The sequence below is a fragment of the Amborella trichopoda genome, chromosome 4 (genome assembly GCF_054954075.1).
Source record: "Amborella trichopoda isolate Santa Cruz 75 chromosome 4, AtrichopodaSantaCruz75HAP2 v2.0, whole genome shotgun sequence".
NCBI classification, from domain to species: domain Eukaryota; kingdom Viridiplantae; phylum Streptophyta; class Magnoliopsida; order Amborellales; family Amborellaceae; genus Amborella; species Amborella trichopoda.
In genome coordinates, this window is record NC_142339.1 from 46802399 (window position 1) to 46870310 (window position 67912).

Genomic DNA, 67912 nt, shown 5'->3' on the forward strand with positions numbered 1-67912 from the left:
TACTTTAGAGATATCGGACCCCCCCTTTATGATATAAAAATAATTTCAAATATTGTGTAAGAACCTCCCAATGAACAACTGCCTTTGAAATTTGCCAAACCATCTTCCTCACCTTTGAGAGATTATAAAAACTCAAATATTCCAAGATTTTCGATTAACTCTGAGGAATGGCCATAACTATCCCCAGCGATCGAAAAATCCAACACCAGATGCTATAAGAAAATACGCAATGTAAGAAAAGATTATTTCCATTCTCCTTATCCTCCTTACACAAAATACAAACATTAGCCAAGATTCTGCCTCTCTTCATAAGGTTATCCACTATTATTGTTTTCCCTAAAAAAAAGTTTTGATCTTTACATGAATACGCTAGTTCCCTTTTTTATTTAAAGATGGGTGGTTCCATCTAAATCTGTTATAGAATAACAGATTGTAAGCATATTTAACACTAAATTCTCCATCAATCTTAGCTTCCTACACTAACTCATCTTTCATCATATGTGACAGTCAAAATCTTTGAAGGCTACTTAACAATTCCGAGTATAGCAGAATCACCCTATCAGAATCCTATTATACAAGATATTAACATTCCATCCCATTGTCTCACCTATAACTTCGCATACACCATTTACCTTAACCATAGGCTGCGAAAACATGTCAAATAACTCAACATATTGAAATTTGAGAGAACTTTGTCCAACCCACTTATTGTACCAAAAGTAAATCATATCACCTTTACCAAACACCCGTTTTAAGAAATTTTAAACCAAAATTCTAATCCCTAAAATGCCTTTTCACATACGAGATTGATCCCCTACCTGACTAACCCTAGATATCCAGTGAGAAGAGTGGCCCACCCCATATTTTGCCACCAACACTTCCCTCCACAATTGGTCTTCATAATCTATAGATCCCCACCACCATTTAGCCAAGAAAGCTTGGTTGACAAACTTTAATCTTATAATACCCAGACCACCATCTTTTTTAGGAGCACATATTTTCCCAATTTACCAAATGATACTTTTTACAACTCCATATTATCCCCATAAAAAAATCCTCATCAATTGTTTTTTATGTTTAGAAACTGAGCTAGGCATAATAAGAATTGACATTTGGTAAATACGCAAATTAGACAAAAAAGTTTTAATAAGAATGACTCTACCTCCCATAGACACATGCTCAATTTTCTAAAGATCTAGCTTAACATGACACCTTTGGATGATGGGATCTCATATTGATTTTAGTAACTTTGTATCTGAGATTGGTACCCCCTAATACTTAATAAGGAAGTATTCAACCTTACAACTCATTGTTTAGCCAAGATACTCACCAAGTCTAGGGAACAGCCTACTCCCACCAACGAAGTCTTTTTAGAGTTAACCCTTAGCCCCAAAGACATTTCATAACACCTCAACATTTGCTTAAAATTTTTCACTTGCTCTAATTCAGCATTACACAAATACAAAGTATCGTCTGTGTATTGTAAGTGAGAGATTGAGAGACCATTCTTGGAAACTTTGAACCCATTGAACTATTGTTTGAATTTTACACTACGACTCATTAAGCTAAATGCATCTGCTACCATAGCAAAATAAAAAAAGAGATAATGGGTTGCTTTGTATCAACCTTCTTGACGCTTTGAAGAAACCGTTGAGGTTCCCATTAACAAGGACAAAAAAGTAGGCACTCGATAGACATCCCATGATCCAAGATCTCCACCTTTCCCCAAAACCCATACAACTCATTATTTCCAAAAAGACATCTCACTTTACATGATTATAAGCTTTTTTCATGTCCAGTTCAATAATAATCCATGGTTTCTTGTTTAATTTTCTTGAATGTATGCACTCTTGCACAATCAAGATACTATTACTAATAACACAATATTTGATGAAAGCGATTTGTGGCCCCAAAATGGCATGGTGTAGAACCTTCTTAAGCCCTCTCAGCCATCACCTTCGCAATGATCTTCTACAAACTTGTTAGCAAACTAATTGACAAATATCATAAATGCTAGGAATGGATAATTTTTTAGGAATCAGAGCTATGAAGGTTGCATTTATATAGCATCTCCGCTCCCAAATAACTTTTAACTGTCAATAAAACATCAACCTTGATAATATCCCAAATTTTCTAAAAATAGAATAAAAGGAACCCACCTGGGCCATGAGCCTTATCCCCCAGTAAAGTAAAAATAACATATTTTAATTTCTCCCCAATCACCATCCTTTCCAAGTCCATAGTCATTTCAGATGTGGACTATTTGAAACGCACTCTATGGAATTTCACGCGAAAAAGCATTTCACTAGAAAAGATTTTCTGAAAATATTTAACAAACTATATTTCCTAACCTTCCATATCATTATCCTCCACTCCCTCAAAAACAATTACCTAAATGTTATTATATCTCCTTCTTGAGTTCATTGTTGGATGGAAAAAATTCATACATGCATCCCCTTCTTTAAGCCATTTAACTCTAGAACGTTGGCTTTAATATATTCCTTAAGCATCATATTTTCATGAAGAATATGCATAACTCGCATTTTTCTCCTCCTCCTCTTGTGAAATGGTATGTCATCTATTTTGAAATGCCATCTCTATTACATCAAGATGGAGCATAGCTCCATTCACTCTATTTTAATGTTGAGTTTTTCCTCATTTTTCCACTGCAACAATCTATATTTGATATTTAAGCGCTTTTTGTGATCCTGATATCCATACCACCCATAGACTATTGTATTGCACCAAGTTCTTTTAATGAGCTCTACCACCTCATCCTCTTCAAGCCAAGCCTTTTCCAAACAAAGAGGTTTAGGTCCTCTTAAATTATTGCTAGTTTGCATTAGGATAGGCACATGATCAGACAAGATTCTTGTCAGGGCATTGACAAGAGCCAGAGGAAAAATGGACTCCCAACCACTTCAAACCAAGAATCGATCAATTTTACTCATGATCAAATTATTGAGGCAATTATTTGACCACGTGAAATGAGCCCCGTTAGTAAATCTATCAGTTCATTGCACAAAATAAAATTATTAAATCACCTCATGGAAGAGTTAACTCGGGCTGTCATAGAAATCTTATCGGACCACCTTATCATATAAAAATCCCTCCCACACACCAAGGTAAATTAAAAGAATTAGAAATTATTGTAATTTCTTCCACAAAACCTACTTTTTAAGCACAAATGTTCGAGCCATATACATTAAAAAAAAAGGAAAAAAGAACAAAAAAAAAAGAAGCCCATATGAAATTATTACAAGGACCCTCAAAATCTCCTACCAACAGTCTTTCTCTTTCTACCACGCCAACACGACGAAAAAGAATATCCCAAAAAGTCCATAGACTCCAAAAGATCTTATAGCATTTACCCCAACAAAACCAACAGAACCCGAACCCCAAATTTCTCTCACACTCCTACCATAAGGCCTTGGGAGCTTGGTTTCCTGCAACATTACAATTTCAGGTTTTAACTACCTTACTAACAATAAGACTTTATGTTTTCTACATAGCTCCTCAAGTTCTCTTCCATTCCACCTAAGGAACTTCATAGGCAGTGGAAGTTGATCCAACATGGGCAATGGGGGCATAATCAGATACAGTCGAACTCTCTAAACTATCTTCCACATTAACTATCACATTGTCTCTCATTCATAATGATAGTACCACCATTGTTCCTCGAAGCTTTTCTAACTGCATTCCTCGACGAAGATTTTGTAGGTTTTGCCAGGGTTTTGGCAATACCTTTTCCTTTTGCCCTAGTTTTTGCATTCTCCTCGCTATCACCGTTCTCCTTATCTTCACCTTCCTTTTGCTTCTTGGATGTTTTGTAATGCTTCTTCAACACCTACAACACCTGACTAATAGGAACATCAAAAGACACCCCATATCAAAAAACATATCCTCTAGCAATTTGTCATCATCCACCATCTGATCAGGAACTTTAGGCATTTCAGCTTCTTTTGCAATATCTTAGTGGCTAAACAAAATCCACTTCTCCTTCTGATAGCACCTCTAAATCATGGCAAAAAGATAAGCACTTGGACTCTGATATTTTCTCTATGGTGACATTACCATCACCATATCTCTACCCCTACACCATATCATGATGTTCAATCCACCATCATCATTCAAGACGATAACGGGGAGTCCTTGTATTTCTGGTGGTACACGAGATTGCCCATCATCTTGTTACTTTTGTGTTCTAGAGTCTCACCATTTTTAGTATTCTCCCTAACATATCCCAGTAATACGGATCCTTAAAATAGTACAACAAAAATTTCACTAAGTCTATAACTTCTTCCTCTAAAAAGACCCCCTTGGCACAATTGCTCGATTGCAATCGAAGCTTCCTTCTTTAAAACCCCTTACTACCTGTTGTTCTTTCCTAATTAGAGAAGGCGAGAAATTTTTTCCAAGGTATCTAACTAAGGTATAATTAGCATACCCACCGCTAATAGCTTCCAATTGTACTATACCTTTCTTAAAAGATCCCACTTTTCAGCTTCCCCTCAATTTGACCCCATATCCTTATCAACCTCACTTATGGCAACTTTCTTATCCGCTGCCTTCATAAGTTAGAAATACCAAATACCCCTTGATAAGCTCCTTCTTATTAAGATTAAGATAAGAATTTTTATTCGACATTACAATTATCCCATGAAATTGATATTGAATAAGAGGAGTCAACACTCGACTGACTTTCAATTTTCCTATTGACTGATATCCATACTTTTTAAATTTTCAAATTTGAAAATGAATGCCCCATCCTATCTGTTTGTTTATTCGGCTCCCTTCCAGGTGTCCTGCCCAAAGTAGAATTTGAAACCCTTTCTCCTTTAGCCATGACGATCCTTGAAGCTCGACCTTCATCTTTATGTCCGACAATAATTTCACCTATGACATTCTTTTTAGATCCCTTATTCATAACCAAGTGCCAATTATCTTGCACAACAACTACTTGCATACCTTCCTTTACCATATTTTTCATAGTATTTTCTAGCGTGATGACGTCCGCCCTCTATCCTTTGAAAGTAACATCAATAGGAAAATCATCTGAATTACTATTAAGTCTAGCTTTTTTAGGAGAAGGCAAAAAGCATTTATGTTAACTCTTATTCTAATAAAATACAAGTCTTCACCTCTAGTAAAGTTCCAATCAACATTCACAAAATCACCACAAGTTACCCAAATATTGAAAACCCCCAAGTTCCAGGTATGTAATGGAACTCCCCAAAATGTCACCCATAATGAGGTTTTTGGAATAAAAAATACATGAGAATGAGGTTTTCATAATTCCAAGGATAACAACTTACCTCTCACCCTCCAATGCCTTATGGATAACACCTTTCCAGCATATAGATTGGAATGAAAATAGAATATACACCTATTATTGCCAATCCTCTTCACAACCGGCTCACATGGTAAACTCCACGCTCTTTTTGCCCAATTTTGCAAACCAAAAAGGTCATTTGAGGGAGGAGAGAATGAACCTACTATCAGTGATTCAGTATGTTTGGCCATGTCTCCACAAAAAGTCCTTTCATATGACAAGGCTTGGAAGCCATTATTTTCCTTCGACTCATCATCACCTTCCTCCATATTAATACTCATTTTTCTCCCCTCCATCATATTGGTTATTATTCGACAAGCACCCCACCTCTCTCTCTCTCTCTCTATATCCATGTCATTTCCCTCTCTAACCATGCCTTTGCTCTCTCTAACCCCATTGTTTCTCTCTCTAACTCCTTTTATCTCTCTACCTTGCCCTTTCTCTAATTCTTATCTCTAACTTGAGCCCTCTCTTTCTTTGACTCCAATTTCCTTACATGCCTATTTTTTCTCAGACATATATTTCTTACCCATTCTCTGTGTAATTCCTCCATCAATTGTACCTTTTATCTTTCAGACTTCTATCTTTATCTAACCATGTTGTTTCTCTCTCTCACTTAACCTTGGCCTTTAACCTTGGCCTTTCTCTCCCAAACTCTTTTTTTCTATCTGATCTTTCTCAACTCTTCACTCTTTCTAATTATGCCCTTTTTTCCTCTATTTCCTCTCCCTCTCTCTTAACTATACATACTTGGATTGACAAATATTTGACTTGAAAATTCCTTTTTTTTTTTTTGTTGAATTGATATATCCAAGATATGGGGCTGAGCATGATATTGTATCTCTCATGGAGGAATCAATGAGTATCAAAGTTATTCAAAGCATCACTTCCCGAAAATATCAACCTAGGTTTAAGATTCCTAAAGATCCACATGGTAATATTTTTGGGATTGAGAAAAATGCTATATAGTATTTCAAATTAGAGTTTCCAATGATGTGCTCCTAAGTTTTTAATAACTAAATAGAGTGGTATGTTTTAGTCCCATATTAAAGAACAATGTGAACAAAGAAAGTCATATATATGAAAAATTTCTCATGAGTTATGCTAATGGAACAAATGAGAGAATGTGGGTCCATGTGCGTAGCATGTGAAACGTGCGACCAGTGCACAAAGGCAACACTTAGCATTGGTGCCGATGCATAGATGCCCTCTGCCCATGCATAGGTCGGCTCATGGCTCGCTTCAATTTTACAGATGCGACTCAAACCTGTAAAAGTGCATCGGACGACTGAGTGTGTGATCCGGTAGCTATGATACTAGTCGTCGTGTGTGTAGATATGTGTCACTTTGTTCAAATGAACAACTACTACTAAGAGTTAGTAACAATTAGGCATTATACTCCCCACGAGATTTGCTCTCTCCCCCAAAAAATTTCTATTGTCTTTCTCGCCGTAAAATTCACTCACTTCTCTCTCTACTTAAAGAACTCCGATGATTCGCAAGTTCTCATAGTCTGAGCAGTAATGGGAGAGGTTTCTGATTTTCTATTTTCAGAAATCTTGAGGACTATTTTGCCCAGATTAACTTCTTGCACACTGAATTATATTAGTAAGGGACAAAATACAATCTTGAGAGAGAGCGCTTTTAACGTGGCTATAAATAGGAAAATCCACCATCTCTATTTGTAATAAAATGCCTCACCAAAATTCTACAACCCTGTTTCACCCATCCAAATTCGAACACCAAATGGGGGTTAACGCATTGCAGATCAAAATTTCGTGTAAGAGATGCCTAGTCAACCTTGCCGCCCGTATAGTACGATCTTGTTGGCTATGTTTATTAAGTGCATGGAGTAATTCTTGAAAGTTTCATATTAATTAAGTTGGCAACTTTGTTTCCTCCAAATTGGTCCAAGTTAGGAGAGTTCCCTTTTGTCAACCTGTGGAGTAATTTAGGAGGCACTTGAATTTTTTTTTTTTTTTGGGAGAAGTCATGAAACACCTCAAATCTTCTTCCAAAAAGTACTTTTGGTATCGGAAATCTTCATGACGGTTATAAAATTAATTTTCAACGCCGACAATAAAATTTGAAACTAAAAAAATAGTACAAACCTTACGGATATGAGAACATTTATTTTTAAGGTGAAATGGATGGTCTAGATGATTTGTTGCAATATACACAATTTTTAGAATTTGAAATCCTAAAGTTTTTTGCACAACCATAATGTTCAATCTGAGATGATCAATATAAGAGATTTTCAACTCTTGAATTGCAATTTTTGATGAAGTTTTGAGGTGAGACTTTACTTCTTTTGATAGGGCTGCAGCCCTATCAAACCATTTCCCGGTCCAACGTAAACCGCCTCAAGTGGTGCAGAACCGTTTTGGGGGTCTCTCGTCATGTTGTGTTTCGAGATAAGCGGTTGTTGGTATTGGAAAGTGGATATATGAATGCGATATGTAAATAAAAGGAGCAGTACGCCCACACACTTACGTATATATTTGATTTGAAGTCGAAGAGAGAGACAGATATAGAGGGCGAAAGAGAAATAGAGAGAGGGAGAGATTGTTCATACGTTTCTGCAACCCGTAGAAGAGGTGGATGAACCCTGTAATCTCTGGATTCCGCAACACTCTCTGCTCTGCGAAGGCTTTTGAAAAACCTTCACTGATTCTTTCAAGGTTCAAGCTTATTTCTAACCCTAACTTTACTGGTTCAGTTCTTTCTTATTTCGTGGTTCTAGGGTTTAGAACTACTGCGGATTCATTGTTCCGTTGATTGAGCACCTGATTTTAGGGCTTTTGTTCTCTTCTTCCTTGTTTATTTGCTCTATTTCCGGATTCTCCTTGCGTTTTCTCTTGAATTGTATTCCGGATTTTGGTTCTGGGTAATGGTTGTGGAGATGAGGGATATGTGGTCTAGGCGTTGGTTTTAGGGTTTTGGTTGTTCTGTTGATCCTTCCTTTTTAGGATTTTGGGTCTTTGGTGATTGTAGGGTTTGGTGAGGACACATTTTTTGCAGGGATGAGTGTCGTCAATCTTTTTGATGGGTGTAGAGTTTTGGGCCAGCTTTTTTATTTCCTTGTTTGGGCAATTCAGTGCTGAACGCTACAGACTTTTGGTTTTTTAAGAGAGACGACTGTGTAAATAGGTTGTTGAGTGGGGTTGTTCTTTTTGGCTTTTATTTTCTCCCCATTTGTAATGTGAGCCACTTGGAGAGTCAGGGTTTATTTTGACTACTCGCTGATGAAACCTGTGACTGCATCTCGAGAATTGTGGACACAGTAGAAGTAGTGTACAGAGGGTGATTATCTGCTGTTTCCTTTTCCTGGTGAAAAGAGAATACTAGATTGGAGGTTTTTTAATAGGAAACCAAATAAAATTGAGACTTTGTTCTTATTTATGTCAAGATAGAATAGGATTCATCAACATAGTTACTGATATGGTATTGCTGATATTGTGGTTTTGAACCATTGGGACATGGTATTTGAACGTATATCGTAATTTTCTGGTCTTTTTGGGAGAATTCTGAGTTCATTATTCTTTTGTGTACGGATCTCCAGAAGTCAGGCAAATGTGTTCGGTTGTCCTGGTTAACAGGTAGACTGTTAGAACTATTCTTTTTGGCTTCAAGGTCATGCCTTGACAATGATACAGCTATAAAATTGAATAGTGCTCTGAAGGGTAGACAGAAATTTTGGATTTTTAAGGTAGTATCAGTAGAGATAAGATTTTTTTATCATGGTAAAGAAGCGTTATGGAGAGAAATGAGCCAGCATTGGTTCCAGAATGGTTGAAGGGTTCGACTGGCGGGGGATCAGGGAGTGGTGGGGCGACCCATCATTCTTCATTGTCTTCTCTATCAGGTACTATATTTTGTGCTTTATCCATTATTTTTCTGGTTACTTGCAATTACCAACTTATCAAAAAATATACTGAGTTTGTGTCTTCCAGCAGATGAGGCATCAGGTACAATTTCCACAAGGAGCAGATCATCAGGTATAGGTGTCGGTGATCATGACAACCCTCGCTTTCCAAATTTCATGGATAGAACTTCTGTTTTGCATGGTCGCCGGAGTTCAAGCAGCAATTCTGTGCACGACAAAGATATATCCACATATTCTAGGTCATACAGTAGTTTCTGTAGAAGGTACGATGGAGATCGGGATAGGGATTGGGAAAGAGACATTGATTCCCGTGATAAAGAACCATCACTTTTTGGGGACCGTGATCATGTTGAGGCCCGAGGAAATTCTAGTAGTATTTTTGGGCATAGGGTTGAGAAAGAATTTTTGAAGAGATCACAGTCAATGGTTTCAGGAAAGAGAGGCGAAAGCTTGCCTAGGAAGACGGGAAGTGACATGGGAAGCCTAAAGAATGGGTTGCTTGTTGGTGGGGGTCTCATGAGTAGCATTAATAAGGCTGCATTTGAGAGGGACTTTCCATCTCTAGGAGTTGAAGAAAAACAAGGAATGTGTACAAATGGTGTTGCCGAGATAGGCAGGGCAACCTCTCCTGTTTTAACTCCTGTGGCACAAAGCCTTCCTTTGGGTACATCCTCTGTTATTGGTGGGGATGGATGGACTTCAGCTTTAGCAGAGGTTCCTGTTATAATTGGAAACAATGCTTGCATGCATTCATCTGTTCCACCAGTCATGCCTGCAACTCCTGTTTCTTCTGTGGCTCCAAACTCAATAACTGGGCTCAATATGGCTGAAACATTGGCTCAAGCACCTACACGATCGCGTGCACTTCCCCAGGCAAGTAGATAGAGGCATATTTTGATTTGTTTTGTGTTCAAGCCGTTTGCATCTTATCTTTTTTTATTGCTTGGATGCAGCAGTTGCAAATTGAGACTCAGAGGCTTGAGGAGTTCGCAATCAAGCAATCTAGGCAGTTGATACCCATGACACCTTCAATGCCTAAAACCTTGGTATGTGTTTCGGCATTATTTGTTTTAATACATTTTGAAATCTAATTACCTCTTAGTTTAATCACATGCTGCTGAATGAAATAGTTCCAATCCTTATCTCATACACGAGGTGCCAAACTAATGGCATAACTGCCCTTATTTTTTATTGAATAAGAGCGTAACTTCCCTTCTTGTGGAATTCTTTTTCTTTTTTCTCTTCAGGCAGTTAATGAGTTTTTCATTGAGAAAATTAAGGGCTGTAGCTGTGAAAGCTTTTTTTATGAATATGAACTTTTGTAATGCCTCAGGAAGTGCTTGTTGTTACAATAATGCCTTACCTTCTTACTCTTTTCTTTATTTGCTTTGGAAATTTTAACTCCTCTCCGTTTGTATGGCTTGTAATGATCGTCAATCATATGGGTTCCTTTCTGACAACGTTATTTAGGGAGAGATGTAGTGGCAAACCTTCTCATTGTAATTATAGTTATATTGTTCTATTCATCATGGCATATGGCAGAAATATGTGGACCAGTCATGGATTTTGCAGATAATGCTGATGTATTTTGCTGATAATGCTGATGGATTGGTTTAATGTGTACCAATTGATTTAGATAGTTAGCTATTGCGTATGGTTAGCTATTGCGTATGGTTAGCTATTGGGTAGAGTTGGAGGCTTGGAGCTGAAACTATTCTAGCTGTTGTTATGATGTGTTCCTTGAGACCGCTGCCCTGCCAATTCTGCGCATTTGTAATAGGTCATGTATGATTATTATAAATGATTTTGTTCTGCCCAATCCATAGTTTTCACTCACTGTAGCCTTTGAGTATTTGGAATTTTATGCTTCTTGTCATAGTTCCCTTTGATTTTCTCTGTCTGAGCTTTCTTTGCCCCTTCTGTCCATCTTGCAATTGTTCCATGCCTTTTCCTTGCACTTATAAAATATCCATTGTTATCATGGTTAATGATATGGGCACTGTTCACTGATAACACGAAGTGATATGTGCAATCCCTTAATGGGGTGTTTGGTGTGGCTTTCATAGCTTCAAGAAAGCAACACACCAGTGTTCATGGACTCGGCTGAGTAACTTGGTCTTGGCCTATGGCCGAGGCGAGCTCTAGGGGCCAACTTGTCCCATGAAGAAGTATTTTAAACTTATAATGTTTTAAAAAATCTTTAATATAGACTTAAAAATGTGTTTTTATATTTGTATGGTTTTCATGTGATTTGGGAACTTTTGATTATTACATACTCCTACATTTCAATTGTATATCAAATTCTTCAATAATCCATACTTCATATACTTTCTTTGACTTTTAAAGACTTTCAATGATGTCTATTACTTATTTTACTTTTTGCTGATTTTATATTGTTTTTAACAAATTTATTCTTTGAATTTTTAGCGTCTTTTTGGTCCTAAACACGACTCGATTGAGTTATCGGCTCGGACCAAGGCCGAGTTTGAAAACATTGCAACAGACTTATGATATGTTTGGATGCCACCTCAAACCATAGTTGGGGAGCATTTTCTGGATTTTTTAGTTTGTAAAATCAAATTCAAAGTTATTAGGAAGATGGCCTATGTGGATGCCCCATTCAAATAAATCTTCATCCAAAAAAAAGTTCTGCAAGCCACAAACCAAATCTTGGCCTCTTTCATGCATTAAAGGATGGACCTAGGCTGTGGCCTCTCTCTTCCTTGTTTCTCACTCGTTTTCCTCTTTTACTCCATTCTCTTTCCCATTCCTATTTGTAATGAAACCATGACTTCTGCAACCAAAGTCTGCCTGCACTCTTTCTCCGTGGCACTTTGATTTCGTAATGCCAGAGGGAGGGGGGAAGTGAATTGGGGGTTCCAATCATTCTTTGCTGCATGCAGAAAATTCATTCGCCAAGCTGGTCTTTTCTCACCTGCAACAATCAAGAACCTTACCATAAGGAAAAACAAGCTATTGTAGAGCAGTGATTCATTCTTCAAGTTTCTCTTTCCTCATCTGCAACATCAACAAACAACTCTCATTGAGCTCAGAGCTAAGATGAAGGGAAAGGCACGTTTCTTATTGATAGCGAGAAACACATGCACGTTCAATCAGGTTTTTTTGGACCTTTAGTGGACCATAAGCCCATGATATTGAAGCTTCCCCCATATCTCATCGTTATTGCAAATAGAAAAAATACCATTAAAAATATTTGATATGAACAATAACATAGTAAAGCTTAGTTTTCAAATGGCTGTTACATGCCTCTTCCTCCTCCAGGAAATCCCTAGTTCTCAAAATGTTCTCTGGTTACAGAGCACTTGTTGCGAGTAGTATTGCTTGAACTAGATGAGGAAGAATCACTGCTGCTGATTCTAGGAATGGTGTTCACTTGACTTACCATGAAAACTGAGCACATCAGAGAGAGATGGTGAAGGTGTGGGAGAGAAGAATGATAGAAGGGAATTGAGAGAGAGATGGTGAAGGTGCTGGATTGTAGGCAGAGATAGAGAGTGAAGGGGATTGATAGGTGCATGTGAGAGAAACGAGGAGGTTACAGACAATTGAATGATTGTGAGGGGTTGAGTTTTTGTAGAAAGGGGACAATTTCTGGTGACTCTTGGAGAATTTTAAAATTTTAATGAATTTCACTAGATTTCAATATGGGCTCACCGGTTGGTCAAAGTGGCACTCAAACTACCCTTGAGCATGGATTAATATTAATGTTGTTTGTGAAATTTAGGAAATGGCCTTCTCTCAGTCTAGCTTGATTACCAGGCCGGGTTCTTTGGGGAGGTATATGGAGTGGATACACTCATGAGCCACTAACACCCCATCGAGAATTTCTTTCTCTTTGACGAAAGCCTGTTATGACCTGGGATAAGACCTCTCGAATACTTCAGAGATGATCTTGTAGGATGAATTTATAAGACTAGTTTGGCGGAAGTCCTTGAGCTCATCCTCTCCTTCCACTTTAGGAATCAGGTAATGAAGGTTGCATTCATTGCCCTGTGAATGACACCTCTGGTATGGAATTCCTCGAATAATGAAAGAATATCGCGCTTGAAGGAGTCCCAGAAAATTTTGAAAGGGGCAACTGGGAACCCATCAAGGCCAGGGGCCCAATCCTGGCCTAGCTCATTGATGGCCTTCTACATTTTAAAAGAAGTGAAGATTGAAATTCAGCTGTAGCCAAATAATTCCTTAATCTGAAAAGGGACTTTTCCTAGATGAGGTTAAACCTGTAATGACAAGCCATTTGTGCTGCAACCCAGTATAGGCCCACATTTTGTGGAGTGTATGTGAAAGGGGCAAACAAACCCATAATGTCCTTCAAATCCATGCTCATCACTTTTTGTCATGTTTGAGAATTTCATTTTTTAAAAGAAATCTTTGAGAATGCTGGAACTTCATGCTTCTTCTTGTAGTTATCTTTGTGGAGAATTGGAAATTAGTCCTTGCGATCATAGTTTCTCTGCAGATAAGGGACCATTAGAGCGATCAGATGTAATTTTGAAATGCATGTTTGTTCTATGGGAACATCTTTATTTAATGAAGTCTTGATGTATTAATATAATAAGAGAGTAAAGAAAATAATTACTTGCACGAATTTGATAAATTATGCCGTAACAATAAGCTGTGCATGCTTGAGGCAGTGGTTGGTGGCAAGATTGTAGAATTTACCAGCTTATCTCAATGTATGTGCTGAATCATCCAGACATCTTTCCCAGCATGTTATCGGAGCATATGGAGTGCCAAACTATGTTTTTTTTAAGAATTTTCTAGAAAAATATTCTTTTTTATTGTGTTGATTATGAGGTGCATATTTGCTGATGATGGTTGTCTAATAATATGCTTTCACTAAAACCTGAGCATCTTTCCGCTTGGATGGTAGTGTATCCTTTTTACTTTCCACATCCCAAAGGTTTGCATCATGGACAGTTTTGGCAAAGTTTTATATTGGCTGCCTACCTAATACAACCCACCTCCTTAACCCGGGCTTGGGATGAGTTAAGGGAAAGTTTAAGGTCCTCATCTTTCTTTGACCACATCCCACTGGTTTTCAATTAACATAGTTAGGACATATTGATAAAGAGTGAGCATGCAATTGAGTAGATAGTCCAGTATAATTAGGTTGGACTCCAATGAGTTTCTGAACAGTTGGCTTCAAATGAGGAATCCTGTTTATGGCGCACACAAAGGTCTCCACGTAAGGTCTCTGTTTTTTTTTTTTGCGATTATAATTTCTGGGGAATTATTCTGTGAGAAACACTTTTTTTACTTTTTAACTAGAAATTTCTATGGAGTTTCCTTTTGCCATTCAAATGTTTTGACTTCTTTATGATGTTCTGCATTTAAATTGTAACCTTGATGTGTCAGTATATAAATCCAGGCTTTCCTTGAATAATTGTGCAAAAATGTCATATTTTTTTCTCTCACTTTAGAATATGGTGGGATGGAGATATTGTAGATTCAGAAAACATTATAAGATTGATATTTGGACCTACGGTAGGAATTTTAGAATGAAAGGATGGCTGTTTAGCAGACTTGCTTGTCTCACACATTGTCTATGTCTTTAAGTTAACTTTATAGCCAGCAAAATGTGGAAAGATGTGAAATTCAGTTTCCTGTCTACTTATCAAAATGAATTTCAGTTTGCTGTTGGCAATATGTCTTCGTCCATAATCCTTCCTGCAGCTCGTTGGAAGAGTTTAAAACAGAAAATGCAAAGAAAGAGGGGAGAAATCTAGAGTTCATTGTCCATTCTGTATCAGGATAAGTTTCCTGCTCTCTGGAATCTTCTTGCTGGCTGCTAGTATTCAAATCCTGGACAATAGAATGAACAATATGAATGCTGCAATATTGCTCTATTAGTTTTTTGCATGAATAAAGTTTTGGAGCTAGTTTAGGAGCATTCGATTGTTTTAGAGAGATGACGTGTATAATTTTCAGTGGATACATTAATCAGCATGAGAGGGATAGATGATATCTTTATCAATGGTTGTTTGAATAAGTTCAATCACATGCATTGTAAATTCCAATAAAAAGTGTTGCACTCATCACTGCATAGAGTTAGTTCGTTATTCTTGGTAGACAACATCATGAGTCTTTTTACATGGGGCAACATCCACCCTGATACTGGCAAGATGTTTCTTGAACCTGTTTATGCCCCCTTTTGTATCCTTATCACAAAACTTGCATCTTATGCAATTTTTATCATTAGGATCTGGGTTATAGCCATATTTCCAATCGGGATCACCACTCCTAATTGATCCCGAAGAAGACATCTAAAAAATAATTCAATTTACTAAAGCAATAAAAAAAAATCACTTACTTTGAGTTTTATTGCTCAATTTTCAAACTTCCACCTCAAAGATGGTTCTAAATACTCAAAATCTTCTAAAAAACCCCCTAATAACTTTGCAAAACATCAAAAAGTAAATCTAAGATCAATGGGTGATGTTTTAATCAATTTTTGTTAACTTTGAGAAACACTTCGATACTAAAAAATTCACCAAAAACTAGTTTTTTTGGGGCTTTCTCTCTCTAAAATTGGCTCCCAAAAGTTTTAGGTTCAAATGAACCTAAAACACTAATTGTTGGCTCTTTAACACACAAAACAAAGAGACCAAAATTGCCCCCACCGAAACTTATTTCCGCCCCAGGACAGGGCGCTGCCTTGGGTGGCCGCCCAAGGTCGACCACCCAGATTGGCCGCCCAGGGTCGACCGCCCAGATTGGCCGCCTAGGCCTTGGCGATGCGCCCAAGCGTTTTGGACCGCCCAGGCGCTGGGCGGTTCGCTTTTTGAATCATTGGCCACAGTGTAGCCATAGTAGAGTAATAGTCATGCAGATGCAACTGATTCTTGATCAGATTTTTAATGTGTTGCTTCTTTGGACCCCATTTTCATTCTGCTTCAGATGCTACTATTCTCCTTTAGACTTTCATACTCATTCTCTTCAATGCTTCACTTCAAATAGGAGGCATAGATTCATGCGGTAGGTTGAAATATATGACATTATTTATGCCGTTTCCATTTTTTAAATCACAATTGATATAAATTTGTGTAAACTGGTAATATCTGCGAGTGTAAGACATTCGAAGACTACCTAAAAACCAAGTCTAAGACAGTTATGTTATGCTCATCAGTCACAACTTTTGAGGAAAGTAATATGACATTATTGATTTGTTGAAATTTTTGTACATCTTTTGTGGGTCTTGGTTTAGAATGTCATTCTTGTTTGCTAATTATTTATTATAATGGTAGTTGTAAAAAATATCGATGATAAGCCTCGCATATTTGTGCATTATTCGGTTTATTCCTTCTTGAGAATGTTGCAGGCTTTGTGAGGTTAATGAATATTTCCCAACAAATCGGAAACAGTATCCAAGTGCTTCATAATCAACTATGTAGACTTTTTTACTTCTTTGGATCTTTTTGTTTGTCCTGATGATAGTCTTGACCCCAGCGATTATAGCTGGATGTTGATCATGTCATCAACACAATATTATTACATATCTTGTGGTTTACCTCATCAACTCAATTACATGTACTCCAGTGATTAGACCTGGAGGTTCATCAGTTCATCAACACAATCTTTTCATAAATCTTGCGATTTTACATGTACTAACTGGAGATTCCTGTAGGAGATTCTTTCACTACATTGGTGAGATCCATAGACATTGGGAGGATAATGCTAGAATGATGATGATTTACATACTGCAAATGTTTAAATTATGAATCTTAAAGTCCTATGTCATAATATTGTCCATGTTTTTCACACCTCTGTTAAAAAATGGAACTCGGTCCCTACTTGGATAATGCCAACCCTTGGTCAATTCCTCCACCTTTTTTTTTTTGGATCAGCAAGTTTTTTAGCTTGGGAAAAAAAGGTATTCCGCCAACAATTGGATCCATGCTCAATGAAAGACACACCTAAATTTGGCCCCAACCCAAGCTTTCAACAATAACACTCATTCATGTGCCGAGTTGCATCGAATGAGTCAACATGCCTTGGGTTGAGTTTCTGAATGCTGGCTCACTATATGAAATAAAGCATCTAATGTAAATCCTCATTTAGAAAGTTTGCCATGATACATGTTAATTGCATTTGCGTTATTGAATGGAAGACTAATTGTTTTTTGTCATTCATAATCACAACTTCAAATTTGAGAATATGCCAATTAGATGTTAATGTTTGGAACCTGTTTGGGTCCTAGGATTTGCATATCCCGGATTCAACTTCAATTTAGTCTCCCATCCTGGGTATGCAAATCTTTAGAAGGGCTCATATCCTGGATATAACAATTCACCAAAAAAAAAAGCTGGGATGGCATATCCAAGATATGCTAATCCAATGGAAATCATCAATTGACGTGCTGAGGGGATTGTTAGAGAGAGAGAGCGCAAAATTAGGGAAAGGATTTAGGGAGAGAAAGACGAAGGAGATAGAGAGAGAGAGGGCACAGTTTGAGAGACGACATAGTTAGAGAGAGAAAGGGTACTGGTAGAGAGAGTGGAGTTACAGAGAGGAGTGAGAGAGAGAAAGGCATGAAGAGAGAGAGGGCACAGTTGGAGAGAATGGAGTTCGAGAGATGAAGGGAGTTTGCAAGAGCCAAATTAAAGAGAGAGAGTAGTTAGAGAGGGAATTGATAGAGAGACAAAGGAGTTAAGAGAGAGAAAATAGTTAAAGAAAGAAATGACGACTAGTGAGAGGAGTTAGAGGGATAAAGGGCATGGTTAGAGATGATTTAGAGAGAGAAAGGGGCACAATTAGAGAGAGTGAGAGGAGTTCGAGAGAAAATGAGAAATAATAGACCTTTTATAATTTGAGAATAGAATGAAATTAGCATATTTATAAACATGTGAGCCAAACAGTAGATTTGTAAAATTTCCTTCAAAATCAGGGGATTTGTAAAACCTGGATTCCATCCATACGCCTTGCAAATTACATTTACTTAGTATCCATGACTTGGATCTCAAAAACATTCATATCCAGCATTAGTTATTAAGAATTATGGGAATCATGAAACCACATTCATGGGAATTATGAAACCAACTTTAATAATCGCATGTTTTTAGCAATTGCCACACCACACCACTGCTTTGCAGTGTCTCATGGGCACCAACATGACTGACAGAGTCCAAAACATGTTGGAACTCTTTGGTACGCTGTTCAAAGAGGCATCAGGGCATGGCACCTGTGTTAGACTATTATTCCATATAAAATAATATGTTGTCTGTATTAAATTTCCTTATTTGTTACACGTGTGTGTGCTTGGCGGAGTGTTAGCGTATATAACAACTCTACTAGAGATATTTCGAACTCAGGGTTGAACTTCTACAAAATTTATATTCACTCACATCTTTGGAGGTTTTGACACACAACAACAGCTCATTGATGGGAGTATTGGGGTAACACTGTCATTTTTCCATTAAAACATGAACAGTCGTTCAAATTCCTTTGCTGTTAATCTATAGAGATTGCAATGACATCCTATTTGACCTTATACTAGGAGTGTTTCCTCCCATGCTCCTGCAAGCATATGAATATCTTTTAACAAAGTTCTGGTTTTATGCATTTTTCCTTTTCCAAGTGGCAATGGCCCTTTATGCTAGAGATGAACCTTTTTTTCTTTATAGTTAAGATGGGATGTAATTTTTTTTTAGAATGTTACGAAGAAATCTCTATAAGGGTGTAGATTGGGAAATTCTGTGTTATAACTAACCATCTGACATGTATCCCGTTCTGTTATATGCTACATTGTCCTTGTTTCTCTGTACCTGATGATCTGTAACATCGGGCAATTCTTCAACATGGTTCTTGTTGTCTTTTATGTAGTTATTATTATCATTATTATTATTTGTTGGAGAAAGGTTAACTGTGGTATTAAATATCATAGTGTAGCACAATAATGCCCATATTGTGCCCCTTTTAGATAACCCACAAGATCGGGTGCTGTAATACAAAATGGGGTACAGAAATAAAAGAAAAATGTAACGAAAAAGAAAAGTTTAGCCCACAAGATGTAGGCTGTTACCTAAGAACGAGAGCAAGAGAAGAAAGAGAAGTGAGAGGAGAGGAAGATTGGGGGAGAGGAGAGAGAGAAGAGGAAGGTAGAGAATCTAAGTTACAAAGCATGCTGGCTGTGTGCGAATGGAAGGTCCTTCTTTGGCCAACCTATCTGCTGCTGTCCTCCCTTTGAATAATGTTGAATATGACCCAAAGGACCATGCAAATAGAGTAAATATGGTCAAAGTAATGGGGTAGCCTTCAAGGGGGTTGAGTTTCCTGGTGATCCAAGATGACGTTACTAACAGTCTTCCTCCACTAAAAGGGTTTGGGTGTTGGCGGTGAAGGTGGTCTTTCGCTTTAGGCCCCCTAGAATGGCTATGGCTTCAGCTGGCAGTCCTAGAGCCTGCCCCAATAACCTTAGTGTCCCGGGTTCCCATGAGAGGATCCATCTATATTTATCTTCAAATTGCCCTGTGAGTGAGGGACCTAGCTCACCTGAGGGGGAGAGGGCTTGGGACAATATGGAGAGGAAAAGTGAGGAACCCAAATTGCCACACGATGGCATTCTTTTCGACCATAATACTGTGAGAGCTTTGGTGTGGTGAAGGATAGATATGAGTGAGGGACCTAGCTCACCTGAGGGGGAGAGGACTTGGGACAATATGGAGAAAGTTGTTCCAATTGGAGAGGAAAAGTGAGGAACCCAAATTGCCACACAATGGCAATCTTTTCGACCAGAATACTCTTTAGTGTGATCAAGGATTGATGTTAATGGTTGTCCTCGAGCTTGAAAAGTTTGTGAGTTGCCTCAAGTTCTGTGGATAGACCCATTGCAGGCCAAAGAGTTCCACAAGTTGCACCGAAAGGCGCGAGATAACCGGGCATCGTAGAAGTAGGTTGGTGACGTTCTCCTTGCCCTGTTGGCATGTTATGCAACAAAACAAATCTTACCAAAGTTTGGATTGGAGGCTTGTAATGGCTGTAGCGATGAGTAGAATGAGGCTGCCGAGAAGACCCCATTCGGTGAGGGACCGCATGCAAATGAATAATCCTCCTTAGGAGTAACAAAGAAAGAGTTCAGAGTTTGTTGTAGGGCCGAGAATTGTTGAGCTTCGTTTTCAGATAAAACCCTTCTAAGTAGTGGACTCCATACCACCAAGCTGCCTGTTCATTCCACATAGTCACTCACATGAGCAGATCTGTCTAAGGCAAGGGAGAAGGCCCGGCTACTGTTTAGCTAAGGTTTGGGTAACTATCCACAGGTCCATCCAAAATTTCATGCTGTTCCTTACCCTACTTTGAATCTGGTCCTAGAAAGGACGAGGGATATACTCTTGGCCATACTGATCAAAGCTCCTGACTGTCTATACTTGTGGAACTTTGGGAACCATCCATCCTCGCCGCACCTATAGTTGCTTCCACTACTAGCTTCCACAGTTGGGCATCTTTTGTCGCATATCTCCACAACCAACCTAATAGGGCGATGTCTGTTTGTCTCTTCCTCCTTATCCCTAGGCCACCAGCTTTTTTTGGCTGACATAACTCGTTGCAAGCTACAGTTTGAAACTTATGTCCTCCTTTCCCACCTTTCCACAAGAAATTTCATGACAAACTCTTATTCAGGATGTGGAACGTCGACATAAAATAGATAGAAACATTTGCTGGAGCTGCCTTGATGAGAGTTATCCTGCCCCCCAAAGACAGAACCTGCCTTTCCAATTAGCTAGTCTCTTGTGGAAGTTTTCTACAACAGTGTCCCATTGGTTTTTCCTCGATTTCCCTATGCATATACGCAACCCCAGATAAGTGGAAGCTAAGTTTCACTAACACGTTCTAAATGGCAACTGAGATCCCTCACCTCTTGTTTCAACACTCTCACACTGAACATCTTTGTTTTTGCAAAATTGGCTCTCATTTCAGTGGATAGCTCATAGCATCTCAAGAAGAGCCAAAATTTGTAGAACTGGTTTGGGCAGGCATCTATGAATATTATAGTGTCATCAGGATATATGGGACCCATTATGCAAGGACCGAAAACCTTGGTGGGTTCCTTGATCAAACAGTTTGGAGATGGACCTAGAGAAATGCTATCCCTTAATAGCGAACAAGAAAGGTGAAACTGGGTCCCCTTGTCTCAATCCCCTAGTTGCTGTAAAGTAACCCTCTAGGGCCACATTGATGAGTATGGAGAAGGATGGATTGGAAATTCAACCGCCACCTGAAACCCGTTATCTCCTGGATCTCATCCATAGTTAACCAATCAACATGTTCATAAGCTTTCTCCCCATCCAGTTTGATAACTTGACCTCTCTCTCCCGATATATATTTCGAGTGAATGGCCTCATGGGTGGTGATGAAGGCCCCATCCCAGCCACAATGGCAGGCTGAGATTGGGAAAAAACCTTCCAAATGACATTTTTTAATCTTAAGACCAAGGCCTTGGTGAGGATCTTATAGGGGAAGATTAAGGAGGCTGATCAGCTAAAATCTCAGTTTTTCTGTGCCTTCCATTTTGGGATTAAAGGAAGGAGGGTGGAGTTCAGCCCCTTGTGGAATCATCCTCTTTGGTAGAAATTCATTGAAGAAAAGGAGTTCATTGAAGAATATGTCTGCCAACCACAACTTATCCATATGCTTTCTTCTGCATAGTTATGCACTGGGTTCATTGAAATAATGTAAGCACCTCGTACATTGATATGTAAAAATATGTTCTTCAACAATTTCTGATTTAAATTTTGTATTCTCAATGGTTCCTATTCCTGATTTTCCCTTAGTATCTTAGGTGTTTCTCATAACTAAGCTGCTGGCAACCTCTATTACAGGCAAACTATATGTAAGGTATTCCCCTCAATTATCAAAGTACACAAGGAAAAGATCTAATACGTACTCTTTATATTTTAGAAAAAATTAGGTCATTGAAGGTCCTGATCATAAGCTCTTGTTTGACTGCTATTCACAAGGCCCACTCATTTTCGAAAAGGAGTCCATTTCGTCCAAAGCTGGACAATGAATTTCCACGTCATTGTTAACAACGTAAAGTGCGTTTGAAATACCATAACTCTTGCCTTAGTTGCATTTAAATTCATTGTGCTTTTTGTTGTCTAATCTCAGAGTTTGAAAATTCGGCCGTATGGCTGCCTAGGCAGCCAAGAGGCCTCATCGGAGTGAATTGGCCTGGGTAGGCACCTTATGTGGACATGTACCTGGACCTAGGCGGGTGCCTTGGCAAAAAAATGAAAAAAACAGAGGTAAAAAAAAAAAGATTATTAGATAAAGAAGATCTTTCTTTCTCTACCTATAAAACCCCTTCTCTTTTGTGTAGACCATCAAGAAGCATTTACTGCTAGGATAACTCATCCCACGACACTAAAATATAAAAGTATTCATTTAATAATCGATGCTCCATCAACTCCATCTCTCTCTCTCTCAATGGAAGGACATCAATTCCACCTTACACTTGTTTTTTCTTTCTCCCCTCTCTAGATATGACAATCATTAATAAGCATTTAATGTAAGGACAATTCATCCCAACAAACACTAAAATGTAAATATATACATTTAATATATAAATATGGAACATTTAATAATCAATGCTCGAGCCAACTCCACCTCTCTCTCTCTTTCCACGTGTGACCCCCCCCCCCCCCCCCCCCTCCCCCCAACACACACACACAAAAATAAGATAAAAAATAAAAGAATTAAAGAAATAAAAACAGAAGGAAATACAAAAAACCACTTCTCACTGCCTAGGTGGCCGAAACCTTCTGTTACAACATTATCTAATGACTCTAATCTTTATTTTTTCTGAAGAAAAGAAATTTTTCATTAAAGAAATTGCAAACATAGCTCTGACATTTTACTAACTTATTAATCTAATGGTTACCTGAAGATGCCTTTATTTGTTGTAACATTAATTAAATGTGGTTCTATAAATTATACCCTGTTGCAATATGAGCTACAAGTAGGCATCTCTTGCTTTCCTTTTGTGAAAAGTCACTATCCTCACTGTTAACTCTGGGTTTTGTCCCTAATTTCGACCCAGGAGCAGACAATCATACTTGCCACAATAAAAAATATCTTCTGGAACTTGTTTTCCACCCACTGGCTTTGAGTCCATCTCACTGACAGGATATGAACCACTTGTGCTGCATGTTATGTTAGACATCTTTGCTTGGTAATGACGTACCTCATAGGGGGCTGCCCTCATTTAAGGGCTTTTTGCTCTAAGCTTATTCATGTCATCACCTGCCAACTAATGAGGCAAATGATATTCACAAATTCTTTCAGTGTTTACTGGAGTAATGGTGCTGGGAGTTGCACCGAGCATTAGATTCGCTGCAAGCTTGTTTGCTGCCCATGCCATTGGCTGTGCCACTTTTATATGCATCCTCCTTGTTACTATGATCTACTAGGGTTTGTGCTTTCTCCTGAACTGGATGGGTTTGAAATGGTTTTGGCAGCTCTGTTGGTATACTATCTTATTATTTCTTTTAATAGGTGAAGGGTTTCTAATGAACTCATCTCTCCTTACACTTCTTGCCAGCTTATGTATCTTCAGAGTTCCTGTCGAATAAGGTTCGGTAGTGGTTGCTTAATCACACACTATAGGTGTGCCATCGATCTTTATTTGCACAAAGCACTCAAATTGTTTCTATTGTCTATTCATTGGGCATATGTAAAAAGGGAAGCTCGAAACCTTGTGACATTCAGCCTCACTGTCTTATTGTTTTTTTTGGCCTTCTCATCAGGTTAAAAAATTCTGCTTTTTATGTACAAATTTGTCATAATTTCATTGATATGGTCAACCCCCCATCCCTCTATCGCTATTATGCATCTCTTATAAAAGTTACCTTTCTCTAAAAACAAACAATTTCATTGATATACCAACCCCTATCCCCCATTTTCTCTCTTGCAATGTAGTTGTATTATTTATGACTGACATCAAAAGATTAAGCGTACCTGCCTTCTGCCATGCTTCATCTACCAGTTTGAAATGGTAAAATTGCATCTTTTAACTATACATAAGCATTGATGGGTTCTGAAAAGACTGTCTAAATGGGACTAGCCTTTTCTTTTTTGTGAGTTTGATTTTTCCTGTTGGTTCGTCCTTTTGACATAATGTAACACCCATATTTTGTCTAAATTTCCCAAATATTTTGTCTAAATTTCCCTTATACTTTAGGTATTCCCTACTATTATTACTTCTTATGTGGGTGTGGGCATCAAGTTGTATATCCCTAAACTTTCATAATCTAACCAAACTGTGAACCTCAGCTATTGTTTGAAACACTATTGCTGCCCTCTCCTCGTGGAAAACTCCTGCATCAAAATTAATGCATTGGGGAAATGACCAAATATTTAGTAAGGTAAACCCCCGTACCCCGACGCTGTGGCCCCTTCCTCCCAAAAAAACAAGGATACAAACAAAAAACATGGGCCTCTAAAGTAATGCATAGACACGATTGCTTTTGATAGGTTTAGTTACAAGATGAAATTGGGTCATGAATAAACTTGGCTAGAAGTTTCATAGTTAGTGTTAAGATAGACCTCGTAATTTGCATGGGCCTTACCTGTTTGTAGTTAGATTTACCTTTATGTGTGGTTATGCCTTATGAGTTACTTGAGGCTCACTTATGAAAGAAGAAAATGTGCTCTTGCCAAGTGGATAAGAGTAGTTTGCCTCCTGCAAAGGTTTGATATCATTCTTTGGGTGGTGGGTGTGCAACACTCATTAAGGTCACATTAGTTATCATCTCGATTTAATGCATGACTATAGTCTAACTCCCCATTGGTGGAGGCCAAGATGCAAAAGCCAAGATGCAAAATTTTCCTTTCTTTGGTGTGGTAAAATGGTTGCTACTCTAGGAACTTTTCAGGGAAAGGTTTTGGGATTGTTCAGATCAGTAGGAAACCTTTTAAAGGGAGATGAGTTGGTCGTGGCTGTTTGAGAATGGAAAAGGGTAGGTCTGATGAGTATCATGGGCATATGCCAAATTTAGCAAGTTAGTGCAAGAGTTGCTTGAGGTTTAAGGTTACAAAGGAGTTCTCATAGGTTTGTAGGGTGGTCTATAGTGGAGTAGCTGATCTTAGACACCAGGGGTTTTATAAGTCAGCAGTGGACACATAGTCTTGGATATGATTGTTATGAATGGAAAGGAGGTATGGCTTGGGTTTTAGTATGACTTAGGGTAAGAATATATTCTTGAGGTAATGGGTTTTTCCCTCTCTCATAAGCATGCTAAGTAAAATGGACATGTGTCTCTATGATTTTTGCCTTGTTTCAACACACCAAGGCTATGATAGTTTTCGAAGAAATTTTGTACATTACCAGAGATCTTAACATTGTCTGGAAATGTGTTTTTAGAGAGGCTAATTCAGAAGCTGATAGGTTGGCCAAGGACGGAGCATCTTGTCCCACCTTGGGGACCTAAAGCCTCTACCTAACCTATTCTTCTGAGTGGTTCTCTCCCTTTTGTACTCTTTCTTTGTTTTATTTGAGCCTAACTGGAATTGTATAGCATGACCCCTTGTGGATCACCTCTCCTTTTGTAATTTCGGCCTTGCAATAAGGTAAATTTCACTCAAAAAAAAAAAAAACTGAAGACATTTCTTATTAACCTTTCCTAATTAATCTCCCTATAAAAGTAGTTAAAAGTACCATAACATCACCTAAATTCCCACCTCCACTTATCTAAATGATGTATGGACTTGCCAAGCCTCAAAGGCAATTTTAGGGTTTCTAGTCCTAAGACCCGTATTTGTGTCAGGTGTTGACACTCTTTCTTGTCTTTGTAACATGGTAGGCTTATATAATAAAGTTCAGGTTGAGAATTATGCAGAGTTTCCTCATTCTTCGTTAAAAATTATATGCAGCTCTCTTCTATTTGGTATGTTGTTGTAGAGTGAGGCTGGTGTTAGACCCTTTTCTTAGCATCATGAGTGTGGGATTAGCAAGCACGGACAAAATAAATTACATAGAATGTACAAGCCCTCTATGGACTGGTGCTTTTTTGGTGGATTTGGATCTCTCTCATGAAGGGCTAGTTTTGTAAACTGACAAACTTACATGAGGGAGTATCTTTAGCCTTGACAGGCCTTTGGCAAGAGGCGAGGCTGGTGTGTCGTGGGGCATGTGACAAGGACCTCTATAGAGAGGCTTTGGGCAAGATAGTGTGGACGAATGACAAAGGTGCAGGACTTGGTGGATCGCTGAGATCATTGGCCAAGGTATGGGCCGTCGACCCATGGCCAGTATGACCTGATGGGATATGGGCATGACCCATGTGCAAGAAGCATGGTTAGTAGGCAACCAAGTTTGACCAGTGTTGAACCATTAATGGTCAAATGGCATTTGAATTTGAATTGCATAGCTGCCCCAGACATGCGTGTATGTGAGGACCATAGACCATGTAGAGGGAGTGTTCATTTGGTGGGCTTGTGTGGCCACTAATAACCTTGCAATGACTATACATGTTTGGATTGACATGCATGGGCACCATTGACCCATGACGTGGTTGATAAGTTCATTAATCCCCCATGGTGGGGAGTCATTGATGGTGGGGTATGGGCTTGTTGAACTACTATATCAAGCGGTGAGCAGTAATGGTGGTGTGGGCTTTAATGGCTATATAATTTGGCCATTAAATAATGGCCACGTAATTGATGGGTGTGTGTGGGTGTATACTCGAGGCTATATAAAGCCCTTGCCCATAACCTTGAGGGCATCGCTGTGTACAAGCAATTTTATAAAGCTAGTAAGAGCGGACTGAGCCCTTTCATGTACCCTGTGTGTGCCTTGTGTGCTAGTCTTTCTCCTCTTATGTGCACTTGTGGATGACTGAGTTTGACTTTGGCTTGGTGTGGCACAAGCCTATGTGAAACATTAGCCTCATGACAGTTGTTATCAGAGCATGGTTCAATAACCATGGCTGGTGGTCTGGTGCCTTGATCAGAATTTAGGTGTCAATCACCTTGAGGAGAAGTTGCAGCAAATCATGACCTAAGGGGTACAAGATAGTGGCCTGGGGCAGAGGTTCACCACCTTGGAGGCTCGGATTGGATTCTTGGGGGCCAGCATGGAGTTGTGGCACCTACGATGCTCATACGCGAGGCTTATAGACGACTTCAAGGCCTTATGGACTCCTTTAAGGCAGCTGTGACCCTGCAAAAAGACATGGCCCTTGTCTAGTAGTCTTTGTGTAACACCATAAGTGGCTTGGACTCTAGTAGCACAACAGTGCTAGAGTCAAGGGGTTCGAAGGCATCAGGGCCTCTAAGCTGTTGGAGATCTTACTACAGGAAAAGGAGTAGTATTTTGAGGCTACCATTTTTGCAAGGAAAATCAAGTTGGCATTTGCGACATGTACCTCACCAGAAATACCAAGCTTTGGTGTAGGATGTTGAAGATAGTTGAAGGCCTAAGGTGAGCACTCCGGAGACTTGAAACGAAAGTTGAAGGATCAACTCTTGCTAGGCTATGTGGCCTGAGTGACTCAGGAGGCTTTGCTGATGGGCTGCTGTGAGGGAGGGAGTATGTGAAGAAATTTGCTTCTCTTCTATTGTACATCCAGACCTTGATTGACGAGGATCAGTTGTCTAACTTTGTGGTTTAGGACACAAGGTTGGGGAAAGGCCAACTTGAGGAGGAAAGATGTGTGGGACTTGCCAACTGCTATGGCGGCAACTAAGGAACTAGCAGAGTACAACCTTGATAATGAGGTGTATTCAACTTCAGGATGGGCCTTATAAAGGTCCAATAGCTATAGTGGTGCATCACAGTGAAGCTATACCAAAGAAATGGATGACTAACCTAGTAAGTCCTTCTTAGGCTGCTTCATTTGCGAGGGTGGCCATCTAACACGGGGGACTACCCACAAAAGAAACCCCTAAGATGTGGTTCTACAGGTTGAGGTTTAGGAGGCCCTCGTGCAGACTTACTCAGTGCAATTATTGAATGCATTGGAACTGGTGGAGGCTGGTGTTTAGGCTTGGGAGGAACCTAAGCCAAGGATTGTAGAAGCAATTCTACTGAAGACTCATAGCAAAACGCCTATTTAGCAGCGAGTTGGAGGCATAGGTGTTGAGATCTTCTAACTTAGGTGGCGATCTAGCTCAAGAATCTTTGTTCCGATGCTCTAGGAAAGTGGTTTTCAAAGGATCTCGATTTTTAAATTTTGGGATTTGGATCCCCACTATTAGGGATCTCGGCCCTAATTTAAAAACCAATATGACAACCAAACTAACGGTTTTATTTCTTTTAATATACTTTTAATATAAAGTTAAAAGTTTAAAAAAAAATATATATATATATATATATATATATATATATATATATATTTTAATATAGTTGTAGTGCTTGTTGGCTATAAATAAAAGTGACCCCCTACGTTAAATGCATAATACTCTTTTAAGGTTAGGAGCAAGATCCCTAGATATCCTTGACATATGCATTGTACAAATGATGCTCCCAACACGGGGGTCTTTAGTCTTTCACAATCCCCGTACCCCCTGCTGTTGATCCCAACAACTATGGTTGGCGGGGATCAAGTGATGACTCTTGTGGGGTCATCATGAGGAGGCCATCAGTGTTGAGGGTTTCCAAGTGGCGAAGGATGTCCTGCTTCATGACTGATGATTCATCCTTGATCAATGAGTGGTACAATGCGAGGGGGCATCCACCTAGTCCAAGTCGGGCAAAGAAGAGGAGATTCGAAAACCAACATGAGTATTCCAAGGACTAATCAACATGTGGTAAGGCTGGACGTGGGCCTTTCTCCTGAGGGCCACGTTACCACTGCAAGGGGTGTAGTGGTAGTTGGTGACTTAAGCGTGCACCTAGTACGCACATGGTGGTAACAAAGGACCTGCGCATGTGCGTACGAGAGAGACTTGGTGTATGCAATGCAGCTGTCTAACGGTGTGATGAAGAGGACTTAGTAGGAGCCTTTGTCCAACAGGAGCCTTTGGCCAAGTTGAGGTTTGTGGATACACCAGTGCAGCATAAGCATCTGACGAGGATGTCGCAGTTAAGGTGGGGGAGGCTTGTTAGAAACCTGTTTTAGATCATGCTTGAGGGCTAAGTGAGAGGTACAAATCCTCCCTTAGTGATGAAGCATATGACAAAAGATCGGAAGTACTAAACAGACTTGTGCCACTTTGCTAGATTTAACTATTTATCTTAGTGGGCTAATTTTTAAAACCAACAAACCGACATGAGGGAGTATGTGTAGCCTTGATTGACTTTCAGTGGGAGGTAGGGTTGTAGTGATGCGAGGCATGGACACACACTCACATGTAGGTTAGCATCAAAACTTGGTTGACTATTGAGGTCCATATGCTGAGGCCTAGGTGGTTGACCATGACCTAAGGGAACATGGCTATGTCCTATGTGCATGTGGCATGATTGAACAGGCTCATGGGCTGGGTATGTGTTAACCAATAATGGTTCAGTGTAGGATTTCAATTGGAATTTTGTAACTGCCCCAAATTTAGGCTTTTGTAACAGTCATAGACCACGTGAGAGAGGGTAAGTGCACATGTGGGACTGCGTGACCTTTAATAGTTGTGTATGACCATGCATCGTTGAGTTGGCATACATGGGCACTAGTGACCCATTGTTTGGGTTGATCAGACGTTTAACCCTCCGTAATGAGCCATGGTTTGCAGCCATTGATGGTGAGGCATGGGCTAGTGTATTTACCACTTTAGGTGGTGGGCAATAAAGGTGTTGCAGGTCTTAATGGCCATGTAATTAATTCGTGAGTTCATGGGTGCATTCTCGGTGCTATATTAACACTTTGCCTAGACTCTTGAGGGGGCTCTGTGACTATATATGAACATGCATATGGGGCTAATAAGTGCAGGCTGAGGCCCTTTCCCATACTTTGTGCATGCCTCGTGTTCTTGGTTGGTGGCATTCACTGGCCTTGCCTTGGTCTGGGTTTGTCTTTGGCTTGTTGCTGCATATGCTGGCCAAGTGAAAAATTAGCCCTGTGACATTTATGGTGGATCCATGCCCCTTACATGTAGCAGCATCGATAAGATTGCGAAATGATTTTATCAACACGCTAATTACAATATTATGTGCTAAGAGAGAGAAAAGATTGTGGAGCATCTCATGCTACTCTAGAAAGCTTGGAGAGTAGATTTATGCTCTTTTTTGGATCCCTTTTGTTTGGAGAGAAAATATTATGTTTGGCTAATCATAATTCTTGTTTCCTTAGGATCTAGCATGGAGAGATGGTTCTTTAGAGGTGTCATCTTTTGGGGAATTTGGCTGTTGTAAAGAACTTTTCTCTTTTTTAGGATGGGGGTGGGTTGTGGGGTTCAAGTAGGGTGCGATGCTACAAGAGAGAATAGTAAGTTGAATCATGTACAAGCTTGATAAGGGGAGCTTTATTGAGTGTAGGTGAAGGATCTTGTGAGGGGAGAAGCCCGAACAGAATATTCAAGTTCCAAAGTCGTAGTGAGGGAGGGATGGAAATGCTTGGCAGTGGGTACCTGGAACTTCACTTTGATATTAGCTATTTTAAAATCCTCGTTGGAGATCTAAGAAGGGTGAGGACCTTAAACTTTCTCTAAACCCGTCCCAGGCCAGGGTAAAGGAGGTGGGTTGTGTTGAGTAGGCAGCCAAAATTTTGCCAAAACTGTTCATGAATCCTGAATACATATCATCTGCTCATGCTAGGTTGTTCCCCGTGTGCGACATGTTGTACTGGAACTCGGGTACCGTGAGAAATGAGCTAGGGTTAGCTAGGGGATTCTGTAGAAGCCCGGTTATATTGCAAAATAGGCAAGGGTTCCCGCGATATCTTTAACAAGCATGGGTAAAGAAGCTAGTCCAAGAGAATAGGATTCATCTAGCCACATGGAATGTAGGAACGCTTATAGGTAAGGGTATGGAGTTAGTGGATACAATGAGATAAAAGAGAGTAAGCATAGCTTATCTACAGGAAATTTAAGTGGAAAAGAAAAAAAGCTAAAGAAATAAATGGTATAAACTTTGATATACAGGAAAGGATAATAATAAAATGATGCAGGCATAATAATAGACAAAGATATAAAAGATAAAAGTAGTTAATGTCAAGAGAGTAGGTGATAGGCATCTATTAATTAGACTTGTATTGATTACTATAATTAGTATTTATGCACCACAAGTAGGACTAGAGGATAGAATTAAGAGACTTTTAGGAGGACATGGATGGACTAGTCCAAGACATACCAAATGGGGAGAGGGCCTTTTTCGGAGGGGACTTAATTGGTTATGTGGGCCTGGATAATAGAGGATATGAAGGGGTATATGGGGGATATGGGTTTGGTGAAAGAAATGAGATGGGTGAAGCTATTCTAGATTTTGCTATGGCTACGACCTAGCAATAGCAAACACTTACTTTAAAAAATGAGATGAATATTTAATAACCTATAATAGTAGATCACATAAAAGCCAGATAGACTTCTTCTTAATTAAGAAGGTAGATCGACCATCATGCAAAGACTGTAAGGTTATTCCAAGTTAGAATTTGATTATGCAACATTGCTCGTGGTTATGGACATTTGCATAAAGAGATGGAAGAGAAAGGATGAAATTAATAGGTGTCAAAGAACTAAGTGGTGGAATTTAAAAAATGAAAAAATAAACTTCTTTAAAGATAAATTAATTAAAGAAAAAAAATGAAACTCTGAACATGAGGTCAATATTATGTAAAATGAGATGGTTGATTGTACTAAGAAAATGGCAAAAGGAGTTTTAGGATAAACTAGAGGGAAAAGAAATCCCGATAAGAAAACTTGGTGGTGGAGAGATAGGGTTCAAAAGACCATTAGCAAAAAACGATCATGTTATAAAACTTAGCAATATAATAGAAGTGATCAAAATTTAGTAGAATATAAAAATGCTAAAGAAAAACACTAAACAAATATTAAGCAAGGACAAACTTAAGACATATAATAATCTATACAATCAACTAGGAATAAGAAAAGTTGAAAAAGATGTCTTTAAATTAGCAGAAATAATAGATAAAAAGTGTAAGGATCTAAACCATATTAAATGCATTAAGAATGAAGACCAAAGGGACTTGTTGAAAGATGAAGAGGTCAATGAAAGGTGAAGAGTTTATTTTCAAAACGTATTAAATGACGAACACAATAGGAACATAGCGGTAGAAGGAACCATTGGCATAAATGAGGATAGAGGTCATAGATACATTCCTGATATTAGGATATCAGACATAAAAGAAGCTTTGAAGATGAAGAAGATAATAAAGGTTTTAAGATGAGATGGTATCCCAATAGAGTTTTAGAAGTGCATGATGGAGATCAGCGTTGACAAGCTGACCAAGCTGATCAACAAGGTGTTGAGAACAAAGAAAATGCCAGATTAACGAGGAAAAGTATTGTGATACCTATTTACAAAAAAAAAATGAAGCATACAAAATTGTGCGAACTATCGAGGGGTCAAACTTATTGAGTCACACAATAAAACTATGCGAGTGAGTGATTGAGCAACGATTAAGGTATAAAATGAATTTATCATAAAATCAATTTGATTTTATGCTATGGAAGCTAACAACTGAGGCTATTTTCCTACTTAGGCAACTGATTGAGAAGTTTAGGGCCAAGGGAAAAAACCTCCACATTGTCTTTATTGATCTAGAGAAATCTTATGATAGAGCACCTCGAGATTTAATTTGGTGGGTGTTGGGAAATAAAGGAGTCTGCAGGATACTACATTGACTTGGTGGGAGATATATACGAGAGAGCGCTAACTAGTGTGCGAACCACTAGTGGAGCGACAAGTAAGTTCCAAGTGACAATAGGTCTACATCAGGCGTCAGCGATGAGCCCTTACCTCTTTGTCTTCATTAACGGCAACTTAACTAAGCACTTACAAGATGAGGTATTGTGGTATATGTTGTTCCCGGATAACACAGTTTTGATTGATGAGACCTGAAACAGTGAGAACACAAAGTTAGAACTTTGGAGGGATGTTTTACATTCTAAAAGTTTTAATAATTTGCCATACTAAGAATATATAGAATGCAAGTTTAGTAATAATAGACGTAGAGACAAGGAAGTAGTTAAGATTGACGGTCAAGAAATACCAAAAAGAACATGCTTTTGATATCGTGGGTCGATAATCTAGGAACATGGAGAGATTGAGGAAGATGTCAAGCATATAATTAGAGCTGGGTGAGCGAAATGGAGATGTGCAACCGGAGTTTTATGCGATCGCCGCATACCAATGAAGTTGAAGGGCAAGTTTTATAGGACATCTGTGAGACTTGCTTTGTTTTATAGGGTAAAATGTTCAGCGGTCAAGAAGCAACATACCCATAGGATGAGTGTAGTTGAGATGAGGTTATTGAGATGGATGAGTGGCAAGACAAGGGATAGAATTCGAAATTATTACATTTGAAAGAACTTAGGTGTGGCACCAATAGGCGATAAGATGAGAGAAATAGACTTTGGTGGGCTGACCATGTGGAACATAGACCTAGTACGGCACTTTTTAGGAAGTGTGAGTTAGTTCAAGTTGAAGGATAAAAAAGGGCGAGGGATAGGTCCAAAAAGACATGGTTGAAAATAGTGAGAAACTATATGAAAAATTATGGCCTCACTGAGGGTATGGCCCTTGATAGAGCAGAATGGTGGACGAGGATTTATGTGGTCGACCCCAAATAGTTTGGGAAAAAGCGTTTAGGATGATGATGATGATGAAAATCCCTGTTGGAGTAAGTGCAAGGTCGAGACCAGTGTTTTAAATAACGTTGACCCGATCCGGAATCGGGCGATCCGGATCGAGAATCGGCTAGACCGTCTCGGTTCTAACCATAAGACTGGATTCGGCCATTCTAGGTATGATGATGTCATGGATCGGCGAATCTGCAGAGTATGACCTCACGGGCGGCGAGTTTCATGAGAACACGGACACGACACCGTGTCTCTATAGTAAACTTTTGAAAGTACACTTTCCTGACTTTTTTTAAAGGGTTCCACGGTAGTTTTGAAACTTCTTTAAAAATATAGGGCAACTTGCCCATCCCATCAGATGTCGTCACACATTTGTCGTCCGCTAACGCCTATGCTCCATTTATTATTGGCAATTGTAAACGTTGGCCACAATCGTTTTATAAGAGTAAATTCTCCATCAAATTTTCAATGTGGGACTAGTCCCCACTTTCTTTGTGCCTGCAAACTTTCTTTGTGAGTACAAACTTTGTTTAAAAAATGGATGCGTGTTTAAAATATTACAGAATAATTTTATAATTAGTAATTATACTAATCACATTAATAATCAAATCTTATATATTATTTATGAATATATTACAAGTTATATATTATTTTTTGCTATAGTTGTAAATTAGATTTTTAAATTAGAGGGATACAAATTTCAGATTTATTCTTATTTGCATCATAGTAAATAACTATAAAATATACAAATTTCAATTTCAATGTATTATATTATAGTTGGTTAGGTTTGATAATTTTGGATGAGTAAAGAGAATTAATAAATGTTTGATGTGATACTAATTCACTTTATATGGAAAATTTATTTTTTTAATCTTATAATATGAAAGTGTTTTTTAATATTCTTAAATTATTTTGATGTAATATTATAATATTATATTATAATTAATAATTATACAGAAATCCAGACAGGAAAACAGACTCTCAGTATTCACCTATTTTTACAAATAAAAAAGTACATAATGCATCACTCCTAATTCCTTTTAGAAACTAAAAGAACACTATTTTTAGAGATTTATAGTGATTTTTTGAAAAAAAAATTGAGACAAAAATTGCCAATTTCGCCAATTCTCCAATCTGATTCTCCGATCCGACACGGGTATGGGTGTGACCGATTCGCGTCACCATCTGTTTCTTTAAACCTTGGACGAGACTGTGTTGTCAGTGAGGCATTTGCATGATCAGTCAGCAGATGGATGCCATGGTTCAGAATCCAAGGCCCTTGACATGCTGAGGTTCTACTTTATGATGTAAATATTGTTCTACCCTTAAATTTGTATTAGAAGTTGCTCTTGAGAAATACGAAAAGGTTATCATTTCTTTCAACTGACTGACTTTATTGGAAAGATTTGTTTACCATGCCCAAACAAACTTTGGAAAAGTCAAAATTCTGGTAATAGTTTTGTCGCCGTCTCGATACGGGAGATTCTTAATTACATGGTGTGTTTACAGTATATTGGATAACCTGTGTTTGTGCACTTTTCAAAAAACTGAAGTTTGCTATTACCTGTCATGCTACTAACATAATTCCTTTCATTTCGCAGGTGCTCAGCCCTTCAGAAAAACCAAAACCCAAAGTCACAAGCGGAGCCACCAAGGTTGGGCAGCTTCCAACCTCCTCCCCGCTTCTTAACTCTTCTCTCCGGGGCCCCACAATTCGTCCTGACCCCCAAAAGCCATCTCAACCTGGAAAGCTTCTTGTACTTAAACCCTCCCGTGAAAAGAATGGCATCTCCTCAATCCCAAAAGAATCCACAAGCCCATCAAACCCCATAACCCGAATTGCAAATGCTCCCCTCACTGTGATCCCAGCAGCCCCCAGAAACCCTAAAGCAGCATCAACTGATGATAAGAGACCTACTTCCCAAGCCCAAAACAGATCCGATTTCTTCAATTCCCTTAGGAAGAAAACCTCTTCGAATCTCACTCCTAGGCCTGCATCAATGGAGAAGTCCGATCGAGAAAATCCGATCACCACAGTGGAAAGGACAGATGAGGAGGCTCGTGATTGCTTGGCCCCTGAGAAAGATAGAGCTGCCCTCCCAGCTAATGGTGATGCTCATGAGGACTGCGCGGGCCTCGGTGAGGAGAGTGTCAAGAATCAAGCCTCGAATTCAGTTTCAATAATCGTCGGTTCGGAGGAGGAGGAAGCTGCCTTTCTGAGATCTCTTGGGTGGGAAGAGAACGCCGGTGAGGAGGCGCTTACTGAGGAGGAGATCAATGCATTCTACAAGGAGGTATGTTTTCTTGTGTTCCTTTTTATAGCTGTAAGAATTGAGTTTAGTGACAAAACCAATCGAAAAATAATATTTTTCACAAACCTGGTTTTTAGGGATTTGTACACAAGCTGAATTTGTGGGCAGTTTTTGAAGATTTTGGTTTTTCTTGGGCAACTGTTGTAAAGATCAGAGGAAAGAAACGAAATTGTTTGGTAGAATAGGAAAATGTGAGAATGTTTTAGTTTTTGCTGCAATTTTTAACAAGAAAACTTATAGAAACTTAAGTGGTCATGTACTTTCATTAAGCCCATATATCTTTAAATAATTTATTTTTAAGAAGTGGTCATGTATTTTCTTGTATTAGCATCTAAGCATAAATTTATTTATAAGAAGTCTACATACAATTTTAAAAATCAGTATAAAAATTTGAATATGTAATATTAGAGAAAATATTTGACATTTTCATGAAATTCTTAGAATGGCTGGTGTATATATATATATATATATATATATATATATATATATATATATATATATATATATATATATATATTGGGTTACTCGCAACTGTTACTTTAGATGATCCATGGACAGTGGGATCCACCAGTTGCGTGATCCCAATGGTGGGTCCTTCTTGCTCCATTTACTGTGACGACCTAGGGCTCCATTTACTGTGATGACCTATGGTTCAAGCCATAGCTCACATGGAAGGCAGTTGTTGCATGCCTGGAGTAGCTGATCTACCTAATTAAAACAGGCAGTAATAGCCTAATGCATTATGGTCTTCCTATAGACTACAGTGATTATATTTTCCATTGGATAATAGTATGCTTTACCTTTCAAGAAAATAGAGATAGTTGTTTATACCAACCAGTTCAGATTCTTTGGGGTTCCTCTTGGTTGTATGCCCAAGCTATGGACTTTTTTCTTACTAAATTTGGTTGCATAAATAAGCCAATGCACTTTTTTTTTTTGGCAGCATATGAAGTTGAGGCCGTCCACATCTTTGCGCCGAGGAGCCTGCCAGCTGGGGAGTTCAGCAATAAAGAATGCATGAGCAATGGGCATTGAGCTTGACAATGGCTGCATCAGAAGCCTGACTAGTTGAGAAGTTTAACTTCTTTTTTAAGTATTGTTGTCGTGGAATGGGGAGGAATGAAGTGAACTTTCATTGATGAATAGGGGAGGACGTTGTGGGTACACACTTAAATGAGTCATGGCAAGTTGGTGGGTGGGTTACTGTGGGGAAATTGTCCACGGTGACTTATTCTCTCACTCTCCCGTCAGGGAATACATACACATTTAATTTTGTGGAAGTTCAATGGTATAAATTACATGCACCTGTTGTCTTTTGTGGTCTTTACGTGATGAGAGAGAGAGAGAGAGGGAAGCACAATCACTGTTTAGGACTAAAGTTGAAAGAGAATAACGAAGTGCTGATCCGCGTGACTTTTAAGTTGGATTCCCAATTAATGATATGTGATAAGGTGTACTCACTGCATAGGTGGGAACTTGGGGAATTGATTGATTTGATGTTTGGGAGCGCCCATTCTGAATTTTTATGGAAGCCTTTTATTTTGTTTGTCTTATGTAGAAGTTTTATTTTCCCATAATGTATCGTAATTTTTGCCCGATTCTTAATGATCCATTCAACCTTTATCAAAAAGATAGATTTTGGTTCTATTTCATCTTTTCAATAAGCTTAATTGCTTTATTGTTTCAATGGAGAAAAGAACCGATGAGTAGCTTTTTGGGTAATTTTCAACCGAACAATTATAACGAAATCTTCTATGGTTTTTAGAGGAGACCAAAGATTTTGAGCAATCAATATGGTAGAACAACTTAGATGATAAAGAAGTATTATTGATTTCTGTATGCTCGTTCCAAGATTGAAATATGATATGTACAAATAAGAATCCTTTTTTTTATAGGGAAAATTATAGATATTTTTTAAAATGAATTTTATAGACATTCTACCTCAATACTTTTAGTATTATATTTATAGCCCGGTTACTCTTTTTCGTTTAAGGTCAAAGAGTTTTTAAAGACTAAACTACTTTTTCCCTCCCTTAACCTAAATCTCCCTCTCTCTCTCTCTCTCTCTCTCTCTCTCTCTCTCTCTCATGCTGAAAAAATGTACTGGACCTGCTTTTGAATTTTGGAAATCTAGAAGCTTCGTGACCAGTCTGTACAAGAGTGTTTTGGATCAACTTCTTGTGTTGGATTGAAGCAAAAAAAAAAGTCATCTGGCACAAAAGTGTGTTGGCCAGCTTCTAGCATCTGGAATTTCAAAAGCCACGTGATCGGTCCGAGACACTTTTATGTCCGACCGAAGCAAAAAATTTATGTCTAGCAAAAAGTGTATTGGACTAGACACGAGGTTTTTGGAACTCTAGAAGCCGGTCAGGTACACTTTTGTGTCGGACTGTTTTTTTTTTTTGTTCTTTTGTTTCGGACTGATACAACAGTATGCCAGACCAGTCACAAAGCTTTTGTATTTTCAGAAGCCAGAGGCTGGTCTGACACAAAAGTGAGCCGGACCACATTTTTTAACATGAGAGAGGGATAGATATAGGATCTATGGAGAAATTACTTAGTACAATTTGTGTTTTGTATCTGATGGATTAGTTGTTGGGGTCCGCTCTTTCTCTCAAAAGTCAAAATTAGTCTCTCAAGTCTCAATTAATAGATTTTGTTTTTTTTTTTGTGAAATAAAATTAAATTTGTGAGATTCCATACAATTAATGGATTTTTGTTATTCCAAAGTCCTATAAATATTCAACAAATTGATTCTTCTGAAAATCTAGTCATAGTGATACATTTACCTCGGAGAAATCACATGTTTTCTTTTCCGTAAGTCGGCCATGAATTTGCAAACACCATTTATTATCAAGATAGAACTTTGTAAGAGAAATAGACAGGTACTCTACCCTTTTCCGAGTGTGCATGCGCCTATCTTGCAGTTTTACCTTGTAGTTTAATTGAATGCTATGTTTGTTAAGGGTTTAGAATGGAATTCTTTTTTTTATCAAATTCATTAAATTTTATTGGCCAACTTTGTCCCATTGTTTAAAGCACGGGTGATAATAATAACTCAAGGAGATCAATCCAATGGAAAGCAAATGATCACATTTATTTCACTTAATAAGGATCAAATTCTGAGAGAGACATGTATCAAAATAGCCCTTCAAATTTTGAGAGAGATACTATACAAAATAATGAAGTTATGGTGAAACTACACCATGTGGTCCATAATGAACCTCACAAACTTTTCAATATTAAAAAGGGAACTCAATGGACTATTTCTTATGCTCAAATATGATGCAACAACCTCTCATCAGTTGTATATTCTCAGTAAAAATTTCAGAAAAATAAGATCAAGAAATTAAGTTGAAACTACTCAAGATGATAGAGTACACAAGCTAGTCTATATATACTATGTGTATGGACTACACTATTGCTTTGAGACTCTTCAAATATCAAGTTTTCATGACAAAAAATGAATAACGCTACTGTAAATTAAGAATTACAACAAGCTTTGATAATAAAAATGAAATATGAATTAAAAATATGAGAAAAGAAATCAATACATTAATGAAACAATAGTATGGGCTTGATCACATAATGATGGACTACTCCATGGAATAGTTTTTGCCTCCTTTTGGATTATTGTGTAGTTCGCTTTTGTCTCCTTTGGATTATTGTGGCCATGTAAAACACTACACTGGCCGCTCGTAAAATGGAAAACATCAGGCACAAAAGGCAGAACAAGTCATAAATTAAAATTGATGTTTAGAAAGGAAGTGAAAACCTTCATGTTTTTCTCGAGTTTTGACATTTTGTTCAAGCATTTTCCCTTTTCCAATAAGAATCAATCCGATTTTTGGATGGAGGAATGGTTTCAAGACTAGTGCTCAGAGTGTTAAGGCGCCACAATATAACATCTTTAGTTTTATTCTTATTAAGGTAGAATTGAACGAGGAAAAGAGACTTGGATGAGTTTCATTCCCATCAAAACACCACAATATAACATCTTGAGTTTCATTCTTATTTTCAAGTTAAGTCGACAGATATTTACAATAATTTGAGGACGATGAAAAGATACCTGGATGAGAAAAACCACAACAGAATTCAGACATTGCCATAGCTTGAAAAGTCTGCCATTGTTCCAGTAATGAATCATCTCAACCCTTCATGATGAGCCAGAGGAGTTGGTGTACAAGTTTGTGTAGAATCACAGGTAATTAACATACAAAAATATCTAAAAGATGGTGTCCTATAAAGCATACTCTATCTACCGATTGCTATAGTCGATATAATCTGACCACTCAAATTTTCAATTAGAGACAGTGACATGAACCATTCCTCTACTTTAGTGGATAATGTCCAAGGCGTACTTTTACTAATTTGTGAAAATATCAACTGCTGCTATAGATTGTCATTATATTATAAGTCATATTGCCCGCTTTTGCATAACCTAGGATATGTAAATTCTTCTTTGCGTATCTAGGCTTTGATTGTTGTGTCTATCATGGCCATTAAAGGCCTTACGAGTGCTGGTAACTAAACATTTGATATAACAGAACTTGAATTTAATGGGAGTGTGGTCATTTGTGGACCATACTAAAAAAATAATGTTTGCTAATACCAAACTGAGCTTGACAAGCTAGATCAATCGATTGGGAGAAACCCAAGTTAACTAGTCATAGAGAATACACAGATAAATATTATAATGGGTCATCCCTTGATGAGGCCAAAGTATGCCTGGACGTGAGCTGCAGAATTGTGCGGTCCTTGAGTGTGATGGAGGCCTTCAGAAACAGGGGCCAAAGCCTCATCCGTGTCCCATCACACGCATACACATATGATAGCCGTTTCGAAAAAGGGAACCACCCTTTCAAGGTGAAGCTTGTGCATGTATAAAAAATTACCCATATGCACCATAGAGTTGTAATCACATCAAATTTATGTGACCTTGGTATGTCTCCAATAGAGAACCTGAAATCTATATATTGGGATTACAACATCTTGCCCATTGGCTGACTTTGGAGACAAATGAGCCTTTGTGATAGACTGTGGGTTATGGGAAACACTTGATCAGTTTGAAAAAGCATGTGTGGACCGAAATCCACAGTAGACAGTAGAGTGCCTTAATATTTATTTATTTATTCTTAGACCATATAGATTCATTGCCCATCAAAAGTATTTACTTATATTTGTTGTATTGATATTTGATTTTTAGAATTGCTATTGAATTTTTTTGAATATCTGGGTATTTTATTTATGAAATTTAGATTTATAAAAATAGAGATATTGATTTAAATATTCAAATGGGACTTTATGAAATTCTAACATAGTTTATTTTAAAATATTTTAATATTCCATAGAATGCCCAGTAATATATATGGGCCCACTATGGCAATTTGGTCGAGCCCATAGAAGCCACCATAGGGTGGCATGCCCCACCCTTTGCACTTTCTATTTTATTGGATCCAGCTTTGATAGCTTGAGGGAAAATGTAATGAATTTTTTGAAAGCTTGATTTTGAGGAAGCTTTGAAATCAAGGAAAGTGTGAGGAGGGTTGTATATGAAATTGGCACGTACAATATTATTATTGATATTTTTATATTTAAATTAATTTGATGAAAAAATGATTTAGAAAATGGGGAATAAAGGCTCTAGCATCTTCGATATGATCTTGATGGCTAATCTATGAAATTGATAGCTCATATCTCTCACCCCACAAGTCACTCAAGATTAATGGTGCATATCCAATATCACTAAAAGAAGCAAATCATGAAAAATCCTAAACCTATTCAAGCACAATATAAAAGGGTGCCCTCACCCATATCTCCTACACCAAAAATATCTTCTCTTTCTCTTCTCCCTTAGGAGCACGCCCTACATAGAAGGTCTCTCTCTCTAGTTTATGATAAAAGGGGCAAGCCCCACCTCTTGAAGACTCTCTCTCTCTCTCTCTCTCTCTCTCTCTCTCTCTCTCTCTTGTGTTGGAAAAGGAGCACATCCCACTTGCTTTGATTGATCTCTCTCATCTCCCATCTCTCACATGGCCTAAAGGATTAAGGGTTTTAGTAATCAGATGATATCCCTCTCAACTAGGTTATCAAGGGGTTAAAGCTGTAGTTTGAGATTTAAGCTTTGTAAAGAGGTCTTATTCCATTTGAGGATTTGGCCTATTTGTTTTCTCATGTTCGAGATTGAAGGTTGATCATTGATCATGTGCCATGAGAAGGTGGTGTGTCACACCCTAAGAATTTACAATACTATTATTCCTGAGATGTGACGGACAAAACATATATACATCTATTGATAGGACAAATTTACAGTAGCGAGGTCTTACATAGTAAATAAAGAAAGCTAGCACAACAACAGTATCTTCCAAGGTTGATCTTGACTAGCACTCAAAATGAATCCGTAGTTATCCTGAAAAAATGTTTACCATAGTTTGATGAGTTTGGCTACTCAGTAAGTGATCATCATAATCCTAAAAATAATCATGATTGAAAGATATCAATATTTTCCAAAATGAGATCTATTAACAGAAATGCATCAACCGTTTCACTTTCAATAAATGCATAATTAAGTATAATCCGAGTAATTGAAATGCTTATAACACTTTTAACGGCAGTACATAATTCAAAGGATTTCACAAAATACCCTACTGGCGTCCCAAGTAGGTCACCTATATACCCCATCAGCGTCCTGATGGGTCCACTTAATCCCTATCGGCGTCCCAGATAGGTCCACTTAATCCCTGCAGGTCTACTTATACCTTACCGACGTACCGGATGAGTCCACTTAATCCCTACCGGCGTCCCAGATAGGTCCACTTATACCTCACCGGCGAACCGGATGAGTCCACTTGCATACTTAAATTATTTCTAAATCTCTTTAAACATTCGAAAGCAGCAATATCATGTACTCAACATATCACTGAAACCATTAATATGAATTTCACTTAAACCATTAATAACAGTCACTCTCTATAATATTTCAAAAATAACCAATCAAATATTTTGGGCTCAAATTTAGAAAGGTAGCAGTTTGTAAAGGCATTCTAGCATAATTGCCAATTTAATATGTATAGAAAAACTCTTATAAAAATTCAAGAATACGGAATTATCACAATTTATGGAATATCAATTCACAAATAAACATTTCACAACAATACTATAATCAATTGCAAAAATGTCAATTTTTAAATAATAAGGCAGTCATTTGCACATGAATTTTACAATGTCTAAATATTCAAAACAGTAGAAAGAAATATCACAATTTTACTAAAAGCAGAAATATCACATTTATTTCTAACAATAGACAAGAAAAATAAATAAATTTATTTTTTTAATTTACAGCATTCAAAATTTCTAACATAGATAAAATATCACAATTTTTATTAAAAACATTATTTTTGAAGATAATGAGGTCACGTGCGCATAAAATTTATCGCGCCTAAAATTCATGATAATAAGCAGAAATAATTATTTCATTTTATTTTTAAAAAGAATGGATTATTTTTCGAGACAATGAGGTCACTTACACACAAAACTGATAAAATAAAGATCCTAGACGGAAATATCACTATTTATTAAAAATAGACTATTTTTCAGAAAAACGATGTCACTTACCCACAATTATTTTGAGAGGGAGCTTCCGATAAAAAAATTCGGTTCGAGAGAGAAGTTCACTGTGTTTCGACCAGAGAGAGAGATCTCAAAATTTTGTTTTAGGGTGGGAGTGCTTACATCCCCTATTTAAATTCTTATAACGTATTATTATATTATTTTATTACGCTCTACCTCATACCTGAGGTGTCGCATTAAAAGTCTGCTTTTAACGTACGAAAACCACGTCCGCTAAAGGACGTTGCCAGCTGCAAGCAGGAAGCAAAAGCAAGCAAGCAAAACAGACAAGCAAAAGTTAAACGAAGTAAAAGTTTTTGAAAATAGTGATGGTCCCCAAGGACCATCATATTCAAACAGACCATCACCTATTTAAAAGCATATTTTCTCCTTTTTTTTTTTTTTTTTTTTAATTTTAGGATTGTTACATTCTTCCCCCCTTAAAGAAATTTAATCCTCTAAATTTGTGTACCTGATTACTGAAAAAGATAGGGGTATTTTTCTCTGATTTCGTCTTCTCGTTCCCAAGTCGACTCTTCTCTTGAAAGGTACTGCCATAATACATGGACTAAAGGAATCTCCTTGTTACGCAACACTTGCTCCCTTCTATCCAGTATCAAAATTGGCTGCTCAATGAAGGATAGGTCCTTCCTGATCGGTAAAGGTTCATATTTTAAGATATGGGATGGGTCGGGCTGATATTTTCGTAGTGAAGATACATGAAAGACATTATGGACATTTGCCAATTCGGGTGGTAAGGCAAGTCTATAAGCGACACCTCCAATTCTTTCCAGGATTTCAAATGGTCCGATGTAATGTGGGCTCAACTTTCATTTCTTGCCGAATCTCATAATACCCTTTATTGGTGAGGCTTTTAAAAAAACTCGATCACCTTCTTCAAATTCAAGATCTCTCCTTCGGTTATCGGCATAACTCTTTTGCCGACACTGAGCTATCTTGAGCCTTTCACGAATTAATATTATTTTATCTGTGGTTACCTGGACAATTTCGGGCCCCAAAAGCTTTCTTTCACCAACCTCGTCCCAACATATGGGTGACCTGCATTTCCTTCCATACAGGGCTTCATATGGTGCCATCTGAATACTGGCTTGGAAGCTATTATTATAAGCAAACTCAATCAGGGGTAAATGGTCATCCCAGCTTCCTGTAAGGTCAATAACACAGGCCCTCAGCATATCTTCCAAGATTTGGATGGTCCTCTCCGATTGTCCATCAGTTTGGGGGTGAAAGGCAGTACTAAAGCTGAGTCTCGTCCCCATGGCTGACTGTAGTCTAGCCCAAAATTTAGAAGTAAACCGAGTATCCCTGTCCGATACAATACTGACAGGAACTCCATGCAACCGCACTATTTCCTTAATGTACAGCTGAGCCAGTCGATCCAAAGTGTACGTCGTGCGAATCGATAGAAAGTGGGCAGCTTTGGTTAACCGGTCTATAATGACCCAAATGCTATCATGTCCTGAATTTGTTCTAGGCAAGCCAGAGACAAAATCCATAGAGATGTGCTCCCATTTCCATTCTGGCACCGATAAAGGCTGCAACAACCCAGCGGGCCTTTGATGTTCAGCTTTTACTTGTTGGCATGTTAGGCATTTAGACACAAATAGTGCTACCTCTTTTTTCATATTATTCCACCAAAAGGTTTTCTTCAGGTCCTGATACATTTTAATACTTCCGGGATGTATTGTATAACGAGAATGATGTGCTTCTTCTAAGATAGCTTTCTTTACACTCTCATCATTCGGGACACAAATCCGACCTTTGAATCTTAGCAAATCCTCACTACATATAGAGAATTCATCTATCTTTCCTTGCTTCACCTCTTCTATAATTGTTATAAGCTGATGGTCTTTCTTTTGTGCCAATCGAATTTGTTGGATTAATTGGGGTTCTGCCTTAATATTGGCAATCATACTTACCACACCATTAATGGACGGAGTTGGATGTCAATCCACTATTTCTTCTAACAATCGCATTTCTTGGATCATTAGATGAGCTAAGACTCCCGTAGATTTTCTACTTAGAGCGTCGGCCACAACGTTAGCTTTTCCTGAATGATAATGGATTGTACAATCATAATCTTTTAAGAAATCCATCCATCTTATCTGCCGCATATTTAAATCCTTCTGAGAGAAAAGGTATTTCAAACTCTTATGATCCGTGTATATTACGAATTGCTCACCATATAGATAATGCCTCCATATTTTCAAAGCGAATACTATTGCAGCTAGCTCCAAATCATGAATTGGATATTTTTTCTCATATTCTTTCAACTGTCTGGATGCATATGCCACTACTTTCCCATATTGCATTAATACACAGCCCAAACCTTTATGTGAAGCATCACTATAAATCACAAATCCCCCACTCCCCTCAGGAATAGTTAAAATATGTGCTGAAGTTAATCGAACTTTTAGTTCTTGAAAACTCTCCTCACATTCACTTGTCCACTCAAATTTGACATTTTTCTGTGTCAATCGAGTCAATGGGATTGCGATTCGAGAAAATCCTTCTACAAATTTTCTGTAATATCCTGCCAATCCCAAAAAGCTTCGAACTTCAGTCACATTACTTGGTTGTTTCCAATTAACAACGGCTTCAACCTTTGAAGGATCAACTGATAAACCTTCTTTTGATATGACATGTCTTAAAAATGTTACTTGTTCAAGCCAAAATTCACATTTACTAAGTTTGGCATACAATTTATTTTCTCTTAATATTTGTAATACCATTCTTACATGCTGCTCATGTTCCTTTTGATTCTTGGAATAAATTAAAATATCATCGATGAATACCACAATAAATTTATCCAAAAATGGCCTAAAGATTCGATTCATCAAATCCATAAATGCAGCCGGTGCATTAGTTAATCCAATAGGCATAACTAAAAATTCATAATGGCCATACCTTGTTCTGAAAGCTGTCTTGAGTATATCTTCACCTTTAATCTTAAGCTGATGGTATCCAGATCTAAGATCAATTTTTTAAAATACTTGTGATCCTTGTAATTGATCAAATAAATCATCAATTCTAGGTAATGGATACTTATTTTTCACTGTCACTTGGTTCAACTGTCTATAATCAATACACAATCTCATAGTCCCATCTCTCTTTTTGACAAACAGTACTGGAGCACCCCAAGGTGACACATTGGGCCTGATAAAACTTTTATCTAATAATTCTTCCAATTGTTGTTTCAGTTCTTTAAGTTCTGCAGGAGCCATTCTGTAAGGTGCCTTAGAAATTGGTGCTACCCCTGGCAATAATTCAATGGAGAATTCAATTTCCCTGTCAGGCGGTAATCCTGGCAATTCTTCAGGAAAAACGTCGGGAAATTCTCGGATAACCAGAGTGGTATCCAAATTTATTTCTTCCTTCCTATCTTCTTTGATATAGGCAAGAAAGCCTTGACACCCTTTTCGAAGGAGGCGATTAGCTCGAATACAAGAGATTAAATATGATGGGGAATCTTCTTCGACACCATTGAAGTAAAATACTGGTTGATTCGGAATACTAAAGGCAACAATTTTCTTATAACAATCAATACTTGCATGGTATGCAGAGAGCCAATCCATGCCTAAGATTACATCAAAATCTTGAATTTCCAGGAGTATTAAATCAACCAACAGTTCCTTTTCTTCTATCTTTATTACACATGATTTGTACATTATATTGGTGTTAATTGAATCTCCCATCGGTGTGGCTATCTCTAGAATGTATTCTAATTGTTCTGGTTCTACCTTTAAGTGGCATAAGTGTTGTGACACAAATGAATGAGTAGATCCAGGATCAATCAAAATATGAGCTACTTTTTGGAAGATAGTAAGAGTACCTTGGATCACTGATTTTGAGGCCTGAGCGTCTTGCTCGGTAATCACAAATACTCTTCCCTTTATCCGAGGCGTCGGAGCTATCTCTCCCTGCTTTGGAAGCTGTTGTGTCTGTAAGCTAGGACATTGTTTAATCTGATATCCCAATTTTCCACATTTAAAACAGGCTCCGGTATTCCAATAACAAGGGCTTGATCCATTATTTTTCCCACATTTTCTACATGGTTCTATTAGGTTTTGAAATGGCGAGGGCCTTGGCTTCTTGTTTGGCCTTTCAAACTGTTATCGATTAGATGATGTAGGTCTAACATGACTGTTCTGATTTGTCGTCTTTTGGTAATCTTCAAAATCTTTTTCGACAATTTGGGCACGATCCACTATTTCAGCATAAGTTTTTAATTTCAAGACTGATATTCTGCTTCTAATAGCTGGCCTGAGACCCCTTTCAAATTTCTTCACCTTTCTTGCCTCATTATTAATCATATGTGGTGCAAACCTGGCCAATTCAGTAAACTTGGCCTCGTACTGTGCTACTGTCTTATTTCCTTGGATTAATTCTAGAAATTCCATTTCTTTTTGGTCTCAAATAAAATCTGAGAAATATTTTTCATTAAATGCCTCTAGAAATACTTCCCAAGTCAAGGTTTTATTTTCTTTGACCAATACTCCTTTTGCCATTCGCCACCAGTGTTGTGCCTCACCTTCTAACATAAAAACTGCCAAGGCCACCTTCCTATCATCAGGACATTCCATAACCTCGAATATTTTTTCCAGTTGCATAATCCATCCCTCGGCTTCCAGCGGGTTTACAGCACCCTTAAAAGAAGGTGGGTTTAATTTCTTAAATTGTTCGATATTGCTCCCACCATTTCCTGTAACTGACTGCCTGGGTGGATTGTTGTTTTCCATCTGATGTTGCATTAGAGCAACCATATTTTCCAAGGCTTTGTGAATTCCTTCCATATTGGCTTCAGCTATTCTGGATCCTGACTTTATCCCGGTCTGTACACACAATAAATGTGATTTTAAGTACATTCTTTTTAAATTTCCTAAGGATCTTAAACCTATTGCTCTGATACCATAATTGTCACACCCCAAGAATTTACAATACTATTATTCCTGAGATGTGACGGACAAAACATATATACATCTATTGATAGGACAAATTTACAGTGGCGAGGTCTTACATAGTAAATAAAGAAAGCTAGCACAACAACAGTATCTTCCAAGGTTGATCTTGACTAGCACTCAAAATGAATCCGTAGTTATCCTGAAAAAATGTTTACCATAGTTTGATGAGTTTGGCTACTCAGTAAGTGATCATCATAATCCTAAAAATAATCATGATTGAAAGATATCAATATTTTCCAAAATGAGATCTATTAACAGAAATGCATCAACAGTTTCACTTCCAATAAATGCATAATTAAGCATAATCCGAGTAATTGAAATGCTTATAACACTTTTAACGGCAGTACATAATTCAAAGGATTTCACAAAATACCCTACTGGCGTCCCAAGTAGGTCACCTATATACCCCATCGGCGTCCTGATGGGTCCACTTAATCCCTATCGACGTCCCAGATAGGTCCACCTAATCCCTGCAGGTCCACTTATACCTCAGCGGCGTACCGGATGAGTCCACTTAATCCCTACCGGCGTCCCAGATAGGTCCACTTATACCTCACCGGCGAACCGGATGAGTCCACTTGCATACTTAAATTGTTTCTAAATCTCTTTAAACATTTGACAGCAGCAATATCATGTACTCAACATATCACTGAAACCATTAATATGAATTTCACTTAAACCATTAATAACAGTCACTCTCTATAATATTTCAAAAATAACCAATCAAATATTTTGGGCTCAAATTTAGAAAGGTAGCAGTTTGTAAAGACATTCTAGCATAATTGCCAATTTAATATGTATAGAAAAACTCTTATAAAAATTCAAGAATACGGACTTATCACAATTTATGGAATATCAATTCACAAATAAACATTTCACAACAATACTATAATCAATTGCAAAAATGTCAATTTTTAAATAATAAGGCAGTCATTTGCACATGAATTTTACAATGTCTAAATATTCAAAACAGTAGAAAGAAATATCACAATTTTACTAAAAGCAGAAATATCACATTTATTTCTAACAATAGACAAGAAAAATAAATAAATTTATTTTTTTAATTTACAGCATTCAAAATTTCTAACATAGATAACATATCACAATTTTTATTAAAAACATTATTTTTGAAGATAATGAGGTCACGTGCGCATAAAATTTATCGCGCCTAAAATTCATGATAATAAGCAGAAATAATTATTTCATTTTATTTTTAAAAAGAATGGATTATTTTTCGAGACAATGAGGTCACTTACACACAAAACTGATAAAATAAAGATCCTAGACGGAAATATCACTATTATTAAAAATAGACTATTTTTCAGAAAGACGATATCACTTACCCACAATTATTTGAGAGTGAGCTTCCGATAAAAAAATTCGGTTCGAGAGAGAAGTTCAGTGTGTTTCGACCAGAGAGAGAGATCTCAAAATTTTGTTTTAGGGTGGGAGTGCTCACATCTCCTATTTAAATTCTTATAACGTATTATTATATTATTTTATTACGCTCTACCTCATATCTGAGGTGTCGCGTTAAAAGTCTGCTTTTAACGTACGAAAACCACGTCCGCTAAAGGACGTTGCCACTGCAAGCAGGAAGCAAAAGCAAGCAAGCAAAACAGGCAAGCAAAAGTTAAACGAAGTAAAAGTTTTTGAAAATAGTGATGGTCCCCAAGGACCATCATATTCAAACAGACCATCACCTATTTAAAAGCATCTTTTCTCCTTTTTTTTTTTTTTTTTTTTAAAAAAAAAAAAAATTTAGGATTGTTACATGTTGACTCGGTTTGGGATGTAATATGTCTGGTTAAAGTAATCTTCAGCACTCTCTTTCTCATTTTTTGCCATATTTATTTCTTACGTTTTATGTTATTCCCAAGCATAATATTGTGATTTTTTTTTATTCATAAAAGATGGATTTTAGTAGCATCAAATTTTAAATCTTAGATTTGTTTTCTTTATTTCTTTTCAAGTCAATTTATTATAATGGATTACTTATAAGTTATCTTAGCCGGGGAAAAAAAAAAAGGAATATATACACCGAATGGATCCCATAACTTCAACTTTCATTGATGGCAATGACATATGGGTGTATTTTTTTAGACCATTTATTGGATATCTACATCCTCAAAACCTTTCATATTCAGCATTTATGAAGGTTTTGGGAAAGCTAGTTTTTTAATTGGGCCACATGCTTCTCCCATTGTTTCTTGCTCAAGCATCATAATAGTGATATTATTCTATACTACTACTACTGCTACACAAACTATTCTACTACTCGGGCTGCCAATGGGCTAGGCCCGGGCCCAGAAAAGCTTGGAATTGACCCTACTCAATCTGATAAGGTCCGACCTGGAATAGACCTGACCTGTCAAGGCCCAAAATGTATAAGGAAGCCCGGCCCGACCCGGTAAAACCTGGGACTATGAGGCAACTCGGCCTGTTAGGCTTATTGGGCCTAGCCTAGCCCAATTCAGGCCAGAGCCTTTTTCTTTTCTTTTTTCTCTTTAAACTTTTCTTGTAAGGAAAAAAATTTGCTAATTATTTTATTTGGGTTTTTAGAGGGAGAGTATTTTTAGAGAAAGAATGAGATATTGGATTTATAGAGAGAATACTTTTTTAGAGAGAGAAAGAGAGATTGGGTTTCTAGAGAGAGAATGAGTTTGATACAGAGATTAGGTTCCTAGAAAGATATTAGGTTTTTAGAGAGGGAGTTTGGGTAGGAGAATAGGTTTTTAGAGAGAGAATATGTTTCTAAAAGAAAATTCAAAATATTTTTTAGAAAGAGAAAGAGAGATTGGGTTTCTAAAAAAAGAAAGGGATTGAGAGAGAGAGACAGAGATTCGGCTATTAGAGAGAAAAAGAGAATTTAGATTTCTAGAGAGGAGATGAATTTTTAGAGCAAGAAAAGGGAGATTGGGTTTTTTGATAGAATGAGTTATTAGGTTTCTAGATGGAGACAACATGTGTTTTTAGAGAGAAATTGGGTTTCTAGAGACAGTGTTTTAGAGCTAGTAATAGAGATTGTGTTTTTAGAGAGAGCGAGAGAAAGAGATAATGTATTTTTAGAGAGAGAATGAGAGATTGGGTTTATAGAGAGAGTGAGTTTTAAATTTTATAAAAACTATTTTAGCATATATTTATTTTTGTTTTATTTGTCTTACGACAAACAATAAAATTGTGAAGAGTGAAGATTAAGAAGAAAAAAAAAAAAATGGCATGCTAAATGGCCGGGCCGGGCCTTTTTGGGCATGCGTGAGACATTTCTAGGCTTATTGGGTCAGCTCGAACTGTTGGGCAAATTTCGGGCTTTTTGGCCCAGCTTTGGAGCCCAAAAGTGGCTCTAAACTAGGTCCGGCCCATCAACTACTACTACTACTACTAATAATAATAATAATATTATTATTATTATTATTATTATTATTATTGTTATTATTATTATTATTATTATTATTATTATTATTATTATTATTATTGTTGTTGTTGTTGTTTTTATTATTATTATTGTTGTTATTATTATTATTATTATTATTATTATTATTATTATTTATCATGAAATATCATCAATATTAGTATTACAATATAATATTATTATATTATCAATCATATTATATAATATCATTATAATTTATTTATAATATTATTAATATTAAAATATATTAATATATTAATATTACATTATATTAATATTATAATATTGTATATTGAGCATTTATTAATATTAATACCCATATACTATAATAGGAGTTTATGCTTAGTTCATCAAAATCAACTCAATAGATGACGAGGGTCTAAGATGATATTGGATTGCAGGTGCACCCCAAAGAAATGCGCTCTTGCGGATAGGGGGTCCTCTTTCCAGTATATGTTTGTCTCCCCGCAACGGGAAGAGGAAAAGTAGCTTCCTATTTTTCACCCGTCATACACTCATATTGTGAGAAAGTTGGCTTAGGTACTCTCGAAGTCTACTCTTCTCATATAAGACTCATTTTCACTCTATTACTCGAGAGCGCCAAACATTCTCAGATCGATTAAAGTCCCACCAGGTTTCACTTCAATTTGAGATCATTTGCTTTGGGTTGCTTTGTCATTCAGAACCTTTCTTGATGCAATGACTATTTGAATAGTGATTGTCGGTGTGAACAGTGACCTTCGACTTTGAAATCCTACAAATGAGGTCAAATGATGTTTGAATGCCATGAAATGTCAAGGGCAAGGGCAACTTAAGGATACCTAGATTAAACTTCCATTCATTTTTGCCCTATTTTTTGCTCCTTTGGACTAAGGTTTTGACTAGATGTTCTCTCATAGTCTAATCAACAGTCAAGAGCCATCCAATAACCTAAAGCTCTTGATTCTTTGTGGAGGAGTCACTCTTGGTATATCCTGAGGACCCTCCAGCTTTCTTTGCATTCTGAGACCATTTTGAGGCCTTACCATATATGGTTGTAAATGGCAGCAATCTTGGCTCATATCAGATTTCATCTGTCTCTATGGTCAGTGGCCGTGTTTGCGCAGATGATGGATAACTAACGTTCAGTCTCCCTCATAGTTGCTACGTTTTTAAGGTATGTCGGGCAGTATAAGGTTTCCAGTATCTATTCATGGGCTTTGTGCACAGTTGCTTAGAAGATACAACTAGTTCGTTTATGTCAAGAAAAGAGAAGACTCGATTACTTGGGAGTTAAATCCATTAGGTGATTTCATAGATAAGTTGTATAGACTGCTATAGGACTCAAGATCTATGCATGTTGAGCCATCGGCATTAAAGCGTGGTGCCGGTACCTCATAGAACATGAGCTTTCTCTTGCCTTGCTATTGAGCATCCCATTAACATGTTATTACCTTTCACCAACATTTGTTTGCTATGTAACACTAAACTAATGTCCACTTGTTTATAAATTGCCCTTTCTCTAGAGACTTTCAGAGTTGGATGTTTGGATTCTTTGAATTTCATTGGCGATACATTGATCTGTAAGACAGTTGCTGATTCAATGGAATCGTCCCTATTACTGAATGTAGGTATTCATCTATAGCAGATTGCAGTTGCAGCTATATTGCGGTATATTTGGAAAGAGAGAAACATCGAGTACTCCGATGGGGTAGTTCATGACTTCAAGCTCCTACTTGTGAGAATATTGTTTCTATTGATATGTAAAATTGATGTTACAATGGTGAATTTACACAAAAAGAATTGCATGTAACTGCAATATACAATTAGTAGTTGATAAATCTGTGAGATACGGTTTCTATACACTCTTAGTATACAATTGTGCATTGTGTTAATGCAAGATTTGGTCTTCATGAAGGGTGCAGGTTGCTATATGTGTTCACATTCCCCCTCAAACTCGAGATGATTTGAAAAGAATCATAGAGAGTTTGGAAAGAAACTGCGAGAAGTGATGCGGAGAATATGACTTGGTTAAGAAGTCTGCGAGTTGAGCAGCAGAAGGGATATAGGATAGAGAAATTGTGCCTGTCAAATATTCTTATCGAACATAGTGGCAATCAACTTCAATATGTTTGGTATGTTTATGAAACTCTGGATTTTTTTAAATATAAATAGCAATTTTGTTGTCGCAATAAAGTGGAGTGGGAGTAATAAGAGTGACACCCATGTCTGTAAGCTACCAGTGTAGCCAAACAATCTCAGTGGTAGTTTGTGCCATAGACCTGTATTCAGCTTCTGTGGTAGATTGAGCAATACGTTTTGTTTCTTCCTTTTCCAAGATATAAGAGACTCCTAAAAAAATGCAGAACATAGTAGAAGATTTTTTATTACTTAGATTCCCTGCAAAATCTAAGTCTGTGTAGGCTCGGAGCTCAAGTAAGGAAGAAGAGGAGAAAAATAAAGCTTGGTGAAGAGTATCCCTGATATAACGAATGATGCGCATTACTATAGCGAGATGAACAAAACAAGGAATACCCAGAAATTAACTAACAATATAAATGGCATAAGCAATATCTGGGCATGAAATTGTTAGATATATTAATTTTCCAACCAGTTGTCTGAAAAAGGTTGGATCAAAAAAGTTTCACCATCTGTAGCCCAAAGAAATTTAACATTCAATTCAATAAGGGTGTCAACTCTCTTTGTATCATCTTTTAGTCGAGCTTGGGAAACAATCTCTGAGGTATATTTTAATTATGAAAGCATATAACCACTAGGGGAATAGGCAACCTCTAATCCAAGGAAAGAGCGCAAGAACCTTAAATCTTTCATTTCGAAATTTTGATTGAGCTTCTGTTAGATTTTATGAATTGTGCTCATATCATTACCGGATATTATCATGTCATCCACGTACAGTAATAAGAGAACTCGCCCTTCAGAAGTTTTAGACACAAACAGGGTTAGATCATGATGACTCTCCCGAAATCCAACAGATAGAAGTTCACTTGGCTCGTCAAAGTGTACACACCCTCTTTTGAGAATCAATGACCCCAGGAGGTAACTTCATATACACTTCTTCAGCAATATCACCATTGAGAAAAACATTTTTAACATCTAATTGATAGAGGGGTCATTGTTGCATAGATGCTACGGAAATCAGTGTCCGAACAGTAGCCCTATGGGCCATTGGAGTAAAAGTTTCTCCAAAGTCAATTCTATATTGTTGGTTGTAACCTTTTGTCCTAAGGCGACCTTTGTATCGTTCAAGGCTACCATCTGCTTTTGTTTTGATTTATATACCCATTGACATCCAACAACAATCTTGCCTTTTGGAAGAGGTACGAAGTCCCAAGCATGCATGTGATCAAGAGTAGTTAACTCATCTGTCATTGCATGTCGCCACGCAAGCTGACTTATAGCTTCTTTGTAGGTCTAGGGTTCAGAATAAGAATAAACAGAAGTAAAAAAGGTTTGGTCCTGAGGTAAAAAGGTTTCATAGTTAGCAAGTCAGGCATGTGGTATAGAGCCACGAGTGCTTCGTCTAAGAGCAGGGTGTGGCATAGGATCAACAGTTGTAGGGTTCTAATCAAGATTGTTAACATGAGTTGATTGAATTTCTTCTTGGTTGTCAGCGTGGGGGACAACATTGGAATGTTCAGCAGTAGTTGGAACATAATAAAAAAAGGGGACGAGAAAAGAAATGTGAGAGGATGAGTTGTCATTGTTAGTTTTAAAAAGAGGAATATGCTCAGAAAACACAACATGGCAGGATACCCAGAGTTTTTTGGTTAGAGGGTCATAGCATCTATAACTTTTTTTGTGATCAGGGTATCCTATGTAACAACATTGACAAACATGGAAGACGACATGTCTCTCTCAGTTGAGGGTAACAATACAAAACAAATACAACCAAACACACGTAAAAGGGAATAGCTAGGTGATCTTGTGAACAATTTTGCAAAAGGTGACTGTCAAGATAAAATAGAGGCTGTCATAATATTGATGATATAAACTGATGTACGAATAGCTTCTGCCTAAAATTCTTTTGGGAGAGAGGTAGACAGAAGAAGTGCTCTTGTCGTTTCTAATATATGCCGATTTTTACACTCTGCAACACCATTTTATTTTGGACTGTAAGGGCATGTTTTTTGGTGTTGAATGTTTTTGTCAAAAAAAAAAAAATTGAAGCACCCCACTATTGTATTCACCTCTAGAATCTGATCGTAGGGCTTTAATTTTGGTGGAAAATTGGGTTTCTACATATTAATAAAATTGAGTGAACATTTTATAAAATTCAGCGTGATTATTCATAAAGAACACCCATGTATAACGAGTGTGATCATCAATAAAGGATACAAAATATTGTGATCCCCCATTAGATAGAATAGGTGCAGGGCCCCACACATCAGTATAAACAAGATCAAACATAGAAAATGAAATGGAATCATTTCGAGAGAAGGGTAAAGCATGAGATCTAACAAACTTGTAAATTTCATAATGTTGAACATCAGTAAAAATGTTATGTGCAACAGTACCAAGCACTTTACGAGAGAATAAAACTGTAACTAATAACTAAAGATGTGACCAAGACATTGATGTCATAAAGATGTGTCATCAATAGTAAAAACATCACAGACAAAAGAGCATATGAAAGTACTCCAGGTAGTACAAATTTCCAACTTTACGCCCAGTCCCAATTAATTGCCTTAACTACCGATCTTGTATGTAACAATTAGATGGAGAAAAAACAACATTACAATTTGAACGAGGAATCTAACCAACTGACAATAAATTCATGGCAAGTGAAGGAACATGGTAAACATTAGAAACCCTTAATTTACCAGAACAGTCAGAAGTAAGAGATATGGAGCCAATTTTTTAAACTTTCATAGTAGCTCCATCAGCAATATAAATAGTATTAGTAAAAGACTTACAGTTTACTAGGATTGATTAATTAGATGTCATATGATGAGAGGCTCCTAAATCGATCGGCCAAGAAGTAGAAGCAGTGTTACCTGAGAAGAATGCCATGGGTTCAGAAGTCAAATGTGACTGGGAAAGCATAGAATGTACTTGTTCAAGTGCAAGTGTCATGGTGGGTGGAATAGCAGTAGGGGTGTGACATACACCTTGAGTTGGAGTGCAATTGTTCAATGCTTGATTTGTATAAGCGACACCAGGGAAGATGGGTTTCTTCTTCTTTGAGCATGTGTACTTTATGGGTCCAAGCTCTTTACAGTAATTACATCTAACCAGTGGTTTAAAAAGCGGATCGGTGACCAGGATCGGGCATCTCAAAAACCCATCCGAATCGGCGAATCGGCCATCCGGATCAGGAATCGGCTGAATCAGTAGGATTAAACGTTCAAAAAAATCCGAAAAAATTATTAAATTCATTATAAATGTTGTTTTTTAGGAATTCAATAAGAAATGAGGGTACTCCATTAAGAATTTTCATTTCTTTGCATGAATATGGGAATATTGATATGTTCTTTCCCTGCATGAATTACTATTTACCATTTAATTTACATCACACAAAAGGATAAATATAGAATTATCATGGATTAAGTATATTATCATACATGGACTACAATAAAGCATACAATTCGTAACATACGATCTAAACATAAAATGACAGATGACGTCGTTCTTCATCTTGGTCACGCTGGTGCCATTGATTGGATTGGTGTGACAATTCATTGACTCGTTCTAAAAACGAATCATCCAAATTAGTGGGCACCTGACTATACCATAATCCCTGAGAGTTAGTATTTTGTTGTGGTCCTAATCCAAAATCCCTGAAGCTTGTTCGTCATTCATGCTCACCTACACTATCGTGCTCATCCCAACCCTCTTGTTGTTGGGACTCGATATGTGAATAATTTGGCTGGGATTCGGTGGCCTCATAATCATCATCTCTCTCGTTTTCCCTTAGACCCCCTTCCCACTCTCCCTCATTAAGTGCAATATCACTGACATCTCCGACAAATTGTGGATATGTTGGCGGGTTGCTTCCTCTTTCATGCTGCTCATCGCTTTCTTCAAGATCTGCCTCACCGATAGCTTCAAGGAACTCTCTCTTGTGCAACACTAGCTCATCTTCTTCTACTACCCATTGTTCTGCTGTGTCTGTGACAAATATTATGTCCAAGTCTATCGACCTATAGTCTTCAAGCTTCCTTCTTATTTGTCGCTCTCGGAGGTTTAAGTTGTGATGAATGTAGACTAATTTATGAAGCTTCTTCGAAGCTAGTCGATTCCTCCTAGTAGTGTGTCACCATTGGAACGTACTCCAGTTTCGCTCACAGCTAGTAGCAGAACATATCTGCGAGAGCACCTTGATTGCTATCCTCTTTAGGTGAGGTGCATCACTACCATATTTCTCTCACCATTCAGCTGGATTAAAATGCAAAAAGCATTGTAAGGGCAAGAACAATTCATAAAATTAAATATATGAATGAACAAAAAATTAGTTAGGGGATAACCTGGATCCATCTTAGTTCGAGAATTCTTGGTAAGTTGAGTTTCGAAGGATCTTATAGCATCCCTATACATAGCAAGCTAAAACAAAATATTTCGTTTGAGTGCATTATTCCTCACAAATATAACAACTCAATCAAGTTCTTACCCAAATACTAAATAATACCTCTTGTATTGCTGCTACCTGGTTTCGATGACTTCTATCTGACCTAGTAATAATGTATCTAACCCCGTCCATAATCTTGTGGGGATGTTCAGGTGTCAAATAGAAAAATTTTGGGTTGAAGTAGTAACCTAGAAAATATATAGATAGAGAAAAGTCATTTAAAATTTCATAAAAAAATATTTTAGAATGAAACATTCTAATGATATAAATATATATTTACCTGCATAATGAATTAGACGTCCAAATTTGGTATTCCATCTTCTTTCTATAATCTCGATCACTTTACTAACAAAACTACACTTCTCCCTAGTAGTTGATTTGGCCCTCTCGATACATTTATAAAGGATGCCCATGGTAACGTTATTGTCAGCATCCATCATTCTTAACACCGTGACCAAAGGGGTAGTGGCCTCTACGATATTGGAACATCGAGACCAGAACCTCCTATTTGATATTATGCCGTCCAAGTTTAGCCCAGTACTAGACTTCGAGAGGCGGTTATTTAACCACAATTTACTACTAAACAATCTATTTATTGCACCTTCAGATTTTCGAATGGAGTCTATAGCCAAGTAATCTGTCGCAAAGCGGGGGTGATGGCAGGCTTGATTATCTCTTTTTTTTTAGACTGTTCTCTGAATAAAAATAAAATTTTAGAATCGTTATATATAAATCTTGATACCAACCTCGCTTCCTGTAGAGTCTCCTTGATCTCACATATCGATGTTGTGTGCAGCACACGGGGTCCATACTAGATGCTTCCTCTTATCCATTAACTTGCTGCCCGTAGACACACATGCACACGTATTGTCCTTAATAAACTGGATTACATGCTTATCTCCCACCTCCTTCACTATCTGATCATACAGTCGTACGTAGAAGTTTGCATCATTCTTCATACTTGATACGTCTTTTCTAACACAAAAACTATACCTTTTGGGGAATAGGCCAAGAAGTTTAAAAACTCTTTTTTGCTAACTTTATTCAACCAACCATCAGTCATGAAAGTACCAACTCTGTTTATATTCTTCAACCCACTTTCTAACTTCCTCCACCTCTTCATCCAATATTGGCCCACTGAGTTCATATGCCGTCGGGGTTTTACCTCGGGCCCGGCTCTCTGGATTGCGTTGACCATAAGTGGAAAATATGGGCTATTGGCTGTATCAAAGGGGATCTCTTTTTCGTAGAACCATTTATCAACATATCTGCCCAACATGTTTCTCGTACATTTCACCATGCCTTTGAGGGTCATCTGTTCTGACTTAGGCTTTAAGAGAAATGGGTCTATACTACCATGACCTGCAATACTGGCACTCTTAAATAAGCTAGAAACAATTTTTTCAACGTCTGATTCCTTTTGATATATATTACCACCAACCCCTCCATACATATTTGAGCTGGACCTGTCATACATGCTCAAGCTGGGCCCGCCATGCATGTCTGAGCTAAGCCCACCATGCATGCCCATATCAGAACCACCAGGCATTCTAAACTTGTGTTCCCTTTGGTATGTTTCCTGTAAACTCATTCTTGTGGCCATCTCCAAGTCATTATTATATTGCTCTTCTGGATCATTCCCGCGTGATGGCATATATAAACTAGCTATCTCCTCATCCATCCACTGCTTTGCAATTTTTTTACCTTTAATAACCTTGAGAAATGTCGACATCAGCTTTCTTACATTATTAGGGACACTATTGCATACAAAAACATCGCCATTAATCCCTACCAAGTGTTGCTTGAACTTATGTACCCCACTACTTATCACTCTTTGACAATAATTACAAATAATTTTGTCTTTTTTGTTGAGATTAAGTCTGACCCCATGTTGCCATGCAGGGTCTTCCACAGATCTTGCCATGGTTCAACTGTTTTAATATGTAAATGGTTAAAAATTAACCTGACAGTTCAACATGAAAAATAATCACCATGTATAGTGATAATATGTACGAGTAGTTCATGAAGTCATATTTGTTATTAATGCAAAATATTTCTATTGACAAAAATATTTTAGTTCCTACTGGGAAAAATAATTTATTTATGCAACATTATAGATAAAAATAGCCTATATCAGCCACTACATATAGAACAAAAATTTTACATTGATATAGTATTAATAAAAAATATATTTACAATGGTATAGTAATTCACAATGCCAACACATATGGACTTGTCACAAATCTTCATTTCGACAAACATGAATTAGTTCGTACTGAGAAAAAAAAAAATATTTATGCAACATTATAGATAAAAAAAAATCTGTATAAGTCACACTTAGAATCAAGAAAAAAATTACAATAATATAGTCATCCATAATGCCACTACACGTATATTTGATACAACAAACATTTACAATGATATAGTCATTCACAATGCCACAAATAAAATTTACAATGATATAGTGGGCACAATCCCAACTCAATTGAATGATCACAAATAGTCGTACATCTCAATTACAAATATGCAAGATAATATAATAAAAAATACAAGCTCCAAACATAGCTACAGCTCAATTATCAAGAACATATATTTTTTGCATTAAAAATTTAATAATAAAATTGAAAAATGCAAGATAATATAATTATCATACATGCCACGATTTTTTTACAATGATATTCACTTTAATTCCTCATGATAATACAGTTTAACAACATGTATTTTTTGCATTAAAAATTTAAAAAATTAAAAATACATTTTTAATGCAAAACGGCATTAAAAATATAATACAGTTTAACATCATGTGCTTGTTAATATATTTTTTTGCATTAACAACAAATTAATAAATGTAGTTTTGCATTAAAAACATAATAACATGTATTTTTTTGTATAAATAATCTATCAACATGCAAATTTTTTAACTAAAAATTTAAAAATAAAAATTAAAAATATTTTTTAATTCCGCATGATAATAAAAAACTGGTCACAATTTTTCGAAAAATCATGATTTTTCAAAAAAATTGATCATGAACTAAAAAAAAAAAAAAACGCAGTTCTTCACAGACTCACCTAACATCAGTCATTACAACTCAAAAATCCTCCTCAAATCGAATAAGTTATATCAAATTGAATACATGTTTTGATAAACAACACTATAAGGAATCAAAGCCCTATAATATTAACAGATTATTATCAAAATATTAAATAAAAGCAATTGAATTGAGGAAAAAAAAAAAAATGCAGTTCTTCACCGACATCAGTCATTCAATCTCGAAAATCAAGCTCAAATTGAATAAATCAGATCAAATTGAATACATGTGATGATAAATAACACTATAACGAATCAAAACCCTATAAAATTAACACATTATTTATAAAATATTGAGTGAAATTGATAGATTGCCGAAAAAAAAAAAACTCAGTCCATTTTTTTTTCATAGACATCAGTCTTTTTTTCTCAAAAATCAAACTCAAATTGAATAAATATAATCAAATTGAATACATGTGATGATAAACAATACTATAACGAATCAAAAGCCTATAAATTTAATATATTATTTACAAAATATTGAGTAAAATTGATAGAATGGCGGAAAAAAAAAAAAATGCAGTCCATTTTTTCTTCACAGACTCAGTCTTTTTTTCTCAAAAATCAAACTCAAATTGAATAAATATAATCAAATTGAATACATGTGATGATAAATAATACTATAATGAATCAAAAGCCTATAAATTTAACATATTATTTTCAAAATATTGAGTGAATTTGATAGAATGGCGAAAAAAAAAAAAAACGCAGTTCTTACCTGTTTTTCGTGCACCCGTGGCTTCAAATTCAAATTTGATATGTATTCGTCCAAAATACTCACAAATTATGAACAATAACTTCTGAACAACACTCTTACGATCATTAACCCTCATATTTTACAGAAAATAATCATTCTTGTACTTGAAATCAAAGAAATGGCCGAACCCTAAAACTTTTTTAGGGTTCTTCACATATCCAAGTTTTTTTTATCAAAATCGGTGATTTTTATTCCTTTTATTGACTGAAATGGCTGAAAAATTTAAAATAAAGCCTACAATATTCGATTTTAAAGCTGAAAAAGATGAAAAATGATAAGAAAATGACAAAAAACTATGAAAATCGTGAAGAATATTGTGCAGCCTGTGTTCTTGGACTAGTCTCAACAGTGACTCGGCGATTCACTATTGGGAATCGCCCGGTTCTCTCTAAACACGAGCGATTCTCGGTATTGTAGTGGAACAGGCATACCCTCTGCCGATTTCCGAGTCGAACAGAGCGAGTCCGGTTCGACTCGCCGAGTTTTCAAACCCTGCATCTAACAGATGTCATGTTCTTTTAAGGGACATAATACGGATTGTGTTGTTGCTGTTTAGACTCATTTTGTCTCTGAGGTTAAGTTACAGCAAAAATTGTTTCTCCTTTAAAAACTGAGTTAATATATTTAATCTCATTTTCTTTTGCAGTTAGCTCAGAAAGAGCTTGATTCAGAGTAGGGAGAGAGCTTTTGTGCACTAAGGCATTTCTGCACTTTCAAATTCTGAACTGAGTGCTATTAAAAATTCAATAACTTGAAATTCTTCTTGAGATTTTGCAATTATTTATGCACTAGGACAATCTTCAATCACAGGTTCCATGAGTGATAGAGCATCACAATACCTCTTCATGGAAGAATTGAAGTCTTGCATAGAGTGCTCTCCCTGTCTGAGGGAGTGGAGTTCCTATGCTGATACTTTCGTACCCAGTTAATCTGATTATCAATCTCCTCAAGAAAGATCCATGCTTTTCAGGCAATTTTGAAGTTGCTCAGATTGATCCCTATGTTACTCTTTGATGAGTCCATTAGCCATACTATAAATCTAGCATTATGTACTCAACATTCCTCTATCTTTTGCGGTTCATCAGGTTTCTTTTGGGTTCCATCTATGTATTCGAGTAGTCATTTTCCATGAATTACACTCCGCTTAAATGAGACCCAAAATGTGCAGTTATTGCCATTAAGTTTAATAGGTACAAGCTGGTAAGAATCATATTTTTCCCTTTGAATAATAAAGAAACAAACACTTGCACCCTTGCGAGCAAGAAAATCAAAGAGCACAAAAGAACAAACACTTGCACCTGTGCAATCAAGAAAATCAAAGACCACAGTAAAAGGAATGCGAACACAATATTCTAATTGTGAGCGCAAAAGTATTGATGAGAGAGAGAGAGAGAGTGTGTGTGTTTGGAATGTTAAAAAAAAAATGATATTTAAAAAGATCATGTGGTGGGAAAGAGGACTTGGAAAACTCAATTTTGAATAGTCAAAATAAGAAAATTAGAGGAGAGAGGAAAAACTCAAAAGACATAACGTCATCCAGTTGGTTAGAGAAAGCTCTATTCAGACAAAATATCGACGGAAGACCCCGAGTTTTTACAACAACAGGTCGTGTCGATGGAAAAACCAAGGGGCATTATAGAGAGATGTGTAGAAAAATCAGGGGGCATTAGAAAAATCAGAGAAATGCAAAGCAAAATAAAAAAGATGGTAGATCAGAATAATATCTCAGAAAACAAATTGGAACAATATCTCAGAGGACATATCATTCAAACCTCACTTGAAAAATCAGAGAGCATGTCAAAACAATATCTTAGAGGGCAGATCAAAACAATAACTCAAAGGGCAGATCATTCGAAACCTCACTCGAATAAAATCAAATAGCACATCAAAACAATATCTCAGATGGCAAATGATTCAAATAACGAGAACTCGTTTTTGCAAGCCAAAACTCTTATCCTCTCTCTCTAACAAACTAGAGAAGCATAAGAATGAAGGACAAACATGAGGTTTTAGCATCAGACGAACATGGTGACGCAATTAGATTGACGAAGACATAGATCAGAGCACACAAATCAAAGCAGCTGGAAGCAAAGGCATGATGTTTGAGAGACGGATCACCAAATCGTAACTTGGTTCTGATACTATGTGAAAATATTGTTTTTATTGATATGTAAAACTGATGTTATAATGGTTAATTTATATAGAAAGATTTGCATGTAACTGCAACATACAATTAGTAGTTACTAAATCTATGAGATACAATTTCTATACACTTTTAGTATACAACTGTGCATTGCGTCAATGCAATATTTAGTTATCATGAAAGGTGCAGGTTGTTATATATGTTCACACTACTGTCCAAAATACCTACCACTACTCTTAGTTGAGAAAGGAGTCTGAGGGTGTGTTTAAGGAAAGGTATAATTAAAAAAATGGACCAAGTGGCCAAATTGCAAGTTTAGAAGATCCAAAAATCTAATAGATGGAAACATCCTCCTCAAGGTTGCATAAAGCGAAACTTTGTATTAGTATTTTGGTTTTGTAATATACTTTGGTGTCTTTCAAAATAATATTATGCTTTATTTAGTTGTCCTTAAGTTTTTAAATATTGTTGAGAGAAAAAGGAGTGGGTTTTAGTCCTGAATTGAAGATGAGAGTGTAGATTGAGTGGTATTTAAGTGTGTCATTCTCATGACATTCACATCGGTGCATGAGGGACCCCTTGCCCAATCATGTGTGGGTCTAGCTCAAGGCTCAATAACTTTTTGCAAGTCGTGACTAGTACGAATGTAGCGCCTGTTGGAAATCCAACAGTCTCTAGCCGTTGAAGACACAAAGCACCTAAAACTGATTGCAGCCTTTGAGATGCATGTAACTATTCACATCCAATGGCTAAGAACTGTTGATGATAGTTGTTTGACTTCCAACAGTTACTTTGTGAAGTGTAACAGCATAAAACTGTTTACTTGGACAATAAATTTGCAACTACATGTAGCTCTATATAATGAGTCATTTTCCCATCCTGTGAACTAGTCATGTGTATGTCATTCTCAATAGAGCACTCATCCCTGTTTCTGTACTCGTTTTTCTCTCTTTCTCTCTCTAAGAATATAAGATTGGTGTACTACAATGGGCTTATAAGTCAGGTGCATAATGCATTGAAGCATCAAAAGAGGCATTCTATTTTCTTGTATCATGATGATGAATTGACATTTTATGTACACATTTTACAGTATTGAAGGGGAGCAAATATCATCTTGAAAAAGCACTCTGCCCGAAAACAGGAATGAAATTTACCTAACTTATTTTATTTTTGCCCATGTTTCACCATAATACATTTCAACACTTCGATGGAAGTTTTAGAAACAACCCACATCTTTCTTGAGGACTTGGTTCGCGATGGAGATGATATTACGCTCTTCACTTACTCAGGTCATGTATCTGTTGCACTGCCGGTAAGACCTAGACAAAGACAAGTCGTCTGATGTGTTGATTGTCTCCTACCATCACATTATTGAAGGAGACTCAATTAATGTTGGCCATCTATTAGTGCTATGACAAATTCCTTGGGAATTCATATGACCTAGATGAAGTCAAGCTAGGATTGAGACAAGGAGGTGCTTTCTCAGCATATTAAATTGATAAGGAAATAATGAGGCCCATCAAATGGGCTTCAACCAGAGCCTTTAACTCTTGATTACTTTTGAGTATGTATAAATGTCTTCACAAATTTGTGTATCCTTACTCGTGCATCAATTTTGATCAAAAGGATTTTGTTTTGAAATTAAATAATGTTTCAAAAAATTTCAATTTTACAATGAGTTGTTTTTTTTTTTGTCATTTTTCTTTTATTGATGAAATTAGGTTAAGGATCAAATTAATCGTTTTTATTGTTAAAAATAAGTTCGATCCTTAAGGGATTGAACTGATTTTTTTGTTGCTAAGAATAAGTTAGACACTTGAAGGGCCGAAATGAATTTTTGCTTTTGTTTAGAATTAGTTCAACCCTTGAAGGGCCGATCTTATTTCTTTTGTTGTTAAGAATAATTCGACCTTTTAAAGGTCACAGTATTTGTTTTTTTTCTTTTTCTTATTTATGTTAAGAATCAGTTTGACCCTTTAACGAACTGCAATTTTTTTGAGCAATTTTCTTTTTCCTGTTCAACCTTAAGGCACACCCCTCGTTGATTGTGCTCTAGATATAATGCATTGAAGAAAGAAACTGGAGACTTCAGAGAAGAGAGCTGTAGTTATAATCGAATTGTCTACGCATCAATCTCAGAGCAAAATTTGAATATGTTATGGAATATGATAAAACATTATATGAATGGAAAATAAAAGTCGATCGCAGGAGCCACAATGTGACATTTAGGGAATGTTTAATTTGGTGGAATTTTTGGTAGTGGGGGGCCCAAAGTCCACCAAAAACCCTCCCTTGTTTGTTGCAACCTCTAAAAGCCGCAAGCTTGAAGGGGGTGTAAGTTTAAGTTCGATGTAGGGCTGAGAATTTCCCCATATTCGAAACCCGAAATTTGGATCTTGGTATGGATCCAAGTTTTGAATCAGGAATTTGGATCCGAATCTAAAATCTAGATCTAAATAGCAATTCGAGTAGGATCCGAATATAGGTGGATCCGATATGAATCTGACTTAGTTTTTTTAAATAATATATATTATTTTAAATATACATATAATTTATATATTTGTTAATTTATATATAATATATAATTATTTTAACTTTTATAATCATATTTTAACTTTATGATATACAAAATTAGAAATGATCCGGATCTAGATCCATGGATAATTTTGGATCCAGATCGAGAACTGGGTGGATTAAGATCTTGATCTGGGTGGATCCGAACCCAATTCGGAGAATTCTCAGCCCTAATCAGATGAGGCGCATTTTTAATCGACTTTATGTGGATATCCTTTGTTATCTCCTCTCTCCCACAAGGCTCTAGGGGCATGTTTGATTTTACGGAGTTTTTAGGAGTGGGAGTTGAACGTCCCACTTTCATGTTTGATTTTGATGCAAGGAAGTGTAGCGTTCTACGCAGCATTTTTTTAGCGTCAAAACTGTACTATTTTTGGAATACTATCCTTCTATCTTAAATGATAGAAGGGCGGGCGTTTTTCCATAATTTGTGGGAGACTCCTCCCACTCTGAAAATCTCCGGCCAATGTCTTCAAAGAATAATATTTATCTCAAAACAACTAAATCTACTGAGCACCTAAAGTTCCTTGAGTCTTACTTATGGA

General features: G+C 37.1%; 1 protein-coding gene across 4 annotated transcripts; it reads left to right on the top strand.

The window, feature by feature from the left end:
* Window positions 1–7839: 7839 nt before the first annotated feature.
* On the top strand, window positions 7840–37542 carry LOC18995740 (C-jun-amino-terminal kinase-interacting protein). Of its 4 annotated transcripts, none has more exons than XM_011625938.3 (5): window positions 7840–9197; window positions 9286–10091; window positions 10172–10264; window positions 35528–36220; window positions 37182–37542. In XM_011625938.3, exons 1-5 carry the CDS (start codon window positions 9089–9091, stop codon window positions 37257–37259), a joined length of 1779 nt encoding a protein of 592 aa, XP_011624240.1. In that variant the 5' UTR covers window positions 7840–9088; the 3' UTR covers window positions 37260–37542. The 4 variants fall into 4 exon arrangements, with proteins under 4 accessions (XP_011624240.1, XP_020524291.1, XP_020524290.1 ...); XM_020668632.2 differs by having other exon boundaries at window positions 10175–10264; XM_020668631.2 differs by having other exon boundaries at window positions 9289–10091.
* The last annotated feature ends 30370 nt before the right edge of the window (window positions 37543–67912 follow it).

What these genes read in the sequence shown, in the direction of transcription:
- LOC18995740 (XM_011625938.3), top strand. Translation starts at nt 9,089, where the DNA reads ATGGAGAGAAATGAGCCAGCATTGGTTCCAGAATGGTTGAAGGGTTCG. An exon ending in TTCATTGTCTTCTCTATCAG is followed by an intron (nt 9,198 to 9,285) that starts GTACTATATTTT and finishes TGTGTCTTCCAG; the next exon opens with CAGATGAGGCATCAGGTACA. An exon ending in TCAATGCATTCTACAAGGAG is followed by an intron (nt 36,221 to 37,181) that starts GTATGTTTTCTT and finishes TTTTTTTGGCAG; the next exon opens with CATATGAAGTTGAGGCCGTC.